Source organism: Meriones unguiculatus, chromosome 11 (genome assembly GCF_030254825.1).
Source record: "Meriones unguiculatus strain TT.TT164.6M chromosome 11, Bangor_MerUng_6.1, whole genome shotgun sequence".
NCBI classification, from domain to species: Eukaryota; Metazoa; Chordata; class Mammalia; order Rodentia; family Muridae; genus Meriones; species Meriones unguiculatus.
In genome coordinates, this window is record NC_083359.1 from 71681749 (window position 1) to 71753837 (window position 72089).

General features: G+C 41.1%; 1 protein-coding gene across 1 annotated transcript; it reads left to right on the forward strand.

Annotated features, from left to right (window-relative positions):
- The first annotated feature begins 12507 nt into the window (after positions 1–12507).
- Positions 12508–20539, forward strand: Ptgs2 (prostaglandin-endoperoxide synthase 2). The gene is made up of 10 exons (XM_021645434.2): positions 12508–12769; positions 13530–13646; positions 13775–13918; positions 14559–14702; positions 15243–15424; positions 16173–16256; positions 16363–16609; positions 16744–17030; positions 17440–17587; positions 17833–20539. The coding sequence occupies exons 1-10, from the start codon at positions 12718–12720 to the stop codon at positions 18240–18242; spliced, it is 1815 nt and encodes a 604-aa protein (XP_021501109.1). The 5' UTR covers positions 12508–12717; the 3' UTR covers positions 18243–20539.
- Positions 20540–72089: the final 51550 nt, after the last annotated feature.

Consider the following 72089-nt stretch of genomic DNA (forward strand, 5'->3'; position numbering starts at 1 on the left):
TCCCCCAGTGATTGTGAAGAGTCAGTGAACAAACACGCGATGCCTTTAGCAAAGGTTGTTTCCTTACAGCCATACAGACGCAGATGGGATACATAAAAAAGAACAGCCAAACTCAGAAGCCATTAGTTATAGGTTGAAGTAAATCTTAAAAAGCTTATTTGGGGTCCAGAAAAAAAGAGTGCCTATGTAGTCTCAACACCTACACGCCCACAGCCTCCTAGCAACAGCCTCCATCTGACTACTAGTAGTGTTGCAGTCAATGAACACACATATTAGGGCTCAAATCCTTAGTGCACAGTAGGGTTTATTCTTCTACAGTTGAAGATACCATTTGTCAAATGTGTGATGACAGCTCCCTACCTGCTTGTTGAAACCCTAGAGTACACAGTCTCTTCAGAAGTTTGAAGAAGAGGAAGAGGAAGAAGAAGAAAAAGAAGAAGAAAAGAAGAAGAAGAAAAGAAGAAGAAGAAGAAGAAGAAGAAGAAGAAGAAGAAGAAGAAGAAGAAGAAGAAGAAGAAGAAGTCCACCAAGACTGAATGCAGATTAGAACATCCCAGTTGTACAATTAGAGTCTTTCAGGCTATCTGAACTACCTTAAATAGCCACTCATTGTCCATGCCTGTGGGCAACAGCTTAACATTCTTTTGGCTATCATGTAAAGCCTGTTCAAATGTGTTCTTAACAGACCCCCAGCTTCCACCAATACAAAAGCTAGAAATATCATTACGTAACATCTAAAACCTATTATTAGTTTTTCCTGCCTTGCCTTAAGCCTTTGGTCCTTTGGACCTTTGCACCTTAAGCCTTTGGGCCCTCAGAATTAGGTAAGAGCTTTGGATTATGACATTCTTTGTTCTGGAAGTAACTGTTTTATGTATCTGCCTCCATAGAACAGGCTATTCAAAGGTAACCTGATTCACTGTTCACCTAGGGATGGATGACTCATATTGGGCTCAGAAAAAAACTATCCCCTTTTCCATTTAAGGTAAGGGATACTTAACATCCACATTCACATCATAATTAATATGCATTCAGAGTCTTCATTATCTTTTCATGGATGCGATCTCACTTTCTGTTAGGTCTGAATAATAGCCTCAGTATCACACTCTATCAGTTCTACTTCAAAGGATGTCTTAGTTGATTCCATGTCTGGGAAATGAAGACTAAAGCTGTAAACATCTGGACACAAGTTTGGGGTTGATGTTCTCTTCTTTTGGTAAATACCTAGTAAATGGCTGTCAGGTCATTGTAAAGGTCTATTTACTTGTGTGAAAAGAAAAAGCATCAGCTTCACATCTCTTCCGCATGCTGAACCATATTTCATTTACACCAGCAATGAATGAGTGCTCGCTTTGCTCTGCAGTCGTACCAGCATTTGCTGTTGTATCTACACTGGGTGTGGGGCACTGTTATAAATGTCATGTTTCATTTAATTGCTTATATTTTGTGTTCGGGAGACTTACTTTTATCTTTTATGTTTTGTTTATTTGTTTCTTTCAAAACAGGTCTCTCTAGAGTTCAGGCTGGCCCTGAGATCACTATGATGCCAAAGCTGGTCTGAAATTCACAGTACTTTTCTAGCCTCAGCCTCCCGAGTCCTACGATTACAGATGTGACTCACTACACAAGTTGTGTGTGTGCAAGATAATTATATATATATATTGTACAGGTGTCTGTTCAGGTCTTTGTTCACTCAGTAATTGGGCCATTTGACTTTTAAGAGGTTTTGACATTTTTTTGGATAATATCTGAAGATTTCTGCAAATATTTTATTCCTGTCTGTCTTCACATTTTCCTAACATCTTTTGCAAAGCTATAGTTTTTAATTGCACTGAAGTCCAGATTATTGTATTTCTTTAATGGATCAAACTCTCGATATGGCATTAAAAAATTCTCATCATACTTGTGACCATTATTTTTGGCTGTCAACTTGACTATATTGGAATTAACTAAAACCAAGCACCTGTGAAATGTTTTTTTTTTTCATAATTCATGGGAATTAATTAAAAATAGAAACACATACTTTTAATCTGGATCCTTTAAGGTGGGAAGATCTACCTTCAGCCTGGGCCATACCTTCTGGTGGCAGCCTATATAAAAAGCATAGAAAAAAAGATCTCTCCCTCTTTCCTAGTTGCCCATGCTCTTGTTATAACTGGCAAGTTCATTCCTTCACTGGTATTTGTTGTATTAGTTTATTAATATTTACTATTGATATATCTTTTAGTAAAGCTGCGGTTATTCCTAAACAGCTGTACAACCAAATCACCACACAGAGACTAGAATTTATTTAGTTACCCTAGAATACAATGCTGGGCAATAGTTACTTCATCCTAAACCTCCAAGCCCACATAGTTTCCTACCATTCAGATTCACCCATTATGCTTGCTTTTAGTGATATCTTAGGTCTGGTTCATTTCTCCACGTCGTTTCCAGACCTCTCCTCCAGCCTCTGCTCCCCAAGCTTCTGCTCCTCTTTTCCCTCCTACTCCTTCCTCTCCTCCTGCTTCCTTCCTCTCCTCCCACTCTGAACCAGGATGCCCCATCCTGTCCTCTCCATTGCTCAACATTGTGGTTGGTTGTTTTAATGGACAATTTATAGAACAAATGGTGGCTGGTTAAACAAACTTGAGACAGGTGATACTTATTGCAATATCTGGATTGGAACCAGATAATGAGGGAGAGAAATCAGCATTTGAATGAACAAGGATAAGCTGTATACATTCCATAAGAACATTATACCAACAGGCATTAGAGCTTATTTCTTTAGGATTCCTGTGTATGCTAAAGCACAGCTGAGATGTCTGGTCTTGTAGATTGAAAAACTGCTGGATTATTTTTTGTTTGTTTGTTTTCAAGACGGGGTTTCCTTGTGTAGCCTTCACAGTCCTGGACTCACTTTTTAGACCAAGCTGGCCTCGAACTCTGCCTCCCCAAGTCCTGAGATTACAGGTGTGTGTCACTGCTGTATTCTTGCACCTTCCATTGGCCAGCAGAGATTCATGGCCTAGCAGGATCACAGCCTGTAAGACATTCTAATAAATCCCCTTTCTCAGTAGATACATGGATGGATGGATGGATGTGCATAGGCTAAAGGTTTCTAAGTGCGCCCTGAAAGAAAATCTCTCTAGCAGCCACAGAGCTTGTCAAGTTTTAGGAAACCAAACTGAAGCCCTCATTATAAAGTTGACTGATTTACAAAGAAAATTTAAGTGCTAGCTTCAGAGGGTGTCGACAAGACAGCTAAAGTAAGGGCCTTAATTGGTAAAGAATGGGATCCTGTAACTGGGATGGTGCTGTGTGGGAGGACCATATTGATGCTGAGAACTCTGAACCCTTAGATTCTCAAGGCTTTGTCTCATGTGAAGTAGTCTCTCCACCCTCAGCAGACAATGTACTCTCAACCCCAACCCCAGAAATATTGCCTTTTACACCATTGACTGAGGAAATTAAATCTTCATTGTCTGTTAAAACAATGTGACTTTCCCTAAAGGAGATACCAGCCAAAACAATACTGTCATCCATGAGGGCCCAACAATAGTTGCCTCTAGACTTATAACCAGACTCAAGGCTAAGCAGGCTTCTAGAGAGAAGGTAGAAAGTACAGTCCATGAGAAGGTATGCTATAATCACTAAAGAGCATAATGAGTTTGCTAATTCATCCAAACAGAAGTCTGGAGAATATGTATGGGAATGGATTTTAAGGTGTGGGATACAGTGGACGGAACATAAAACTGGATCAGGATGAGTTTATTGATAAAGGCCTGCAGAGTGGAGATTCTAGGTTTAATATGGACACTCACATGTTTTGTTTTGTTTTGTTTTGTTTTAAAAGCTGTCAAATGTTTGTTTCAATAGTTCAATAAAGCATTTGTTAAGGGCCTAATGAAAAGGAGTTGGCTTAGTGCTGATGAAGGAATTTTAAGGCTCAGGAAAATTGCAATGCTAGAGTTGGGTACATTGTGCAGTGAGAAGGAAGGCCCAGAAGATGTGCTCTCCACTAATCCTATAAGACACAAAAGGAGGGGAGGGGCACCGCACATGTGAAGAGCTTTGCTGTAGCCCTTTATTTGGTGCCCAGCTTGGGGCTAGAGATGTCGCAGCTTAGTTGTATGCATTAACTGCTGTGGGCTTAATTGGGTCCTGAGGTGGCAGGGGCCAGGTGGAGGCACTGAATCACCAAAGACAAAGTGATCAGAATTATCATAATGGGCGGCATAGACAAAGCAATGTCCATAATGGCATGACCTAAGATGATCAGCATAGGCAAAGTGTTTCTATGGTGTCATCACTTGTAGCGACCACTGGTACTATATAGTTTGGCATACTATATTTAAGAGTTTAATCAAAATTTTGGCTGTATATGTTCATTTACTACACCACCATTTGTTTAAGATTATATTTATGGTCTAGCAAGATTGCCACGTGGGTGAAAGTTCTGGGTTCATAAGCCTGGAAATCTGAGTTGAATTCCCAGAACCCACATAGAAGGAGAAGGAAAGAACAGACTTCACAGTGCCTTCCTCAGACCTTCACACTCGCTATCGATGGTACACTCACTCATACATACACACATCATGAATCACACACACACACACACACACACACACACACACTCATACCACCGTCATCAATTAAATATTAAGTGATTATTCTCATTTCACTGTATTTGCATTGCCCTTTTGTTAAAAATAAGTTTAATCTACCAACCCCTTCTGAGCTTTTGTATTGATCTTCTTATCTACTCTTTTTACCAATACAAACGATCTTGATTATAGCTTTAATGCACATCTTGAGCAGGATACTATGAGCCCTCCAACTTTGTTCTAGACCTTCAGCTTTGAACTATCTTCTGCCTAATTGATATAAAATTTACAATGTAATTTGCTTAGAGTTTGACTGGGATTATCTTATATCAAATAGCCAACTGGTAACTCCCTGGGAAAGGGAGAACTAGTCTTTCCCAGGGATGAGCCCTTTGTTGTTTATTTAGTACAAAGTGCTCAGCCCTGAAATATACACATAAACAATGAAAACAAACTCAGCAATATGTATTTATATATCTGTGCACACATATATATGTATCGATAATAATCATAAAAAAGAGGTTATCAATTTGAGAGTTGGGGGGCCATAGGAGGGATTGGAGGGAGGGTACCTGGGAGGGGCTAGAGAAGGGAAAGAAAAGGAAGGAAGTAATGCAATTCTGTGTAATTTAAAGTATGTTAAAGATTAAAATGTGAATTTTTTTTTAAAGCTCAAGTTAGGAAGAATAGACATCTTGACAAGAATGGGTTTTCCAATCTACTTTCAGGAAGATTCGGCTGGTGGTTATTACGGACTTCCCATAGAAAAGAGCAAATAATCTGTAAAGATGACATTATTTCTTTTTCTTTTATCCCATTACCAAGAGAGAAAAAAAAAAAAACCTCATAACCTCATATACACTTTTTATTTCATTTTTGAGACAAGATATCATGTTGAGCAGGCAGGCCTTGAACTTGTGACCTGAGGATCTCTGAACCCCTGATTGTCCTGTCTCTACTAAGTGCTTTGTTATGCAGCCTCACGTCAGGCAGATATACAGTTTAAAAGCAGCAGCAAGGGAGTGAGTCGGAGAGGTGGCTCAGTGGTTACTAAAGCTTTCTGTTCAATTTTGAAGAAAGAAGTTCAGGTTACAGTACTCAGGAAACAAGCTGGGCATCATGGCACCTCCTTCCAGGCTCTGGGAATACACAGGCACAAAAACCTACATTCACACACCTGCACCTACGCATACGTACGCGCGCGCGCACACACACACACACACACACACACACACACACACACAATCTTTAAAAAGCATCAGCAAGCAGAACAAATTTGTCTTGTTTTTCATGTTCCCAAGAAATTTTCTAGCTCCTCACCAGTTGTGATGTTAACTGCAAATCTGGAGTATGTCTTGACAGGTTTAAGTTTATCTGCTATTTCCAGTTCCTGGAAGTATGACCATCATTTTTCCTTAAGGCTGTCTGTATGAATTTGGGATGGTGAAGCAGCTTTGCATACTAGAGATAAATTCCACTTGCTTACGACATGCAATTAATTATATTTGCTCACTGCTTGACTTTTTTTTTTAATGTTTGTGTTTAAAACTTCGTTTAATTTATATAGAGGTTTTGCCTGAATTTTGGTTTTGCCTGTGTTTTGTCTGTGCACCATGTGTGTGTCTAGTATTCTGAGAAGTCAGAAGAGGATGTTGAATACCCTGGAGCTGGAGTTACAGGAAATTGTAAGAAGTCTTACTGGTACTGGGAATCAAACCTGGGTCATCTGGAAGAACAGTCAGTGATCTGAACCATCTTTTAAGTCATCTTCCTAGCCCGGGTGTTTAATAACCTCACTTGGAGATTCATAGCAAACATTATGCTTTTGTTTTCTTTGCAAGGTCTTTGTTGATTTTAGTGTGAGCATCATCCTGGCTTCATGGATCTAGCTAGCAGGTAACACCTCTGTTGTTTTAAAAACAAAATCCCAAATGTTCTATTTTACCAATAAAGACTCATGAGCCAGATGTAGGAGTGAAAGGCCACTAGCTCAGAGAGGCAGAAAAAGATCCCACCTGACCTTCTTACTCAGTTGATGATCCAAAAGAAAAAAACAAAAAAAACCCCTTCCTACTGAGCCTGTGTCCCAGAAGGGAAAAGTCCTTTCATTCAGCTCAAGTTCCAGAAGGAAAAAGCCCCTTCTCCTTTTCCATGCTGTCTTAAATACCTTTCGACTCAGTGTCCTTCCTTTCTACTTTCTTTGTGTCTCTCTATCCAACTTCTGGACTTCTTTTCACTCTCTATGGTTCCCTGACACACATAGGTTCACTTCCTGTCCATCTGGTTGCTTGCTCTGCCTCTTGACCTAGGGCTAACTTTAATCCTCTCTACAGAAAGCTCTTGAATTAAAAGTGTGTTTTAGGGCTGAGCCACACCACAAGAACTTGTTTACAATAAACAGAAAGCTCTGGAATGAAAGACTGAGCCATACCATAATTAGAAACAAGTTTTTACAGTTTACAACCTCAAGGTTCACAATGGGATCAAATATCTTGCAACATTTCCCCCCTTTGTCTAAATAAAATACTTTTTTAGCATCAGTAAATTATATGCTCTCTGGTAAGAAATACATTCACAATGTTCAGTCCATATATATTTAGCAATATTGGAGAAAGTACTCTACTATCTATCTCTATCTATCTACCTATCTATCTATCTATCTACTATCTATCTATCTACTATCTATCACCTATCTTGATGAGTCCAAAGTTCTGTACCTAAATCTCTTTCTATCATAAGTTGCCTTTATTAACCTAGAAACATCCTTAGAACACTTTCTTCGATTCTAAACAACTTAAGCTTAACTGCAAGAGTATATCTATCTCATCTTCAAACCCATCAGAGACCTGAGAAGGATAAATACTATCTTCATATATAGGAAGTGCAGAGCAAGCAGCTTCCAAAACTATAGAAATGACAGAGACAGCTGGCCACCCAGAGAGTCACCCAAGGTTCCTTTATAATGTCCGAGCATCCATCTCTTCAGCCTACTGGCCCAGAATATCTGACAGATTTTTCTGTGAAGCAGGAATTATGAAAAACTTGCCTACATTGTCCTTGCAAAGCTTGGCAGTTGACTTTTCTGTGTCCAGTTTGTCCATTTTGGACAAACTGTCTGCAGTTGAAGCAAGCTAGGCAGGCATTTTCTAGCCCAGTGGCTAGCTCGTCACATATGAAGCAAACTCCATATGGAGGTGTTTTGATGCTCTTTGAAGCAAAATACCGGTACTACCAGGAGCAAACCTGCCCCATTGTCACAAAAGCCTTAAATTAATACAATATCTTTAAATACCATATTCTGTAGATCTCTGAGGTTTTGAAGACCATCTTTATATCTATATTATATCTGAATTGTTTGTTTATAACTATTTATTATTTGTTTAATATAAGAGACATATTTTTGTAATTAACTAAAATAGTATTGAACATGACCAAGAGTTTGGTTGACTGACTATTAACTTGTAGTTCTTAATTATCCCAAACAGTTTGTGATAATCTCTTTTAAAAAGACTAAAACACATTGCATTTTTAAAGCTAGGGTCAGATAGAAGAGGAGGAGGACCTCCCCTACAGAGAACTAGGGAAAGGGCAGAGGGGAAGAAGAGGAAGGGTGGGTGAGACTGGAGGAGATGAGGGAGGGGGCTACTGCAGGGATACAAAATGAATACATTGTAATAAATAAATATATAAATAAAATTAAATTTAAAAATAAAAAAGAATTACATGGATACAATACCTTAAAAAGAGTTAATACATGGTATGTTGTAACCAAAATATAACCTTAATTTGGTATCAGTATATAAATATCTATATCAATGTAATCAAATATAACCTTAATTTTATATCAATATACAAATATCTATATCAATATAACCAAATATAACCTTAATTTTGTATTAATATCAAAGATCTATAACAATAACCAAATATAATCTTAACTTTGTATCAATATACAAAGATCTATAAAAAGAGATTCTACCCTTTTTCCTATTATTCCTGTATTATTTCTATATCTCTCTTTTTTTCTTTTCAACCCTCCTCTCCCTACATAAGAAGCATAGAGAAAGAAAAAGAAAGAGAGAAATTCCTCAGTCTAACCTCCTATATCTTGTTTCCTCCCTAATCAATACTATTAACAACTTGTAACTAATCCCCCTAAGTGACAACAGACATCCATCTCCCGTAAACAACCAAGAAACCAGTCACCCTGCTTCTTGCTGAAATACAGATAAATTATCTTAAATCTATAATTATGCAGTTATTAGAGGCACATAAAGAAGAAACAAACAAAAAATAGAGGCACATAAAGAGGAAATGAACAACAACAACAAATAGAGGCCATCGCGGACAGACAAGAATCCACATTCACACAGATGAAGGAAAGGGTGAAAGACAGGAAGCAATTTTAAAAGAATGATACCACATTCCCAAGAAGTAGAAGACAAGGAACAGACAGGAGCCTTCCTTCCACAGGAGTCCTCTGAAAGACTCTACCTATCAGGGTATCAAAGGAGATACTGAGACTCATAGTCAAACTTTGGACAGAGTGCAGGAAAACTTATGGAAGAAGAGAGACATAGAAAGACCTAGAGGGGATAAGGAGACCAACAGAGTAAAAAAAAAAAAAACTGGGCCCAGGGGGTCCTTCAGAGACCAATGCTCCAACCAAGGACTATGCATGGAGAAGACCTAGACCCCCTACTCAGAAGAAGCCCATAGGCTGCTCAGTCTCCAAGTGGGTTCCCTAGTAAGGAGAGCAAAGGCTGTCTCTGACATGACTCAGTGGCAGGCTCTTTGATCACCTCCCCCTGAGGGGTACAGCCTTGCCAGGCCACAGACGAAGATGATGCAGTCAGCCCTGATGAGACCCGATAGGCTAAGGTCAGACAGAATGGGAAGAGGTCCTACCTTATCAGTGGGGCAGGGAAAGGGCATAGGGGGAGAAGAGGGAGGGGGCTACGCCAGGATACAAAGTGAATAAATTGTAATAAACAAATTTTAAAAAAGAAAAAAATTGCTTCCTGCTGACTTGAAACATAATTTCTTTTTAGGGGACCCAAGAATTTGGGTAAATGGTCAAGTCTTAAGAAAGCTAGCTGTTTGTTGGCTGTTTGGTCTCTATTTGCTGTGGAAAAGGCAGGCTTAAATGAAGTCCTGACAGGAACAGTCTGTGAGACTAGATCATCTTAGCTAGACATTTTGAAGTTGTCCTGGATGCAAACTTTTAAGGAAGCAGCTGTTGAGGCAATCTGTGGGGCTGTATCATCTGGGATACTTGTCTTGTCTTCTTTGGGATCTGGTCCTTTTTCTTCAGATGTTTCATTTATCCACTGGCATCCAGATTCCTTAGTTGGATACTTAAGTTCTCCTGGAAAGATAAAAGCAAAACCCTGCCCCAACCCTAACTCTGGGGGTAGGGGGGTTTCCATTGTGGGGCAGGTTATATCTTTCATAGGGCAAAATGGTTTTTGGAAATAGAAAATATATTATCTCTCAACTGAAATTTAAAAAAAATTGAAAATTTGAAACTAAATATAACTTTAGTTATATTTATTTTTAGATCACAAAAGACATTCACTTTTAATTTCAGCCTGCCTTTTAAATTTAAATCACTGTAAATTTAAATCCTGTGTGCCTGCCTCTGCCTTCCAAATGTTGGTTTTCAAGGTGTGAACCGCCACCATGCTGTTCATTTTAAGTCTAGAATTTAGAGAAAACCTGACTTATAGAGCTCTGCCAGTCTCTGCTAGGATTAAAAGCATGGGTATCACCGCCCTGCTCAAATATTTTATCTTAGCTCCAAATTACTCCAGCTCTTAGAGATTTAGAAAACAAGCCTGAACTGTAGTAACCGAACATGCAAGAGGCAGAGATGGGCAAATCTCTGAGGCCAGCCTGGTCTATAGATTGAGTTCTATGATAGCCAGAGCTACACAGAGAAACCCTGTCTTGAAAAACAAACAAACAAACACACACACAAAAAAAAATTCATTTATTTCCAGTACATACATAAAATTTATATCTAATATAAATACTACGTGTGTGCTTATATAAGAACATTTAAAACTAGAAGTAAAATCTACTGAAAAATCTACCTAGCATCTTGGGGGGGGAAGTTTCTGAAAATTCAAGTAGGAGAAGACAGCAGTAAAATACAACAGAGCGATCTCAAAGATATTACTGTGTTACCTTTTTTCCTTTTGGGGGGTTTCTCCAAAACATTTGGACACTAACAAAGTATATTTTGAACAATGGACACATCCATTGTTCTTTTTTCCGCCTTTGTCATAATCTCTTCTCAACCATCAGAGTACGCTTCTCAATGTAGTAGGTATACAACTAATATCAGAAGAGGATGGGGGCACTCAAGGCCAATTCAAGACTACGCTGTCAGATTTGAGTATACAGCCAAGAGTTAAGAGTATGGATTTTTACATGCTTCCTAGCTGATGTTAGTATGTTAGTTTATTAGAGAATAAGCTCACAGTTTGAGCACATTCAATCCACTCATTTAAAACAAAACAGAAAGCAAGAACTATTTACAGAAGTTACACAAAAGGAAACAGTCTGCACATTTAGCTGAAATTTCACACAGGAATCACTGAAAAAAAAATTGGGAGTGCCATAGATGGAATGATTAAACATGACTAGAACAAAGGCCTTGGGTGACATGGAATTTTAGTCACTATGTCTCATGTAGAATCAAATTAGCATGCTCATGAAGCAAACAGTTAAAAAAATTCCATGATTTTTTTTTTATTCTTATTTTTTTTGCAAGACTTCCACGGATTACGGTGTTGGGTATAGTTTCCTAAGTGTTGCTTCTCATGTTTCTGTTTCCCCATCGTTTTATTTTTCTCTGGCTTAACTTTCCCGAGAATATAGCTTAATTTCAGATTTTGTGTCATCTTTTTCTCCATTCATGCGAAGGCTGTCTAGTTTAATTGACCGTTTAGTTACCTCACTTTCTTATTTTGCTCGTTTTTCACTATTCCAGCCTCACATGTCCCTGCCAAACACAGCAGAATGACATTCAAAACTGTCAAAAATTACCTTTTGATGCAATTACTTTCTTATCAAACAATGTTCCAGAACGAAGTAAGCTTTTTAAAGTTAGCCAGAATAAGGCCAGTTACGGAAAAAAAAGAAGTATTATCATTTTATCCATCGCCATAACACACATTCTTGAAAAAAGGGACACAAAAGGTTAAAAAAAAAAGTACATTTGAAAAACAGAATTCTTTTTAGAGCTATTCACTATGTACTGTGAAAAGATCTGCTGACCGACATGATACTATGTAAGAACAGGGAGGGGGAAAAAATACTTTAAAGCAATGCCTTGGGCACTTAGCATTCCGATGAAGCAGAGCTCAGCATCTGTCTCTGGGAAGCGAGGGTGCCTGGGGCTGACGGGACTGCAGACCTTAGGACTGGGGTCTTTACTGTGAGAGAGTTCACCCTAACTCCACCGGTACAGATGTGGTCCCTGACAGCAGCCCTCTCATTTCATTAAACACGAAACAAATTTAAATAAAACGGTAGCTATGCGCGCGCTCCGAACAGCACGCTCGTCCGATTGCGCCCCAGTTGGGGCGGGCGCGGGGATTCCCTGCGTTGGGACCTCGGATCCCCGAGGGGAAGCTGTGACATCGCGCTCCTCGGACCTCATCTGGAGCGCAGGACCGAAAGGAAGCCAGGAACCCCAAAAAGAACCCGCGTGGACGCGGGCACAGTGGACCGGCAGGGCTGCGGGAGAGTGGCGCAGTTCCGTGGCACCACCTGGGGCCGCCGAGCTTTCCCGGCTTTCCTGGTCTCCCGATGCGTGGGTCGGGCCTTGCACAACTCGTTGACTGAGATGGATGGAGCTGTTGGGGGTTGGGGGAAAGACCGGGCGGAAAGAGAGCGTCATCCCACCAACGTCACGTTGTGTGGGTGAGGGGAACCTCACAGACTTTTTAAACGCAAGGTTCTCCCCCGTTAGCAGTCAGTTGTCAAACTGCGAGCGAAGAGCTTCAGGAATATCAGGAGTCTGCCCAGGAAGACCTCAGCGCTGCGTCCCGCCAGCTCCGCCGCCACCGCCAACGCCACCGCCGCCGCTACCGCCGCCGCTACCGCCGCCGCCACCTCCGCGATGCTAGTCCGAGCTGCGCTGCTCTGCGTCGCCCTGGCGCTCTGCCGTGCAGGTGAGTGACCCCACGCCCCAAGGCGCCCGCCGCGCTCCGCGGGATCACACTCTCCGCCGTGCTGCTTACTGCGCAGGGGCGAAGACTCCGGACCACCTGAGTCCGCGGAGACTGCAAGGATGGCCAGGGTTTTGCCACCGCCTCTCAGGTTGTGGGCCAATTACGCAACGGAGCAGAGAGCCACTCTCACTTGCTAAAAACCAAGAGCCATAATAGTTTGCAGGTTGCCATTAAGGCAAGACAGGAGCTGATCAATACTTGTGAAGTGCATGTCTGTGGATGACTTAATAGGAGTGATTGCTTTAAATACCTGCCGGGGTTTTTCTGCCCACAGGAAAGTCCGGAATACAGTTTTTTAAAAGCTACTCAAAATGTTAAAAGTGACTGTTTTACTGTGGTTTTTTTCTTTACACTGAATTTTGACAAATATACAAGAGCGATCCATTTTAATTTCTAAAGTGCAACTTAAAAATTCTCATCTGAACATCTGAGAAGTTCTGTGATAATGTTAGGTAATGGGAGCTATGAAGTTAAGCAGCTTCTGCCTTTCTTGCTTAAGAATAGAAATTTGCTATTTCTACATTGCAACCATCTGATGAGACAAACTTAATTAAAATAAAGCTTCTGTTTTTCTAAGACTACCTACTTATCACTGTAAAGTTGACGCATAGTTGGTAACAGAGTTAAATTTGTGAGATGAGGACAGCCAAGAGTGACTGACAAGCAATCTTCTTCTTATTATTATTATTTTTAAATGTAGCAAATCCTTGCTGTTCCAACCCATGTCAAAACCGCGGCGAATGTATGAGCGTAGGATTTGACCAGTATAAGTGTGATTGTACCCGGACAGGATTCTACGGTGAAAACTGTACCATACGTAAGTTTTTCTTGGGGTTTCTTCCTTTGAAATGGGGCCACATACAGTTAACCATCAGTTTGTAGATTTGTGTTCTGTGGGGAAAGGGGCACTTATTCAGTTCCCCCTCCTGCTTCCTCTCCCTCCAGCTGAGTTTCTGACAAGGATCAAATTGCTGCTGAAACCCACCCCAAACACAGTACACTACATCCTGACCCACTTCAAGGGAGTCTGGAACATTGTGAATAACATTCCCTTCCTGCGAAATTCAATCATGAGATATGTGTTGACATGTAAGTAAAAACCTCCCTTGTTTCCAGTAGCCTCCAACAAAAATGTGCTCTAGAAACCCAACCCCAATGAATAGTCCCAACCTTCTCAAAATGGCTTGAAATAGACCTTATCTATTCCCCCCGCAAAAAAAAAAAAAAAAAAAAAAAAAAAAAAAAAAAAATGTTTAAAATACTATCATGTGAGCCAGTAGTCTGAATCCTATTGATGATCCCCGACCTTTATTCCTGTGGAGGATGTGTGGTTCCCTTGCTTATTGAATACACATGGCTCACAGAATTGTTATGAACACGCAGCACCCTTTAAAACAAATGGTTGATTGGGGCTTGGGTCAGAAGGGGAAATAACGCTCTATAGTTCTAAGTGAGGGCCATGCCTGACTGTATCGGTCATCGGATACGGAATGGGGAGGGGGTGGTATCTGAAAAATCAAGCCTACTGGAGCATAATGTCCTCTGTGGGGCTGAAGCTTTCTTGAAGATGCATTTTCAGTGGCCCTTGAAAGGGTCGTCATCGTAAAGCGGGGTATCTTAGTCTGAATTAAATCAAACCTCTGTGTTTTCCACATTGCACAAGGGTAATTGACATTCACTTGTGTTTTCATACGAGGGCCAATAATTTTTTTTTTCCTTAAAATTTCAGCCAGGTCACATTTGATTGACAGTCCACCAACTTACAATGTGCAGTACGGTTACAAGAACTGGGAAGCCTTCTCCAACCTCTCCTACTATACCAGGGTCCTTCCTCCAGTAGCCAGTGACTGCCCAACTCCCATGGGCGTGAAAGGTGAGTGCACGGAGAGGCAGCAGTTGGACCAAGGGCTGGATGTGCACCTAGAAAACTTGACCTCAGGCTGTCCTTTATTTAAAACTGTAGTGGTTTTGGCTTTACCGTGGTTGTCCAGAGAGGCTTTTTAACTGTGTACATCTATTCCATAAAAACAACTCTTCATTTTGATATAATGTCTTCATTTTAGTATACTGTGCTAAACAGAATTGATGTTAGCTAAAGTTGATTAAAACTATTCAATAAATTGTTCCCCCAATATCTTAGAACTTGAATTTATAGTCTGGGTGAGATAACTCATTGCTTGTAAATCTGTAAGGCAAAGGTTCACCCACACACTCAAGGCCAACCTGGGTTAGAGAGGAGTGTCAGCCCGGCTTGGGGGTACAAGCATGACACTGTGCCTCAAAGCAAAACAATGTTATTGATGTTATGATCCTCTTTGGGACTCTGTTATAAGTAACGAATGAATTAGACAGTACTCTGTTTGCTTGAACAAGCATGTGAATGGATTTTTACCTTAAGGTTCTGATGTTTTAGGAAATAAGGAGCTTCCTGACTCAAAAGAAGTTGTAGAAAAAGTTCTTCTAAGGAAAAAGTTCATCCCTGATCCCCAAGGCACAAACATGATGTTTGCATTCTTTGCCCAGCACTTCACCCATCAGTTTTTCAAGACAGATCAGAAGCGAGGACCTGGGTTCACCAGAGGACTGGGCCATGGAGTAAGTGGGCTTAACTCAGAATTAAAGCAAATCCTTAGGAAATGCTGACATCTTGCCAGGCCAAACAAATCACACCCATTTTTTTTTTCTTTGTGCAAATGTCATGTCTACTAAAACCATAATAGAGTGTTCCATTTCCATTTACTAGTTTAGTAAAAATAAACAGACATACACAAAAGTATTTTAATGTAATTTTTCTTACATTTTAAGTTTAAAGTTTTGGTATATGGAAATGCTATATCTTCCACCATAAATTATTAATTATTGGTAGCATTGGGAAGTGAACCTTAGGGCTTTGTGCTTTCAGGCAATGGACTCTGCCATTGAGGCAGAGACCCTGCCCTCCATTAAAAAAAAAAAAGTACCCTGATCATGCTGCTTTAAATACTATAAAAATGTCTATCACGGTTCTAATGAGTCACGTGGCATACTTAATATAAGATACTAATATCATCGACATAAAAAGAGATGCAGGTTTGCAGCTCCGGTACTTACTGTAGAATAAGTTTGTGGCAGGAAAGAGTCCTTTGTCGGACTTGGGATAACTCCGTGTCACGAACACTTGCCTTTGCTGAGGACCCAGCCTAAGCTGCCAGCACCTGCATCTTCGTGCACAGCCATAACTCCAATCAGTTCTAGGAGATTTGATGCCTTCATACATCTAAAAATAAAATTAAAATTTTTTTAAAAATTAATAACAAATGATGGTAAGATATCAGTAAATTGAAATTTCTCCATAATTTTCTAGGTGGACTTAAATCACATTTACGGTGAAACTCTAGACAGACAACATAAACTGCGTCTTTTCAAGGACGGAAAACTGAAATATCAGGTACTTTCCCTACATTTTAGCACTTCTCACCTGCTGTTTAGACTTAGGTTTTAACACCGTTACTTGTGCGCGTGTTTAACTCTGTTATTATTACCCTGTGGTTCAGCTCATCGATGGAGAGGTGTACCCTCCCACCGTGAGAGACACGCAGGCCGAGATGATCTACCCGCCCCACATCCCTGAGCACCTGCGGTTCGCTGTGGGCCAGGAAGTCTTCGGCCTGGTGCCGGGTCTGATGATGTACGCTACAATCTGGCTGCGGGAGCACAACCGAGTGTGTGACGTGCTCAAGCAGGAGCACCCCGAGTGGGAGGACGAGCGGTTGTTCCAGACCAGCAGGCTCATTCTGATAGGTGAGCAGTGGAAACGTGTGGGGCCATGTCCCCGAGGAAAGGAAAAACTCATTTGCTCCCTTCGCTGTCTTTGACTCTCTCCGAGAGGGAACGCGTTAGTTAGGAAGGGGAACAAACTCTGTGTCTCACCACAGGAGAGACCATCAAGATTGTGATTGAAGACTACGTGCAGCACCTGAGCGGGTACCATTTCAAACTCAAGTTCGACCCGGAGCTGCTTTTCAGCCAGCAGTTCCAGTATCAGAACCGCATCGCCGCCGAATTCAACACGCTCTATCACTGGCATCCTCTGCTGCCCGACACCTTTCACATCCAGGAGGAGGAGTACAGCTTCAAGCAGTTCCTCTACAACAACTCCATCCTCCTGGAGCACGGGCTCGCACAGTTCGTGGAGTCCTTCACCAGACAGATTGCTGGTCGGGTAAGCACCGTTCCTGAAAAGCAACAGCAGCGGGCTGGTCAGTAGCTTCAGGACTTCTGTCAGAAAGATAGTTGTTGTTGTTTTTTTTTTTTTTTTTCCTTTTACTAAAAGAAGGCCCAGATGACCTACTGGTTCTTGAAACACGAAGACTGGAAGGTTTTTGAAAGGCTCTGGTTTTAGTGCACAATTTACCAAGCAAATAATGACACATGTCTATCTTAAAACTAGTGTTTTAACAAAGCGGTCGCCTGATAGATTACAGAAGTATACATTCAGACTTTTGTCTCTCGGCTTATTTTTTTTATGATCGTAAAGAGACAAGTTGGTTACAGACTAGAGGCGATGAGGTCAAGACAGAGGGCCACAGCCACATGCCTAAGAATCTCATGGTGTTCCTCGCTTCCCTCAGGTCGCCGGCGGTAGGAACGTTCCAGTGGCAGTGCAGGCGGTGGCAAAGGCCTCCATTGACCAGAGCAGAGAGATGAAATACCAGTCTCTCAACGAATACCGCAAACGTTTCTCCCTGAAGCCTTACACATCATTTGAAGAACTTACAGGTAAGAGATGGTTTCTGAAATTTCAAAAGGGATCGAGGATTAAATGGGAGAGGGGAGAGCAAATTTAGTGAAGGGATGATCTATCTTCCTCTTCTGATAACAGAAAAGGACTAAGTTGACTGAGAGAGAGAGGAGTGGGAATAGCAGCGGGCTAGTGAGCAGGGGAAACCTGCACTCAACTCCCAGAACTGTTTTCACCTTTCTCTGTTTGACATGTCTGTATCTCTATCTTCTTCATCTTCCAGGAGAGAAGGAAATGGCCGCCGAGCTGAAAGCCCTCTACAGTGACATCGATGCCATGGAGCTGTATCCTGCCCTGCTGGTGGAAAAGCCTCGTCCAGACGCCATCTTCGGGGAGACCATGGTAGAACTTGGAGCACCATTCTCCTTGAAAGGACTTATGGGTAATCCCATCTGCTCTCCTCAGTACTGGAAGCCAAGCACGTTTGGAGGAGAAGCAGGCTTTAAGATCATCAACACTGCCTCAATTCAATCTCTCATCTGCAATAATGTGAAGGGCTGTCCCTTCACTTCATTCAGCGTGCAGGCTCCACAGCCTACCGAAACGGCCACCATCAACGCGAGTGCCTCCCACTCCAGACTAGATGACATCAACCCTACAGTGCTGATCAAAAGACGTTCAACTGAGCTGTAGAAGTCTATTATGGATCATATTTATTTATTTATGTGAACAATTTAATTTAATTATTTAATATTTATACTGAATGCCTTTCTCACTTAACATCTTCTATAACAGAAGGCAATGTTCCGGAACAATGTTACATTTGTGAAGATTCATGTGTTTGTCCTTTAAATATATGATGCCCTCAAGTGAAAGGGGGGAAATAGCTTTCATTCTTCTGCATAAGCCAGTGGGAAAAGAAATGAATTTTGATTACTTGAATTTCAGCTCATGGCATATTTTAATAAGAACAAAGAAAAGATGTTTGAATACTTAAATGCTGTTACAAGATGAAAAATGCTGCAAGTATCTAAACTGTTGATTATTACTGTCTTCCTTACTACATTAGGAGCAGCTTAATGTGGAATTTTAAAGTAATTTTACATGTCTTTATCTCATCAAACAAGATGGTATAAGTTCAGTTTTAAACGAACATTTAGGATTTTGTTTTCTAAAACAATCTTGAAAGGACTGATTTGAATTTTCTAAATTCAGAGTTTGAATCACTTTTGAAAGTTCTTACTTTCTTAAGCTGGCAGTCTTGTGCCCAGACCAATAGAACAGCTTATCACAAACATAACTCCCTAAGACTAGTAGAAATCATATTGTGATTGATGGTTAAAACACTAGGCCAGAGATTTTCTTTTCTCAGTAACAGTGAAATGTTCATTACCATGACAATTAGACCTTCCTTGTAAGTCAGAATGCCGATGTAGGAAGGTGGTGGAACCCTCATGTTCTCTCTGAAAGGATAAGTATGGTCTTTAAGGAGTTTGTTTGTGAGTAGCAGCCAACAAAATCTATTGCAACAAAAGATTCTACAAGTAGAATGACCAAGAACAAAGAAGGGTTCCAAGTGGAAGACCACATTTGGGGTTAAACTTCTGAAGGGCACTTTCTGATCCTGGTGTGATGCTGGCCTGGTACTCAACAGGTTTTTTTCCGTGAGGTTAATGACTTTCCAAGCTGGACTTAAAACAGTGCAATGTGTGGGTCCAGCCTGGATGCCAGCATGCTGCATCTCTTATTTAGTTTTCTTGTAGTCATTTACTATGAGAAACTGCAGTTTTTTGTTTTCTGGGTTTTTTTTTTTCTGATTTTTTTAAAATTGTTTTCCAGGTTTTTAATACCAAATATTCTCTCTTTAAACCTCTGTTAATATTTTCTCTACTTGAAGTTTTACATTCAGGAAAACCTCAGCTCAGGACTACTATGTAGCTCCCCTTTGGAGGAATAAATTTATTGTAGGCAAAAGGCAGAAATTTCTACCTATAATTAATTATAGAAAGCCCCTACCAAGATGCTAGAAATATAGGGGGGGTGTTGACAAGAGAGTTAAGTTCTTGTTCTGAAGAATGGCTTTCTTATTAAAAACAAAGTCAGTTAATGGGTAGTTCTGGGTAATAGGAATAAATACAAAACAATAATGATCATTTTCTGCATTTTATTATCAGCTGAGGTACTGTATATTACTTAATTTATTGAGTATAATTGTGCCTTTTATGACTTTTATTGTTGTTGTCAACTATGTTTAAGCCTATAGTGTTTGTTTTTGCAGTTATGTCAGAATCAATGTGCCTTTTATGATTACCTCTTTGAATTACTGTGTAAATAATCAAACAAAATGATAAGATGCCTTTAAAAAATTTTGTATGGTATATTGAGAAGTTTAGACTTAGAATTGAGACCTTTGAAATTTACCCATAAAGTAGACTACAGAGAACATTGTCTCACCTAAACATGTTATAAAGACTGTCACTTAGACATTTTGAAGTCCCTGTAGGTGCTTTATTAATTAGTTAAAACTTAATTTACTAAGAAAATGTATTCAAAGCGCTATAGGCATTAGAATTTATGAATCAAGAATGGATTACAGATAATAGTATACTTATGATATTCATGTAAATAACTGACAATGTGTCTTATGATGAGAAAGCAGAAATTTATTTTATTACAAAGAAATTATAAAACATTTTAAAGATTATATGCTTTAAAAGTTTAAGATGGAAAAATAATCAACTTCAGAAAAAATTGTATGAAATTTTTAATGTCATTGGTTTTTTTTTTCTTCAAACAAGCCAGCTTGAATATCAACCTGTTGACAGAACCTAGAAATACAGGTTAAGTGTGTGACTGTTACAGCGCCTTAAAGAAATGTGTATTTAAGTTAATTTATACAAAGAAGAAGTCTTAAAACAAATGCTTGTTTATTTTTATACTATTTAATAATTGAGAACTTCTGAAAATAAATTTTAAGTGTTCCTTTAAAATTTTGCATGGCACTGATATCTCTGAATCGTTATCCTTAAACCATTGTCTTGTGTGCTTTCATAACCATGATATGGGTGAAATGTGCCTTTACTGGCAGACTAATTGCCCAGTGTTTAGGAGGCCTGCAATTCCTCTTCATGCAAATGAAGCATTCCCAGCACCTCAGCCCCAGGCAATGATGTACACTCACCCACAAAACCTCTACCCACTCCCCAAGGTCTATATAGCCCTTGTTCACCTGCAATAAGGAGAGCTGTTTCACTGAAAACAGCCTGCAGAGAAGGCTGTTTCTCCCACACTCACATCAATGGAGATCCTGCCAAACCCACTCACCCTTGCTAAACATCACTTATTCCAAGTCCCCCATCCAGTACACAATGGAGCCTGGATACCCCAAGGGAAAAGCAGGCCTGGGGCAGCACCATCCTCTCAGCTCCTTCCTCCCCTTGTATCTAACTTAGATTCCACAGTCACTCTCCATCTGTTCGCTCTCCTACTGTACTTTTCTGTTCCACATAATTGCACCAAGTTGCTTATTTTCAGCCATTCTTCTAACGACTATTTTCTTTCTTCCTGCTTTCTTTTTTTAATGTAGGGTCTCTCTGTACAGCCTTGGTTGGCATGCAGCTCTCTAAGTAGATCACACTAGTCTCTCACAGAGATCTATCTGCCTCTACATCTGAATATTGGCACCAAAGGCTTGCACCACCATGACCAGCGACATGTTTCTTTTTATGTTGTTTGCGCTGTTATTTGTCAAGATGGGGTCTCACATTGTGGTTTCATATTGTAACCCAGGCTGACCACCATCTCATGGCAATCCCATGTCAGCTTTTGGCATTATAGGTATGAGCTCCAGTGCCTGGCTAACATTTCCTTATCTGGCTGTTTAGTAGGATTCAACCCAAGGGCCTGTCTTTATTGACCACACACACACACACACACACACACACACACACACACACACACACATGGCCATGGCACCGAATTTGCTTTACTCCCAGTCTTTCTCCATTGCACAGAGTAGCCCTGCTCCTCCGCTTCGTCTATAAGTTGGCATACCATAATATCATTCACCTTAATTTTGTCAGACTCTTAAATTCAGACAGTAATCACTCCCAGGTTTATATTTCCAATACTGAGCAACTAACAACCACTCACTCAAATTTACAAATACAATCATTTCTTTTCCACCTCTACCTAAACAATACGTGCACTATACAGGCCAAAGAATAATTCTAAAGGATATTGGAGAATTATCATCTTCTAGCTTTAAGCAAAAGCTTTTTCTTGTCTCCCATACCGGCTCAAACAGCAAACCTGTTGATGTCTTTCTGCAGACAAATCAGAATTCTGTCCACTTGCTCCCCAACCCCATCAGTATCAACCTAGCCAGTGCAACAGACTCTTAGTGGATAAAATCCCTCTTCTATCCTTCCTTTGGTCCCAAACATTCTTCTGATGGTCGTGAGAGTATGTCTTTTAAATATTAATCTAATCTTGGTTCTCTTGTGTCTGCAATTTTCCAGTGACTACTTATGATACAATGAGTAGAAGCCTCTTATCCTAACCTATCAGGACCTCAACCATTTATCCCCTGCGTATACATATATTTTAGCTTTTCTGCTTTGATTCCCTTACTTGCCGTAGTTCATTTTATATTGTTGTGACAGAATGCTTGAGCCTGAGTAATTTGCTCATGGCTCTGGAAGCTAGGAAGTCCAAACTTTCAGAGTTTCTGGTAGAGTGCTCTGTCCCACGCGAGTCAACTGATGCAGGAAAAATGGGCACACAGGCTCATGCAAAGGCAAACAGGCTGTGCAAAAAGGAGAGCCGTGGCTATGTCTTGCCAATCCATGGTGCAGCGAGGGGATATCTTAATCCCTTCTTAATGGTAGAGCCTCTATGATCCAGAAACTTCTGAAGCGCCCGCCACTTTGCGAAAATGCTTTTAGCCAATTACATTTCAACATGAGTTTAGGTAGCAAGCCACAGGCACACCCATGTTTCCTTCTTGTGATATATTATCAATAATTTCCAAGATAATTAAAAAAAAAATCTTTAGATCTTTTTTCTAAAGATTTTCACATGGCTCTGCCTTCTCATCATTCAACCTCAGCTCGAATTTCCCCTCCTCAGAAAAGCTTCCTCTAACCACCCAAATTAAAAAAAAAAAAAAAAAACTTCTTGGACTATACTTCTCAAGCTACTTGATGTTTTTCATAGCATTCATTGCAATCTTATCTGATACAATTATGTTTAGTGTGTTTCCTGTCTTCCTATTCTATTTCATGGACATTAATGCCCATGAAAAAATAAAAATTTTGAGTTATTCATAGTTTATGGAATACTAAATATATTTAAAAGTCATTAAAAACTTGTGCAGTGGTTCTTGACATAGTAACATCTCTGCAAACTGAGATACCCTCTCTGGAAAGGTCTACCATTTTCTTCTATAACAAAAAGCGCATTAACATGATATATTTATTTCTGACTAACATGTTAAAGTGGTAAAATCTGAGTCAGCTCTGTGGGCTATGCCAACATCAGTTTCTTGGGTTTGATACTGTACTATAATGATGTCGGTATTCAGGGAGGTGTGGAATTCAGTTACTCTTTCCTCACTTCTTTGCAACTTTCTGTGAAGGCATAGTTTTTGGTTTTGTTTGCTTTGCTTTTCAAAATTTTAAGTGGGTTGTTGGTTGGTTGTTTGAGACAGAGTGTTTTGGTATAGCCTTGGTTTGAATGGTATTCATTGTCTGGTATTCATAGCTCAGGCTGGCCTCCGATTCACAGAAATCGCACTGCCTCGAGCTCTCCCTCCTGAGTACAGGGATTATCACCATGTCCATTCCTATTTTGGGGAGGGGTGTTTACTTATTTATTCTTAAATTTTTATTTTAGTTGTTTTTGTTTATGTGTTTGTGTGTGTATCTGTGTAATGAATGCCTAGGCCATAAGCTTTGGCTTGTTCCCCCACTAGCTCATAACTTATTTGACCCATTTATTTTATTCTATGTGTGATACATGGCTGGTTACTTCTCAGTTTCATGAGTCTATCTCCCTCAGAGTCTGGAGCAAATCTTCCGGCCTCTCACTCTATCCCAGAGTTCATCTCTTGGTGACAGAACTCCCACCTCCTTTCCTGCCTCACCTAATGGGCCATCAGCTTTTTACTGACTGGTGATGCTTCCATACAGTACACAAGAGATTCTCTCTACAATGCAAAGAAGTAACTGAGGCCTTCTGGGAGAGCAGCAAGCACCCTTAAACCACTGAATTGAGCACTCTTGACCATCTTCCCATTTACTAATTTTTTAAGTTTTATATGTTTGAGTGCTTTGCTCACACATGTGCCTTTGTACCACATGCATGCCTGATGCCTAGAGAGGATAAAAGAGTACATTGGATCCCCTACAACTATAGGTACTGGCAGCTGTGAGCCACCATATGGATGCTGAGGATGAATCCAGGGCCCCTGCTAGAACAAGCACTCTTAAACACCGAGTCATTTCTCTTGCCTCTCTTTTTGGTTGGCTTTGTTTTGTTGTGAGGCAGGGTGCTGGCCTGTAACCCTCTGTGTAGATCAGGTTGGGCTCTAATTTGTTCTATTTTTCCTGCTTCTGCTTAAAAGCACTGGCATTAGATGCATGTACCACCAATATAAAGAATTTTTTTCCTAATACTTATTTTTAATATTTTTTAAATTATATGTATATGTGTTTTTGTCCACATGAGTGCATGTGCCCAGGGAATCCAGAGGTGTCAGATTCTCTGAAGCTTGAGTTACAGGCAGTTGTGGGCTGCCGATTGTGGGTGCTGAGAACTGAGTTCTGGTCCTTTTAGGAGAAGTACATGCTTTTAATCACTGAGCCATCTCTCTAGCCATGAAGAGTTTTCTGCTTTGTTTTTGTTTGACTGAGTAAGATTTAGCATGTGTGTGTGCGCTTGTGTGTGCAGTTACCCTCAGAAGCTAGCCATATGGTATTGGAATCGGGCTCTGACCTCCAATCTTCATGAGCAGCAGGCACTCTTAACTACTGAGTCACTTTTTCAGCCCAGTGAAGCTTTTAATTAAAGAAAAAAAAAATGTTTTAAATAATGATTTTTTTTTACCCTGCAAATCGATTAAAATACTGAGAATTACTGTTTCTTCTTGCTCCTCTCTCTCCTCTTCCTCTTTCTTTTTGGAGCAGGATCTCGGGGGTCACAGGCTGGCCTCAATCTCCTCTGTAGCCAGGATCTTCTGGACACCCTGATCTACGTGTCTTCATCTCCTGTGTGCTGGGATTATAGACACGTGCCACCCTGACTGGCGTACCGAGTGCTGAGAACCCAGTGCTTGGTGTTTGCTTGGCAAGCATCCCACCATCTGAGCTGTATTGCCCAATGCCATCTTCTCCCTTTTAAGTTCACACACACTGCAAGGGGCCTCCTTACAGCGCTTTCACACGTACGTGTCGTCACGCTTTAACTCATGCTCTCCTGTGCTTCCTTTTTCCATCTCTCTCCATCCTTTCCTCTTCCTAGTCCTTTCCTCTCCCTGTAGCTGTGCTTTCTCTTGCTTTCCTGTCCCACAGATCCACTGACCAACCCCCTCCCCGTTGCTCCCATCTGGCCCTCCTTAAAGATCTTTTCCTCCCTCTTCTGGATACACGGACTTCTGCAGAATTTAGCAGTCAAAGGCTAAAGATAAAGGAAAAGAGTTTAAGATGAATAGTAAAAGTCCTGTAAATCACTCTGCTAGTTAAGCTAAGGAGTAAGAATCACTTTAGAAAGACCTACCCTTCATTAAAATCAATCAGAATTCAAAAGAAAATCAGATTGGTTTTTGCTATACTTAACGTGACTGTCTTAATTTTTATATTAAATTTTGCAATTTGCATTAATTTTTTGTATTTGCATTTCAATTTTTTTAAATTTTCATTTGGTCTCTCTCTCTCTCTCTCTCTCTTTCTGTGTGTGTGTGTGTGTGTGTGTGTGTGTGTGTGTGTAAAACTTGCTAGAGTTGATTCTCTTTCCCGTTCTACCTTGTGGGTTCTAGAAATTGGATTCAGGTTGTCAGACTTGCGCTCTTATCACTGTCATAGGGTAAGGCTTTATTGCTGTGAAGGGACACCATGACCACGGCAATTCGTATAAAGGAAAACATTTTGTTGGAATTGGCTTCCGTTCAGAAGTTTAGTCCATTATCATCACGGCAGGAAGCGTGGCAGAGGCACCGTCAGACACCAGGAGAAGGAGCAGACCGTAGACAGGAAGCGGAGGTAGCATTAAGACAGAGACACTAGGCCTAGATTGAACATTTGAAATTCCGAAGCCTGACCACAGTGACATACTTCCTCCAACGAGACCTCACTTGCTCCAACAAGGCCACATGTCCTAATAGCGCCACTCCCTATGTGCCTATGGGGGCCGTTTTCGTGCAAACCACCACACCAGCTGAGCCATCTTACCAGCTCTTGCGGTTTGTCAGAGGCTTTTGTGAGTAGACAGAGCGGGCTGTCCTGGAACTCACTGTGTAGCCCAGCGCTATGCGGCCTTCAACTCAAGGCAATTCTTCTGCCTCATCCTCCCAAGCGCTCAGCTTGCAGTTGCCAGCAATCTTTTAAGCAAAGCAAAACTCACGGCAGAGTCCCTGTACATTTGCTGTCAAAAACAAATGCCCGACTTACAGAGAAGAAGCCTAATCCTCAGGAAGAACCCCAGAAACAGATCATTATTTCACAAAATTCAGAACACAGAACAAGCCACCTTCCGTTCACACAGCGGTTGATTTCTTTCGTAGAAGACCAGGAAGAGCACCCCGTGTTAGGCTGTCCTCAGCCTCCACCACTACCTGGCTACCTCCGGGCCTCCCATCACGTGGCCGCTGCGGGGAGGGAGTTCCCTTGCTTTTCATGTTCCCTATTGTTCCCGGGCAGCGATGCGGTGGCACTATTGCGTGACTCTCCCCTGGCAATCAACCGAACCTGTGTTCATGATGACATTCACAATCACAGGGCGGGGGACACTGTGCACGCTCCTCAGGGAGTGTCTTGCACTGACTTAGTATTCTGAAAGAAGCTAAGAAAAGGGGCCAAAGCTCCTGAAGCAGAAAAAAAAAAAAAAAAAAAAAAAGGTGGTGATGATGCACGGGGCAAGAATGTTCCTTTCGCCCACACCCTGAAACCTTCCCTTTAAAATGCAAAATTTCTCTAACATTATCATGCTATATTTTATGCAGACTTGATTTATCTGTATGAAGTAATACTCTCACTATTACAGGGATTTTGAAACGCTCCTTAATTTGGAGGAATCCCTGCTTGAAAGAGAGAGCATGAACAATCCGGTCCAGGGCACGTGCTGCCAGCGGAGGCAGGAGGCTGCTGTTTTGTTTTGTATTTTTTTAAGCCAGCCTGGGCTCTGACTTAAAAAACAAAGTGTACTTTGTACAAAATCTCCAACTTGGGAGAGCTTCAAACAGGATAAACTGACACGGAGGGGTTTTTTAATTCTCTTCATTCACCTGCAAAATGACATATGCCCTATATATTCCTAAAATGAATTTACATAAGTGGGCTAATTTACAGCAGAACTTGTATTTATGTTTAGCAATTTGGGGTGCTGCTTGAAATCACTAGAAAGGCACAGCAATTATGAAGCAATCATGGGCCTAGGCCAATTCCAACCCTATAAATCAAGTGGATTCCCTATTGCTGACACTCAAATTATCAAGGCATGGCAGTGCACTGGGCACCCAGAGCTCGAGAGCTTTACTTGGGCAGCGTTTGCCCTGGTTTGCCCCGGCTCTACCCATTTCCAGCATAGTGGTAAATAAAAACCCCTCATTCCCCACATTTAAAAGCTAAACTAGGGATTGGGGATATAGCTCGGCTGGTGGTGTGCTCCATCCTCAGTGTAGCCTGAAACCTGCTGAGGCAGCACGGACCTGTAATCCAAGACTCCTTCCTGGAGTGGGAGGATCTGAGGTCAAAGGTCATCCTCAGCTACAAAGCTCATTCAGGGCGAGTATGGGGTATGAAATGAGTAAGTTTGTTTTTGTTTGTTTTTTTTTTCTGTGACTTGGAAAATGATTCTTGTTTCACAAGTACAGACAACTTTTAAAAAATCTTTACTTCAATTTCCTAAGTGATTTAAATGCTTGTCTATTAATTGATCACACTAAAAAATAAATAAATAAATAAATCAAAATGAAAGTAGAGTACAAATAGTGACTGCAATCCCAAGGGCTTTTTGTTCAGTTAAAAGCAGCTGTTAACACCTCTTTTTTTTTTTTTTTTTTTTTTTTTTTTTTTTTGCTTCAAACTATAACTATGCTTCAAACTATAACAAATTGACAATTTTTTAAAAATACGATTTTGTGCCTGTTCCTTTATCACCTATAGAGCCATCTCATACCTTTAAGGGCTACTAGACTCTGCTAAAAGGTGCTTATCTAGACAACCAATTCACATATCCTTGTGGAACCTCATCCAGTGACCTTTGAACTACTCTCAGCATTATGACGCTAAGGCTAAGGCAGGGGATTCTCCAGCATTGGCAGGCAATCGGCAGTCAAAGGGAAAAGAGAACTGTGCACACACAGAAATTAGGAATGCTGAAGAAAGAGTTTTCAACTGAGAAGCCACTAAAATATGATTTACTGCAAATCTTCATGTCACCTAAAAGGTTTCAGTAAAAATATGAGAAAGGAAGGGAAAATCCGAATTATCTCTAGCTTTGCTCTGCTGATGATGGTGGTAGCTTTGGGGAGATTTTGTTTTGTCTTCTCTTCTATTGCTGTCTTTGTTTCTTTGTTTTGTTTGTATGATTTGAGACAAGACACTGATGTTAGTGTATAGACAATTCAGCTGTCCTGCCGTCAGGGTCCTGGTAATTGCTTACATCCTCACCTGGTGTACCTGGCAGCCTCAGGTGCACCAGGTGAGCGGTGGGGGGGGGGCTAGAAGGACTGCCCTCCCCACCCCACCCCTCTCTTCCCTCTGTCCCAGCTTCTCTCTCTTCCTGCTATTTCTTTCCCCCTTTCCCTCTCTGCCCTCATGGCTCACTCACTGTCTCTATCCCTTCCCCAGCACCCTCCACCCTGTTCCCACAATAGACTTTCTTTATACCAGATCTGTTTCATGGAGTGTAATTCCTGGGGGGGGGGGTTTAATACCTTGGCATTTGAGCCATGATGCCTGCCCGCCGCCTCGTTATACAACAATGGAATCTTGGCCTCCCCGTCTCTACCATCCAAGCACTGACATCACAGGCCTGTCCTACCAAATGGAGCTATCGTCTGTCTTCCTTTGTTTTTATTTTATAAGGTTTGGAGTGTTGTCATTATATAGTCGGGATGCTTACGTCCTACTAAAATCCATGTGTACATTGTGATCTGTGTCGTGATTATTTGGAGATGGGGCATCCAAGGGGTAACTGACTGGAGAAAGAACTGCTTGGTTCAGTCCCTGTCCCTACACTTTGCTCTCCTCCAAGCCCTCCGCCTTTCACCAAACACCCAGAGAGAAGAAGTGATGAGAACACACAGGGAGATCAGGTATTTGATCATTCTGGGGAGAGAGACTGAAAGTAGACGGACTCTGCTTTCCTCACCGGAAATCCTTGGTACACAACACACAGCGCACCTGGGCTGTCTAGCTCCAGAGCCCTTTACTCTTTCTTACTGTTCTGCAGACCCTACTGTCCTGTTACTCAGAAACAGTGTCCTCCTGGCGCTGCCATCGTGGATCCCCCCTCTTACTGTTCTTTTACCACAAGAAAGACCTGCACTTGGCTGGGCCAAAGAAGATAGCTTAGGGAAGAAGGTAGCATCATTTCAAATGCCTTTCATGGCATTGCTGTCACACGGTGTTCTAAATACAGTCATGTGAGTCACTGTGATTCCTTGGCATTTGTGAGGGGAAGCTCAAGCGTGGGAGTATTCTAACGTCAGGGCTAGAATCAGACACCCCGTGTCTTGAATTGTCTGAAAAAATTTTGTTTTTTCCAGAAAATGTATGAACAAGATAAAATGAATATGTTTTTAAAATATCTTTTTTTTTGGAATGATTTTTTTTCTAGGTAAACCGATAGGCATCTTAAAATTCCTTTTTTTCAGCAGATGCTGATGCATGCCTTAAATCTTAGCGCTTAGACGGGAGTATTTGTATATTGGACTAGCAAAAATCAAGCACGTGAGCCTTCTGGAGGCAGCCCACTGGTGTTTGCACAACTGATGAATGGGTCTATCTCTGGTTTGGGCAAAGCCCCAAGGGATTTTGCCCCGAGGCTGCTTATTAATGCTATACTGCCTTCCTCTACCTGTCTCATATGCCTGGCTTAATGCCGTTGAGCATGAATAGACTCTCACTTCCTATAGCATAATATTATCCCTCCATAGGTGACACTGTCTCTGTTGGGAAGATTTCCTACAGATGATTTTATAATTCCTGATAATGATTCTTGAATTGATTCAAGTAATATAGAAACAAAAATAAAATAAAATAAAAATAAAAGGTTAGCTATATAAGACAGACACCTTAGAAAAACCTCGACATAAAAACCTATTCTTTGACATAATGCACATGTGACATAAGGAAAAGATAAAACTTCTATTTTGAACTCATAATGAGCATATAGATAAAACCACTTCTTTAAACATACAATAAACAAAGCATCTAGTTAGATATGGTTCTAATGAAAGAACTTACAATCAATAGTTCTGCTATAACTCACTTTTATTGTAACAATTGTATCTATTCTTGAATGAGGTAATGTTTCTTACATACAAAACCTTTGTCTCAGAAGGTATAACACCCAGGATGGAAATAAAGTTGTTGTTAGTTGATTGGTTCGTTTGATGTGTGTATGCTTATATGTATGACTGGCTGATTGTACATCTGTGTAAATATGTACATATGTACTAATGTGTAAATATCTGTGTATATCAATGATGTGCATGTATGACAGGTGCCCCCTTGAGTGTGTGTATAAACGTGTACATATCTGCATGTCTGGTTGCATGTATGTATAACTAACACTATAAAATGTGTGGGAATGCACGATTCTCCTTCTCTCACTCTCTCGCTGGCTCATGAAGAGTTAATAAGCCTCTGAGCTCATGCAGTTGCTCTGCTGCTTATCCTTGAGTAAAAGGCCCAAAAGTATTTTGCTAGCGTACGTAATTAAGTCATAAACCCCCAGAAAAGTCTACAGAGTAACTTATCCAGCAGACGCTGCCTGCATCGCCTCTGTCTTCCCCTGTCCACGTCAAAGCTGGACTTTGACAGAAAGCAGAAGCAGGCAGATCTCTGTAAGTTCTGGGATATCCAGGGCTACAAAAATCCCCTTTTCTCTGCATTGTGAGATAGTACACATACTTTGTCTACACATAATATAGATATATATATACGTAATTTGTCTGCTTTCCTGAGACCAGTAGTAAGCTCAAGTGTATGTGTGTGCTCTAGCTATGTTCTATAGTCACTGAATTACTTGAGCTAAAACCTCTCTCTCTCACATACAGAGAGATAGAGAAAGAAAGAAGAGAGAGAGTCATACAGTAGCCCATGATGGCCTGGAACTGGAAATCCTCCTCTTCAGCCTCCCAAGTGTTGAAATTATAAATGGGAACTACTGCTGTCAATACTTGTTTTGTTTTTTGTTTTGTTTTGTTTAGAGACAGAGTATATGATAGCCCTGACTGTCCTGGAACTCATTATATAGATCAGAATACCCTCAAACTTGGAGAGATTGCCCCTTTCTGACTCCTGAGTGCTAGGATTAAAGGCATGTGCCACCGTGCCTGATAACTCTTTTGTTTTCTTATACATAAGACATTTATGAATTCATGATATCTATTTGCATAAAAGAATATAACTTTCATAATACTAATTGTAAATATTCATAAATATGTAGATTATATGTAGTGTTCTCTAGTTAAACTTTGAAGATCATAAAAGGAGCTTGGCATGGCAGTATATTTGTTTGGTTGGTTGCTTGTTTTTTTGGTTTTTTTTTCCTTGAGATAGAGCTTCTCTGTGTAGCCATAGTTGTCTCATTTTGTAGACCAGGCTGGCCTCCAAATCACAGAGAACCGCCTGCCTCTGCCTCCTAAACTCTGGGATTAAAGGCGTGCACCAGCACTGCCTGGCTCACGCAGGTTTGTTTTTGTAAGCCCAGCATTCAGGACGATGAAGAGGGACCTCCCCAGGTTCTGCCTGGCCAGGGCTGTACACCTGCTATCAGCTCCCTGTTCAGTGGAAGAATGAACAAAATGTTAACTATGGACGAATACAAAAGTTTACTTGAAAATTTGGGGCGGAATGTTTTTACTCTAACACAGTACCATGAAACAAGATCAGCTTCCCAGGATTCTGACTAATTTGGTATGTGAAAAGTTCCAAGCCAACAACAACTGTGTATTTTAGCTATGAAAGTATACTTATTTCATGGCGCTTTTAGATGACAGTCTTTCCTAGATGTATATAAGTGTGTGTGTGTGCGCGCGTGTGTGTGTGTGTGTGTGTGTGTGTGTTATTTTGTTGTTACAAACCAAAAGCAGAGTGGATTCTCCAGCACTGAAGGGGAACAGCACCAACAGGAATGGAGGCTTGCCTCAGACTCCCTATGTAGATAAGGATGACCCTGAATTCCCAGTAATTCCTGCCTATACCTGCCGTGTGCTGGGTTTCAGGAATGCACATGCAGCTATTTTGTGCCTTCACAACCAGGAAACACAGAAGCAGTTTTCTTGCTGTTGACCTGGAGACATAATTAGAAGCACTGAGAACTCTACAGTACCGTAGCTCAGCTTTGCACACGTAAGGTAAATGAGTCTGCAGAAGGACACTGGGCAATTCTGTTCTTTCAGTTGTTGGGTCTTCCCTTTTCTTTCACCCCTTTTGTGCTCAGCGTTTGTGCCCACTGAGGTATGGCTGGCTGCCTCAGACAGTGTGCTCAAGTTGAGCTAATGATGCTTATTGGTTAGCTGAGTATTGTTTGCTTGTTGTCTTTCTTTGATTTGGCCCTCTATCGAGGAGAGTAAGGCAGGTACCTCTCTCTGGTTGGCCGCTATCTCGATGCCTTGCACAGCCAAATAAGACAAGCACAGGAGAAATTTGAGAGGATTCTAACTCTGTGAAGTAGGGGTTTCCGGCAATCTAAAGGTTTACAAGCCCTACTCTTTTAGGGATTTAAGGAGGTTTCACTATACTGATTAATGATATTTTTGGCTATCGCTGATCAACCCAAGCGTCGACCCTTCTTTGCTTCTCAGTGGCTGAGAGATGAGACTGAGAGTCCCAAACCTCTATCTAGACCAGTGGTTCTCAACCTTCCTATCGCTACCACGCCGTGTGTGGCGACCCCCAACCAGAAAATTATTTTCGTTGCCACTTTATAACTGTAATTTTGCTACTGTACTGATCCATAATATAAATATCTGTGTTTTGCCACTGTCTCCGATGACGGTAAAGGGGTTGTGACCCACCGGTTGAGAACCAGTGACCAATGCACTGGTCTTTTTTCTGATCAGGCCCAAGTCATGGTAGTCCCTGGGAGCCCCCAGCTGCTGCTCACCATACAGCATTCTCAGCTGTTCCAAATGGGAGGGTACCCCAGGAACTGAAACACAAGTCTCATATCATAGTATTTCTTATTATATCACACAACAGTACCCACTCTGGAGCTGCTCCTCTAGGCCCTTGCGTCTTTCCCGATTCTGTTCCTCAATCCTTTCCTGAGGATGAGATCCCCCTGGCTTTTACGAAGTTCTGGTACCAGGCACCACGTCTCTCCTGGCTTAGCCAGGCTGTGCTCTGACCCCTGTTCTATCGCACTACATAACACTGGGTGACAACCTACTGAACAGCCTGTGTCACTTCCAACTTTCCGGCTCTCTGGCCTTCAGGACCTCCACCTTCGGCTCTCTGCTTTCAGGCTCCACCAAAAGTCCTGCTACCAAGCCTCTCCTGGCTTAGCTAGGCTATACCCTGCTCCCTCATTCCCTCCCAATCCCACCCTCCTTCCTTCATCTTCTCCCTACCCCTTTCCAAGTCCACAGAGAGGGGAGGACCTCCTCCCCTTTCATCTTACCCTAGCTTTTCAGGTATTTTCAGACCTGGCTGCAAAGTCCTCCTCTGTGGCCTAGCAGGGCTGCTTCTCCCTTGAGGGGTGGGGAGTTCAAAGAGCCAGCCATTGAGTTCATGCCAGAAATAGTCCTGTTCCCCTTACTAGGGCCTGGACACTGAGCTGCCCTTGGCTACATCTAAGCAGGGGTTCTAGGTTATCTCCATGAATGGTTCTTGGTTGGAGTATCAGTCTCAGAAAAGACCCCTGTGACCAGATTTTTTTGGTTCTGTTGCTCTTCTTGTGGAACTCCTAACCTCTCCAGGTCTTACTATTTCCTCCTTCTTTCATAAGATTCCCTGCACTCTGCTCAAAGTTGGGTTATGAGTCTCAGCATCTGCTTTGATACACTGCTGGGTAGAGTCTTTCAGAGGCCCTTATGGTAGGTTCCTGTCCTATTTCCTGTTTTCTCCCTCTTCCAATGTCCATCCCATTTGTCATTCTGAGTGAGGATTGATCATCTTACCCAGGGTCCTCTTTCTTGCTTAGCTTCTTTAGATGCACAGATTTTAGTATGTTTATCGTATATTATATGTCTAATATCCACCTAAAAGTGAGTATATACCCCAAAGTAACTTTTAAACTATTCCTTTAATTAAATGACAGTGACTGCTCCCAGCAGTGTTACCTGTGTTTCAGGGTAAATAATTGGAGAGAAAGAAATCTGTAAAGCTTACATAAGGCCTAAGGACACAGACGCTTAAGTTGTAAGGACCTAAGAAAGCATTTTAGGGACCAGGGAGATGTTTTAAGGTTAATAAATACAAGCGAAAGCCTAGATGGTTATAAGATGGTGATTTAAGGTATACAAATAAATTAGAAATGCTTTAGATTTCTTCCTGTTGCTATGCTACTTTTGTATTAACTATTCAGGGCTTTGAGAGACAGAGAGACAGAGACTAAGAGAAACCTAGAGACAGAGAGAGAGAAAAAGAGAGCTGGGGTGGTGGGTGGACCCTAGGATGTTTTCAGGACCCTGAGGCAGGAATGAGGACATTGTGCTCTTTTAAGTGCCTCTCTCTCTCTCTCTCTCTCTCTCTCTCTCTCTCTCTCACTCTCTCACTCTCTCTCTCACTCAGTTTGTCTCTTGTTCTTTATTTCTGTCTCTTTCTCTCTCTGCCCTCATGTTTCACTCAGACTCTAACTCCTTTTCCCTTTCCCTCCACCAGATATGTTGTGTGGCCTATCATTACTCAGACCAAGAGACAGGAAGTGGGAGCCAGCATGGAGATACATTTGAAACTGTAGAAAGAAGGATTCCTAGTTCTAGACCAGCCTGGGCTACAGAGAAAGACCTTATCTCAACAACAATAACAACAAAAGAAATGTAAAAAGATAGAGGACTGGCCAGAGAGGTGTTGCTTTTTTTTTTTTTTAACCAAAAGTTCTGACTGAAAAGCATTCGCATAATTTCTGCTAAAGCAATCCTACCTGGAGCAAGAATAGTATGGTTCAGTGTGGTGATCTAAATGAAAATGCTCCTCATAGGCTCAGGTAATTGAACATTTTGTATCTTTGGAGGGAGTGTGTAGTGGGGTGCCCTGGAGATGGTACGGAAAACATCTAGACACCAAGTTCTCAGAACAGGAGATTTATCACTCAGGAAGGACAATGAGCAGGGAAGCAGGGGTGAGGAAAGGTGGAGGGGTGTGGGATGGACAAACGCAGTATGCAGCAGGTGTCTCTGCAGGAGTGGGTTTCAAGAAGAGGGGAAGTCTGTGCTAGGATGAGTTGCTAAGTCCTGACTGAACAGGTTAGCCACTGTAGCCAAATAATGAATTTTAATAGCTGGGCCTTGGTGTTCAATCTCAGGAAGTGGTAAGTGGATGAAGAAGGGAACAGATCTTAGTGGGTAGCTTTAGGAATGTAATTTAACTCTTTAGCAAGGGAGAAGGAAGGGGAAAGGGCAACACCCCCCCTCCTGTAACATGTTTGCCAGGCGTGGTGTTGTTACAGAGCCCCTCGGGCTCCAGTGGACGGAGCTGTTTGGGAGGCCCAGGAAAGATGGCCTGGCTGGAGGAAGTATGTCACTGGGGTTTCAAAGCCTCAAACCATTTCAAGTTTGCAAACTCTGCTTTGCTTGTAGTTTGAGATGTGCGCTCCCAACGTGCAGTTCCAGCCAGTAAACCTGCTCCCTCCATACTGCCTCATGGACACTAACCCTCTGAAACCACAAGCTTATATATACAGATTCTTTCTTCTTTAAATTGCCTTGGTTGTGGTGTTTTATCACAATGGTAGAAAAGTTCAGGCATAAAGATAAGAGCACTAAGAGTAAGCATGTCTGAGATTGGGGGTGTAGCTCAGCTGGTACAGGGCTTGCCTGCCATGCACAAAACACTGACATTGATCCCTAATGTTTCATAAGCCAGCTGTGAAGGTGCACATCTATAACCCTAGATTTTAGGAAGGAAAAGTAAGAGGATCAGAAGTTCAAGGTCATCTTTGGCCATATACTGAGTCTGAGACCAATTTGCCATACATGAATCTTGTCTCAGAACAAACAAGCAAACAAACAAACAAACAAATGAAGGGCTATTACCCTAACTTAGATTTAATGGAGGGAGGGGAAACTGTGGTTGGGATGTATTGTATGAGAGAAGAATCTATTTTCAATAATATATGTATGTATATATATATATATATATACACACACACACATAAAATTATATGTGAATGTTTGTAATTATAAATATATGTAAACAGAAACAGATAGAATTAGACATATAAAAAATAAAGTGTCTGAATAACAAAAAGAGAAAAACAAAAGAATACACTGACCTAAATTAGGCTGATATAAATTAATCTTCTTTCTCAATCAAATGGGAAAGGATTGCAACTGGCAAGGGGTTCTGAGTATTTGTAGTCATCTCTGGAGTTTTTGAGACTCCAGATACCTGTAGGTATGTGGAGCAAAGGATACCTGTAGCTGTACTTTCACATAGCAGCAACCACATAACTATATAGTAGAAAGCTTTGTCAGGCAGACTTGTTAGCTAACACCCTTACAGTATGAGAAATCACAAGTAATGGAAAAAGATCTAAACATTAGAGCTGGGATATGGCTCAATGGTAGAGCACTTTCCTAACATTTAGATCCCTGTGTTTTATCGCAGCAGAGAGAGAGAGAGAGAGAGAGAGAGAGAGAGAGAGAGAGAGAGAATATCCAAGTGCTGGTACTAACGGCTGTTTCTTAATACCTGCTCTGTTTTGTAGAACTTGAAATGATATTTACTTGAAAATTCACGAGCATCTAAGGAAATGAAATGAGCTGGTTGAATATAAAGTATTATCACCATAAAATGCATACAGTGATAATTTATACTAAGCTGCAAAAATGAAAGGTTCACCTGCATATCTATAAATTACTGCTATAAAATCCATACTCACTTGAAGAAGTCAATTAAGAGACAAGAAATGAAGAGTTTAGAAATCTCACAAAATATGAGTAAATGTGAAAGTATGCTAAAGCTTCATGGATGCTTCTAAATTACCAATGAGATGTTAGCTAAAAGCATATATACTGTTTTGCTCAGAAAGAGGTTATGGATACCTGGCCAGTTAGTCCAGTTGTCTATAGTGTGGTGCTAATAAAAAGAAGGGGTGCAACCAGTAGAACTGTATCTATCTGTCTACGGTATTCAGACTAGAACTCTCAGACTAGCTCTGAGACAGACTAGAACTATTCCGGTTGGCCCAATGAATAATGTATTCTTAGGCACCAATTTAATACAAGTCAATGGCCCTGATCCTCAGAATCTATTAAAAAATCCAGCCGTTGGGCCTTTTACCCAAGCACCCAAGAGGTAGAAACAAGCAGACTCCCTATAAATTCAAGGCCAGCCTGGTGTATATAGTGAATTATAGATCTATGTGAGACTCTGTCTCAAAAGAAAGAGAAGGAAAGAAAGAAGGAAGGAAGGAAGGAAGGAAGGAAGGAAGGAAGGAAGGAAGGAAGGAAGGAAGGAAGCAAGGAAGCAAGGAAGCAAGGAAGGAAGGAAGCAAGGAAGGAAGGAAGGAAAGAAGTCCAAGGCCATGTTTTCTAAAGGAGAAAAAATGGTGTTGCAATGTTGATGGGACAGCAGATTATAAAGTATATTTTGAAGAAGCTAAAATTTGCTCTTGAAATAAAAGTATGTTTGGATATGGTGGCACTTGCCTGTAATTCCACACTAAGTAGTAGAAGCAGGAGGATCATGAGTTCAAGGTCAGCCTGAGCTTCCTATTGAGACCCTGTCTCATAAAAGAAAATGTGTGTGTGTGTTACTGATGTGACAGTCTCCATGTTTCCATCTATATTCACTTGAGTCACAAGAAGTCAGCAGAACTGAAAGACTTCTGTTAGCAAATGGTGTCCCCTTGATGTTTCATTGGCTTCACACAGTTAATGTAAGTCACTCAAACCACATGGATTTCTGGATCCCATCAGAGCAGGTAGTGTCTGTAAAAAGCTTGAGTGAGGGCTGGAGAGATGACTCAGTGGTCAAGAGTATTCAATGCTCTTCCAGAGGATCTGGATCCAACTCCCACCATTCATATAGTGGCCGACAATGGTCTAACTCCAGCCCTAGGAGATCTAATACCCTCGTCTTGCCTTCTCGGTTACCAGCCACAAATGTGGTATACAGACGTATAAAAGTAAAAAATAAAAGTAAAAAGCTTGAATTAATATAAGAGGACTGTTGGATCAGGAAAATAATTGGATTTCAGAACTGGAGGGAGCTATTTTTGTTACTTTTCCTGCAGTTATGAAAGGAAGTGAAAACCCTGTCGGAATCCCCAGTAATTGTTGGCACTGATCGCAACCCAAGCCACCCAAGGAGAGACAAGACTAAGTTTGTTTATATAGTAACTGTCTTTTCAGGAGGTGGAGAGGGTGGGAACGATTAAGGTAAAGGGTAGGAGTAAAAATGTTTATAAAGGATCATAAATAAAATGAGTTCTTAAGTAACTCCCTCTGGATGAATCTGACTAATCCTGCCGGTGCTTTCTTCCAAGCAAACTTTGTCAAACCAGGAAATGTGTCAGCAAGACCTTAAGGTAGACAGGACAATGGGTGGTGTGTAAATAATTATCAACCTTCTCCTGTAAGTCAGTAGGCGATTGCTCAAACTTTCTTAGAATTAAAAGTTTGCTTGCCATATCTCAGAGGCTCTCCCCACTCTGTCATCTTCTTTCACCTTGAATTCTTCCATCCAAATAGTAGTGTATACAACTTAAGACATGGAAGTGTTAAAGAAGTAAGCTTAATAAGAAAGTGGAGTGGTTCAGGGAGAGACTTGGCCTCAAAGGAATAGACAGAAAGTTATAGAAAAGGACACTTGAAACTTGGGAAAGGGGGAAGGAACAAAAACATTGAAAAAAAATGGAGAAATCCAAGAAGTACAATCTTTAATAGAGACAATATAGAAAAACAAAACAGCAAAAACATAAGAAAAATTTGTTGATATTAAATTTTGTTTAATTACTCAGTGTCATATAGTGGAAAAAGTTAACATTTCAACCTAAATAAAAAAATCAAAATAGACACAAACCATAATGCTACAGAATTTTGGGATAAAGAAGGTGAACCCAAGCTACGCATGGTGGTGTACACCTTTGATCCCAGCACCCAGGGAGGCAGAGGGAGGAGGATCACTGTGAGTTCAAGGCCAGCCTGGTCTACAAACTGTGTCCAGGACAGACAAGGCTACATAGGAAAACACAGTCTCGATAAAAAAATCACAAAAAGGAAGAAGGAGGAGGAGGGTGTTGGAGAGAAGAAGAAAAAGAAGAGAATTCAACAGTTTCCAGAGCAAATGTGGAATAACTTATTAAAAGTTATTAAAAGAATAAAAGTCTGCTCTCAAGATCACTGAATTCAGGGAACCACATGTATGTACAACTACAGCTCATCCAGTTTCTCAAGTATAAACCTGGAGCAACTTTTTCAGATTGCTCAAGTACTAAAAACTGAAAGAAAACTAAAGAAACTTTTGATAGGATTGCTGTAATGACACGACATAAAACTGAAGCAAACAGTGGTCTTGTTAAACCATTTATTTTACAGAGCACAGTGAAGCAAATTCACACTGATGATGAGAATGAAGGCCCCAAAAAGAGTTAACTCAGAAGACTCCCAGGATGCTGGCTGTGTGTGTGCATGTGCGTGCATATGTGTGTGTGCATGTGTGTGGGTAATTGAGGGATTAGCATATGATACTTTTGAGATTTTGAAATATAATGTTAATGTTAACTAATTTATTAATAATCATGTTTTAATATTAGTAATTTATTACGCACACTAGAATGTTTATAGGGAATGGTAGTTCTAAAATACAAAACAAATGAAAGAAGTAATTTTATCCAAAGGTCAAAGTTGAATCTAACAAAAAAGTTATGTAATCTTTATAAAATGAAAGTGTAAGTAGTTAATTTAAACCAAAATCTTGAATGAGTTAAGGCAGGATGGTGGGAGGTACAGCATAAGCATGGGATCTAAGAATACAAAACTAACATTGAAGACTGAAGGAGTTTTCTGCAGTGGTTTAAATAGGCGACAGCTTTTCTTACTACAGAATCTATTTGATGGTGTAGGGAAGGCAGAGCATGTGCTTAGCCTACAAAGTCCTGTATTTTATCTTCTCTGTGTGTGTGTGTGTGTGTGTGTGTGTCCACCCCCACACACACTTTGGACAGTCCACCTTTGTGCACTCTTTCAGAAATACCTTATTAGGCTCTGAAATGTTGACTTCATACATGTTTCTCCTCAAAAGGTGGAAAAACCTGATGGTACCACCAGAAATGCAATACCAAAGGAGGAGGTGGACACAGGAGCTGCCTTTTCAGGGTCACTGCAGGTTTCATGTGCAGACACGTTTACAAATTTGCATCATTAGTGGACAAGAAAGACTCTGGCCCTGAGGATCATGTCTTTAGAAAGACATTCAGCTAGCTAAATGGCGATTCCCAGCTACAAAGCCGTTCCCAGCTAAATGGCGATTATCTCATTTTTCTGTTATTATCTGCCAATTGATAGTATCATTGTCAATTACTCACCCAAACTAAAAAAATATGGAGTAACCTTTGAATGTTTTGTTTTTTGTTGTTTTTTTTTTTAACTAATTCCCAACCTTTTCTGGGTTTTATTGATATTTGCCATTATTCATTTTCACTTGCCTAGTCAGTCTTTTAAAATTAATATTCTGAATCATTCTGAATTACAGACAGGAATGACATGTCTTTGGCCCTAGAGATGAAGCAAGAAGACTGTAGTTCAAGATCACATAACAAGTTTGAGGCCAACATCAACTTAAGAGACTTTGTATCACAAACAAAAAGTACAATAAAAACCCCATTAATACTCTTTCTATACTTTGTTTCTCTCAGTTTTATCCTTCACTTGATCACTGAAGAGATCTTATTACATTTATCTCTCCATGAATCAGTATTTCAAGTACTTTGTACATAACTGACTTTAGAAAATGGAAATGTTAGTGATGCTAATATAAATGTGAAAGGATTAAAAGGGGATTGGAGAGATGGTTCAGTGGTTAAGAGCATTTGGTGCTCTTCCAGAGGACTTGGGTTTGATTCCTGGTTCACCTACTTAGCAGCTCACAATGTTCTGAAACTCTAGTTCAAGGAAATCTGATGCTCTTCTCTGAACTTTGCAGTCACCAGGGATATACATGGTTCATATACATGCATATAAGAAGGAAAAACATTTATACACATAAAATGAAAAGATTAAAATACTAAAAAGAACTGTAAGTAATTTGGGACTAATTAAATTGGGAATAAATGATTGCATTTATCCACCCAATTCAAGTAGTAATTTATTAGTACTCATTACTTTTCATCAGGGTTGCTAGGTGCTCTGTTAGGTGTCTAAAGTAAGAGTGTATGGTTTCATATAGCTTAAATACCAGAGACAGACAGTTTCTAAACGGAAAATGAATGCTTCTAACTACTTTACAGAGTACACCAAAGATATATGTGTAGGTAGTTTTCTTTAGAGAGAACATGTAGTCTTGAGAGGTGGATCACAGACAAATTAAGCAGCAGAGAACTGAAAGTTATGAGAATCATGTGGATACCTAAAAGAAATGTGTATCAATACAAAGCAAAATGCAGCTAAGAATGTAGATCAGTCGCTAGAGGGCCTGCCTAACATTCATGTGGTCCTAGGTTGGATCCACAGAATCACATAAACCCAATATGTCTGCATATGTCTCTAATCCCACAAGTTGGAGATCAAGATGGGAACACTGAGCCTTGACCACATTAATCATTCAAGGCCAACTTCAGATTGATGAGATCCTTGTTGGGTATGGATGAAGAGAGGGAGAAAGGAACAAAAGGAGGAAGAAGGAACGAAGGAAGCAAGAAAGGAAGGAAAAAGGAGGAAGAGAGAAAATGAGACAGCAAGGAAAAGAGAAATAAGAGAAAGGGAGAAGGAGAAAGAAAAGAAGAAAAAAGGAAAATAAAGGAAAAAGAGAGAAGAAAGCAATCAAGGAAGAGATTGAGAAATAGAGAGGGAAGAGTGGGAGAAAAGAAAGAAGGGAGAAAGCAAACATCCTGAAATAGAAGTCATATTAAAGGACATCAGGACTGAGTTGGTGTCCTGGAGCAGTTCCAGAGTTTTGCAGCCCAGAACATGGAAATGAACACAGACACATGGGCAGTAGCAGAAGCAGGGACAATTTGTTAAAAGAATGTACATCACTTCTGGGCTGGGTGACAGCGCAGCCAGTAAAGTGTTGTGGTACAGCAGTGAAGACCTGAGTGAGATCTCTAGATACCATGTGAGAAGGCAGATCAGGGTGGTGCACGCTGACAATCCCAGTGCTGGGGAAGTGGGTACATGCAGATCACAGGTGTGTGCTTGCCAGTCGCTTCAGCCTAACTGGTGAGTTTTAGGTCAGATGAGAGACCATGTCTTGAAAAACAAGGTGGACAATTCCCATGGAATGATACTCGAGATTGACCTCCAGCCTCCACACACGTGCACATGTAACCGTGTCCAATGTGCAGACATGTACCACCACACATGAGCACACACACACATTCGCACAGACTTGCACAAACCAAAAGAAAGGAAAAGGAGTACACTTCTGGACATAGGTGGGGCAGAGCAGGCTGGAGTAGAGAATTTAACAGCTCAGCTGGCCCCACCGTACAAAGGACTGGGACTTTTGTGTCACATTGTATAAGCTTTGGGGGCCCTTTGTAGATACGAATATATCATTTACTTTGCTAATAGCTCTGAGAAAATGTCTGGCAACATACAACTTAAGGGAGGAAGGGGCTATTTTGGCTTACAGTTCACAGGGATACAGAGTGAGCAGTGGAGAAAGCTTAGGGATGGGAGACTGAGGTACTTGGTTACATTTGCATCTGATGTCAAGAAGCAGACCCTGAACAAGAAGTGGAGCTGGGCTATAAACCTCAAGGCTCGCCCTCCAGTGGAACTCTCCCTCCTAAAGGTTCCACAATCCACCCAACAGTGTCACCAGCTGAGGACCATGTGTCCAAACGAGCCTCCAAGGGCCACTTCACATCCAGACTACAACAAGGGACTTTCTCGGGAATGCTCTGCCTGTTGTTCTTTGCATACAATTTCATGCATGGTGTATCATTAGCATCTTAAATCTCCAACCAAGGTGTGTGCTCTAGTATTGTAATAGATTGGGGGTCAGCTGCACATGCTCCTTAGTCTTCAGCTTCTGTTCTGTAGCCTTTGTGTGAGTGTAGTGGGCCTCATTCTCCACCCTACTTCCCCGCCTCAGAAATGCTTGCAGGGTTTTGAGTGTCTGCAAGGAGCCCAGTTAGAATGAGTGAGCAAGACAAAACTAGCTGCCACCGTGAGCAAGTAGAGGAAGCTATATATGCTGAGTCATCCAGAGCATCACAGGACTTGTGGATGAATGGATTCTTCCTAAAAGTCATGGAAATTCTCCAGACTTTGGATAGAGGTATGACAAAGGCTAATCATGCATGTTGGATCCGTTTACCATTTTGATTCTTGTAAATTATAACCTGTTGTGGCCTTCATCCTGTCGTTCTAAGGCCGTTTTGTTCTGTTTTGTTTTGTGTTTGTCTCAGGCTGCCCTGAGATTCTGGATCCTATTTCCTCCATCTCCTGAGGGCTGGGATTACAGGTACGCACAGCATGCTCTCAACATTGTGTTGTGTTTCCGAAAAGATAACTAATATCTGTGGATGTTACCAGGGGTGTTTAGGAAAAAGGATAGAAGAAGCCTTCAGGCTGGGATGTGGTTCATCCTTTGTCAATGCACAAATATGCCTTGGGTTAAAGGACAATTTTATTTAGTAAACTTTTTGCTGACAGAAAGATTCTATTCCCTTAGCTACCTTAGGACTAACCGTAATACCCAGATGGGCTTATGCAAAACGACCATGCATTTCCTCTTTCCACCCCTGCTGTGGGTTATATTACAAAGCATTCCTGAGATGACTAAGAAGGAAGACTGCTATGCCCAAATTATTAATTTTTCCCCATTGTGGACTGACTTTCTCTTGTGGAGGGAAAGAAAATTGATGGTATTTCCTGATTACATGCTTGCATCTGAGGACACAAAAAGAATGCACTGCTCTGCTTTTAATAACAAGTCCAAAAGGAAAAGTCTGGTGGGCCTTTCTGGGATCATATGCTCATGTTGGCTGCATTACTGAAACTATAGGAATGGAAGGAATGGGTGAGTCACCCCAACAGGCCAGGTTCCAACGCCCATCCCAGCCCTGTGGAAAATGTGCTGTGCCCACCTTGACATCCTTTAAGAAAAGGATGTTATTCTTTTTAAAAATTATCTCTTTCATTTTTGGGGGATATAATTACGTCATCTTTCTCTACCCTTTTCTCTATCCAAACCCTCCCATATTTCTCTCCTTACTTTCTTTCATATTCATGGCCTCTTTTTAGTAATTATTATTAACTACTCTTCCCCTGTCTCTCTTTCTTTGTGTGTGTGTCTTTGTCTCTCTTTCTCTCTCTCTCTCTCTCTCTCTCTCTCTCTCTCTCTCTCTCTCTCTCTCTAACCCAAGCTGTCCTGGAACTTGTGATCCTCTTGCTTTGGTTCCCAATTATGGGGATTACATACCCATATCACAAATAGTGTCTGTTCTACTCTAATTCAGAGTTTATCTCCAGAAGTCGAGTAAAGGCAGTACAGAAAACAGGTGTTTGGGGTTCACAGATGTAGGTCTGTATAAACATGGCTCATTTGTTTTAAAGCTCACTGGGCTTTCCTCTTAGATTCTCAAATGAAACCAAAGGAAAAATACAAGTAAAACATGTGACAGAGGGAAGCTAGGATGAGATCTTAGGGAGTTGATGGATAACACCCTTTCTTTCTTTCTTCAATATGTTTGCATAGAGAGACTCAAGAAAACGGAAATACCTTTTAAGCCAGTCAGATCATGTTTGTATGCTCAAAATGCTGCAGAGTTTTTCAATCCCACACCCAAGAAGAGCAAAGTCATCCTCGAGCTGCTCTGCCCTGAAGTGACCTATCCCAGGTGCTCTGCATAGCCCTTCCCCACCCTTACTTTGCCTGGTTCCCTCTGCTTGCACATCTTGCAGTCACATGGCTTTAAGACTCCTCAAAGTTTGATTCTTCTCCTTTGTTTTCCTCACTGTTTTTCTCACACATGCATACGGTTTGCTCCCCACTCAGGGAAGGAAATAGCATAGCCTCTGCCTCAACTGAGCTGATAGACAAGAGAGAAGCTGAGCATTTAATGAATAAACAAGTGACATAATTAAGAAGGGTGATGAGAACCACGGCAGAAAATGCCTGTGATCTCAGGGGAAACAAAGGAAGAAGTAATTTCTGAGTAGTAGGTGAGTGCAGTACAAGGAAGTATCACTTAGAAGGGGAGCAGCAGGCAAATAGCACAGTCAGAAGGGCAGGTCATGCCAAGACCCTTGATCTAGCCTGCTAGAGATGGAGCAATGAGGAAGTCATCAGAGATCCAGGCAGGCTGATGGTCAGTGCAAGGTTAGTCATAGCATATCACTGACAGATGGAAATTCCAGAACAGAAGCTCTGCTGGGGTAAAAACTAGTTAAAATAAAATCAGTCTAGTAGGGTCAGAGCAGGAGCAAGAGCGAGGCAGACTCAGCGCTCGACTGAGAGCCAGTCACTGGTGTCTGATAAGGCCTGCTCTGGGATAGCTGTCCCCACCATCCTCTGCCCTGCAGCAAGACGCAAATTTGCAAAGCCTACAGCCAAATCACCTTGAATGGCCTGCTCAGGTCTGCTCTCAGATGCTAAGTGGGTTAGTATTTGGATGGGAGACTGAAAATAAATAAGAATGATATTATATTAGGCATAATCCTGATTATTTTCAAATTAGTCTTTAAAACATTTTTATGTTAAATAATCAGAGATTCATAAAAGATCACAAAATCACATATAGGTCCCTCTGAACCCTCTGTCTTCCTCCTGTAATATGGCCTCTTCTGTAAATACATTACATTATCAAAACCTAGCGGCAATGGTACAATATTGCTATTTCAACTACAGAACTTGTAAGTTTTCCCCAGTTACCTTTAAAAGCAGACCACACTAAAACTTTTGATTTAAAAAACTTGAGGAGAGACGCGTATTATACAGTATCTCTGTACTTTCTTCTCAATTTTTCCAAAAGCCGAAATTGCTCAAAAAAAATTTATTAAAACAAAGACAACAATAATAGAACAAGTCAACTAAAAGCAAAACCATCACTTTCTGTTAAAGTAAGTACTCACCAAGGTACTTGAAATCAAGGCATCAGGGAACACCTAAGATGGTCACAGTACCCCAAAGCATAAAACCAGGGTCTGTATGCTGTATCCAGCTAAAACCTAACTGTTCTTTCTTCCTCCTCTCCCTTTTATAATATATTTGCTCTTTCTCAAAAACCTATTAACACATCCAGTGTCAGAGAAAACAACATCCCAAGCATCAATACCCCATGCAACAGGCCCAAAGCATCCGGATTTTGTTAGTTTCTTTTTTGGTGGTGGGGGAAGGGTGCTAGGGACCGAATGCAGGGCTTCACACAAGTTTGGTGCACACTCCCCCACTGAGCTGCACACCCAGCTCCTCAACTGACTGTCTTAATCAGCTGCTATGTCCTAGAGGGCTTGGGCTGTATGTCTGAGTCACTTACTGGCCAAAAAGGGTGGTTACAACCAAGATATCTATAGTCAGGTCAAGCTGCAGCCCTGCCTAAATCCTGAATGTAGTTAAGTTTTGGATGTCTGTAAGGAGAGAGAGCCAGAGATGTTGGGCGTGAGGCAAGGATGGTCCCGTAGAGATGTTTCTGACATAACAGAAAGAAAGAAGGGGCAATGGGGAAATGGTTTGTAAATAAGCAGAACATCACCTTTCTTGAGGTTCTGAAACAGGAAAGATGATGTCATAGCTATCACATCACCTTCCCATTTCCCACAAGTTACCAGGTCCAGTCAGTCACTGCTGTGTCAGGACCACGCCCTCTGAGCATGTGCTCTGTGGTTGGAAATGACCATTTCATGACTGATTTTTACAAATCTAAATGTGGAAAAAAATGACAATGTCTATGCTAAAAGAAATCTGTTCAACACAACAGATTGTTTTGTATGGTATTGTTTTGTTTGGTATGGTTTGTTTCGAGAAAAGATCTCATATATCCCAGGATGCCTTCAAACTCACTATGTAATGAAGAATGGCCTGGACCTTCCGATCCTCCTTCCTCTACCTCCTAAGTGGTGGGATTGCAAGCGTGTATCATCACCCCAGGCTGGGGTCTGTAACTAAAGTTAGCCTAGTTATTTGTAGACCAGGTTGGCCTTGAACTCACTCTCATAAATGCTGGGATTACAGGTATAAGCCACCATGTCAAGCTTTGATTACCTCTTAACGGCCTCACTTCCCAGCACTTCCATTGGGAATATTTCAGCATGTTTTGATGAGACAGACTTCTTTCAAACCATTAGCACCCATTATACATCAGTTTCCCAGGCCTGTGGCTATTGTCTTTGATGGTGATCAAATTCATAAATCAAATGTCACACTATGTCCACATCCTCTTATCTTTCCAGACTGCTTGTTCAGTGGCTTCAGTAGATTACTCTTCAAGCTCCCTGGACTCTTTAGTCATTTAGAGGTTCCACTCTCTCTATACTTTAGCATTCTTTGGTCTTTTGTTTTCTTTTCAAAATAAATATGATGTTCTTTTCCTCAATTATTTTCTTTCTAAAACCTTAGGTCTCCCAACTCCCATTTTCATCTTATTTATTGAAAAAAAAATCCAAAAGAAACCATCAAGTGTCTCAACTCTTTCTTAGAATTTTCACCATATTTTTCATACAATTTTTTGATATTCATCACTTGAAGATTTACTTTATTTAGCTTTTATTGTGTGTCTCTGTGTGCATATGCTGGGGGGAGGGGCATTTGGGGATAGACCAAAAGAAGCATCAAATCCCCAAGAGCTCAAGTAATGAACCTCCTGGTACAAGTGCTGAGAAACAAATTCAGATCTTTTGGAAAAGTCAGCAAGTTCCCCTAGTCACTGAGCCATCACTCCAGCTACTCATACATCCTGTGAGGGACAGCCTCACAGGAGAGGAAGTTGGCACTCCTACAATCCATGGCTACTAAATCAAGAGGTGCGTTCAGCATTTCATGCAATCCCACTGACTTTCATCGAGTGTCTTAAATAGGGTTTCTAATGCTGTGAAGGGACACCATGGCCATTGCAACTTTTATAAAAGAAAACATTTTATTGGAGCTGGCTTACAGTTCAGAGGCTTGGTCCATTATCATCATGGCAGCAAGCATGGCAACATGCAGGCAGACATGATGCTGTAGAGGTAGCTGGGAGTTGTACATCTGGGTCAACAGGGAGCAGGAAGAGCCACTTGCCCTGACTTGAGCATCTGAGACCTAAAAGCATGCCCTAAATGACATACTTCCTCCAACAAAGCCACACTACCTAGTAGTTCCACTACCTATGGACATACGTCAAAAATAGGTGACCATTTTTTTATAATTAAATTTATTTATCTTTATTAATTACAGTTTATTCACTTTGTATCCCCCCCCGTAAGGTCCTCCCTCCTCCCCTCCTGGTCCCATCCTCCCTCCCCCTTCTTCATGCATGCCCCTCCCCAAGTCCACTGATAGGGGAGGTCCTCCTCTCCTTTCTTCTGATCTTAGTCCACCAGATCACATCAGGAATGGCTGCATTGTCATCTTCAGTGGCCTGGTAAGGCTGCTCTCCCCTCAGGAGGAGGTGATCAAAGAGCAGGCCAATCAAGCAGTCCCTCTTCCCACTACTATGTAACCCACTTGGACACTAAGCTGCCATGGACTACATCTGTGCAGGGGTTCTGGGTTATCTCCATGCATGGTACTTGGTTGGAGTATGAGTCTCTGGGAAGACCCCTGTGTTCAAATTTTCTGGTTCTGTTGCTCCTTGTGGGGTTCCTGTCCTTTCCAGATCTTACTATTTCCCACTTCTTACATAAGATTCCCTGCACATTGCCCATCAGTTGACCATAAGTCTCTGCATCTGCTTTGATAGTCTTCAGGGTAGAGCCTTTCAGAGGTCCTCTGTGGAAGGTTCCTAGGTTGTTTCCTGTTTCCTTCTTCTTCTGATGTCCATCCTCTTTGCCTTTCAGGATGAGGATTAAGCATTTCAGTCAAGGTCCTCTCTCTTGATTAGTTTCTTTAGATGTACAGATTTTAGTAGGTTTATCCTATGTTATATGTCTATATGAGTGAGTACATACCATGTGTGTCTTTCTGCTTCTGGGACAGCTCACTCAGGATGATCCTTTCCAGGTCCCACCATTTACCTGCAAATTTCATGATTTCCTTATTTTTTATTGCAGAGTAATACTCCATTGTGTAGATGTACCACAATTTCTGCATCCATTCTTCAGTTGAGGGGCATCTGGGCTGTTTCCAGCTTCTGACTATTACAAATAAAGCTGCTACAAACATGGTTGAGCAAATGTCTTTATTGTGCACTTGAGCTCCTTTTGGATATATGCCTAGGAGTGGTATGGCTGGATCTTGAGGAAGCGTTATTCCTAGTTGTCTGAGAAAGCGCCAGATTGATTTCCAGAGTGGTTGTACGAGTTTGCATTCCCACCAGCAGTGGAGGAGGGTTCCCCTTTCTCCACAACCTCTCCAGAATGTGTTGTCACTTGAGTTTTTCATCTTGGCCATTTTGATGGGTGTAAGGTGAAATCTCAGGGTCATTTTGATTTGCATTTCCCTAATGGCTAATGACGTTGAGCATTTCTTTAAGTGTTTCTCTGCCATTCGATATTCCTCTTCAGAGAGTTCTCTGTTTAGCTCTGTACCCCATTTTTAATTGGATTACTTGGTTTGCTGCTTTTCAGCTTCTTTAGTTCTTTATATATACTGGATATTAGCCCTCTGTCAGATAAAGGGTTGGGGAAGGTTCTTTCCCAATCTGTAGGTAGTTGTTTTGTTTTGATGATGGTGTCCTTTGCTTTACAGAAGCTTTTCAGTTTCATGAGGTCCCATTTATTGATTGTTGATCTTAGAACCTGTGCTGGTGGTGTTCTGTTCAGGAAGTTGTCTCCTGTGCCAATTAGTTCAAGGCTCTTCCCCACTTTTTTTTCTTACTGATTTAATGTGTCTGGTTTTATGTTAAGGTCTTTGATCCACTTGGACTTCAGTTTTGTGCAGGGTGATAAGTATGGATCTATTTGCATTTTTCTACATGTAGACATCCAGTTAGACCAGCACCATTTGTTGAAGATGCTATCTTTTCTCCATTGTATGGTTTTGGCATCTTTGTCAAATATTAGGTGTCCATAAGTGTGTGGGTTTATTTCTGGGTCCTCTGTTCGGTTTCATTGATCCACCATTCTGTTTCTATGCCAGTACCATGCAGTTTTTATAACTGTTGCTCTATAGTACAGCTTAAGATCAGGGATGGAAATACCTCTAGAAGATCTTTTATTGTAAAAGATTGTTTTAGCAATTCTGGGTTTCTTGTTATTCCATATGAAGTTGAGAATTTTTCTTTCCAGTTCTGTAAAGAATTGTGTTGGTAATTTGATGGGAATTGCACTGAATCTGAAGATTGATTTCGGTAAAATGGCCATTTTTACTATGTTAATCCTGCCACGTCATGAGCATGGGAGATCTTTCCATCTTCTGACCATTTTTATTCAAATCACCACACTGAGGAATTTACTCTCTCCCTCTTTTTCAAACTTTTGTCTTCTCAAGCTTCTGTCGTTGCTAGTTTTTTTTCCTCTTATTCCCTTCAGATGTCTTTCCTCTAACTTAACAGTGAAAGTAGAAGCCAGCAGAGAAGAGTGGCAATAAGTTCTTCCTATCATCCTAGAACACCCCTCTGATGTTGGGTGTGTTATAGACTCCACTCCCTTTCCAGCAAATCCACAGCACAATATGTCTGAATAACCATTCTGTTTCTCTGTTTCTTAGTTTTCTGTTAACTGTGGAGGAGTACTATTGATTCAATCCAGGGCTTCATACTTGCTTATGTACACTCTCTACTGAGCTAGCCACCTATCTCCTCCTTCTGTGCCTCTACTCAATGGGATTCCCACACTTTTGACTCAATATTATCAATTGTTTTGGTTTTTTTTTTCTTTTCCTGGTGTCCACCTCTTCCTCTCTAATTAGTTCTCATTATCACTTAAATCTGTATGTCCAGTTCATAATAAAGTGCCTTTACTCTTATTTTTCACCTTCATTTATCATTTTCCCTTCTCTATTCTCCAGTTCATCATGAGCTATTATTTAAATGTGCTCCCCACAGACCATGTGTAGGGAATTTCTAAATGCATGTGTTGGGAAGTGGGGTCCAGGAGAGGTGACTAAGTAATGAGTCCTTTTGTAGCCATTTCTACCTTACTGAAACAAATGAAGCTAATTAAACTTGGGAAGCTCAATAAAGTAACAAGATTCATGAAGCCTCTCAACAAGTTTATAAAATTCAGTAAGAAAGAGGAGAATGTCCACCTTGCTGAGCAGACTAGGAAACCTCAATAAATTCATCATTTCACTAAACTAGACTTGAGAAGAATTATTACTTGGTCTGCTATCAATGCCCTATCTGGGGTGAGTAGGCTTTGGTTCATGTCTTCCCAATTAGCGTAGCATAACACAAATGAATTATAGTCATGAGTGGATTGGTGCCTATGACTAAAGGGGTCAGGCTGTGAGTTCAATTTTATGTTCTGTTACTTCCTTCATTTTTCTGTCTTCTACAGAAAGAATGTAAGGAGAAAATCTTTGCTACATAATGACCCCAAGATCCTGGATTTCAGAGGTTCCAGAATCATGCCTGCATTCATCTGTGTTCGTTATCAAATATCTTCTCCCAGGTATTCAGTTGTAGTAGTAAAAATAGGCTAGGACAACATGAAAATTCACAGCTGTTTATTATAATGACTATAGCTTTTATCCCTTCCCTTCATGGCTGTCCACTAACATAATCCTCCCTACCTATGTCTCTCTTAGTAAACGACTACATTTAACTGTTGGAAAACCTTGCTGCAAAGATCAAAGCTTGACATTACTTGAAAGCCCTGAGCTCAATGAAATGTTGGTGGACTCCCTTTGTCAGCAAGGCTTCCTCTTTGCTACTGGGGGATCCTAGACCCCAAACCCTCTACGTGAGGAATGTCATGTAGGGAAATTAGAGGTCCAACTCCCTTTCTCCACATAAGAACCCATTCAGAAAGCACCTGGAATTTCTCTAATGCTTCTGATTCTAATGAGGCATCTCAGTACCTCAGCCCTTTAGCCAATGACTTCGCCCACCCTGTACCTTCCTATCCCCTCCTCAAAGTTATATTACCCTATTCGCTCCAAATAAAATCAATCTGCCTCCCGGAAGCTGATCCTAAAATGTCATCATTTCTGTCCATACTCAAAGGGCTTCCAAACTCCCCCTCTGTTGCCCCTGCTGCATTTGCCCTCATAGGTCAATACTGACCGATGAAGCCCTGGGGCAGGGAAGGTCACATTTAACTACAGAGGCTGACCTATATCCTTCATTTGACCAACTGTAGTCATTAATGGTTAGTCCTATCGCTTAGGTAACTAGGAGTCTAATCTTGTTCCTACACTGGGCATTTTAATAAAAAAAAATTGATTGATTCAGGAAACTTCACGGGAATATTGAAATGCTAAAAGAGATGAAAGAGCATTAATTTCCCTCTGATGCTGAGGCAAAAGAAAAGGGCTGAGAGCTAGACTTGAGAGCTCAGTGGATGCAGTGGATATAGTCCTTATCTCACAATAAGCTGTAAAGCTCCCTGGGATCAAGAAGTGAATTACAGGTAAGATTTGGATATGAAACATCCTGGGCAGCCCAAGGAATGTGACTTTGTCAGTTCACACATCAGAATAACTATAATTCCAACCACACAGTAGGATGAAGGCTGACACCTGATGGGTACTTGTGAGGCTCTGCTGGATAAGGTTGAAGTTGGTCATCTCTGATGAGCCAATTATTTGAGCTCGGTCTATGATGATAAACTTCCTTTTCTCAGCAGGGAGCAAGTCTCCCCTGATCTGGGTGACCCAGGTCTTGTAAGAAGGTCATATAGCCCTCAGGCCAATTACAGGCCAATTCCTTCCCCTAAGAAGGAAACTGCTCTAGCAAGCATCTAGGAATTCCTAGAAATGCCCCACCCTGCTAAGGATCACAGTCTGAGAGTTTAAGTTAGCCTGGGCATAGCTAGCCTGAGTAAAGAGCCATCTTGACTGGGAGCTGAATTCAGGTACCAGGAAATATCACAGAATGTACACTTGGCAGAGAACAAAGTTAACTCTCCTAGCAACAGCCTCCAGGAAATAATACAGAATAAATGCTTCATAGAAAACAGAGACAATCTCCCTGGCAATAATCAATGAGAATTGGTTGGGAATTGGGTGGGAAAATTCTCCCCAATGTTTGAGATATGGTTTAGAAAAATAGCCATTGTGATTGTGTGCCTCAGAAAAGGTCACCCCACCCTGCTAAACTTCACCCAATTCTATAACACCAAAGCTTGTGCCCCCCTGATTGCTGCCATGGAAACCCCCTGCTCACAGACTTTCCCTTTAAAAATCTTGTTCACTCAGAGCTCAGGGTCCCACTTCTCTACTGCTGTGTCAGTGAGACTTGGATCCTGAGTTTGATTGCTCTTGTAATAAAGCTCTCTTGCAATTGCATCGAGTTGTCTCCTGGAGGTCTCTGAAGGTCCTATGAACCTGGCATTACATTTGGGGGCTTGTCCGGGTTGCCTCAGGACCTCTAGGACTCCCAACCTGGAGAGCTTATTCCCGTGGGTAAATGTCTTCTATGTTGTCCGTCTGCTTTAAGTGTTTGTTTGCCTTTATTCTTTGTTTCTTGTCCTGAAAAGCCTCGAGGTGCTTATGGGAGGGGCCAGATGTGGATATGACAGACATGTCAGAGTCTACGGCTGCGGGAGAGGCTTCAAAAAGATGTTTTTGGCCCCATTAGTTTCTGCCTCCTTGGAACTCCTGGGATAGGGGAACCGGAGTGAGGATTGGTTTTCATAGACTTTTTGGAACTTCTGTAGCAGAGAAGTTTGGGAAAAGCCAGGTTTTCAGTTTTACTTAGTCTCTGTGTGTGATTAATTGTCTTTTTTTGGTGTTGTGCCCGGAGTTACTGCTTCAGTTCTGTGATTAATTGTTTGGGGTTTCGCGTCTACTTGAGAGTGCTTGGTTCTATTTCTGTTCCAAACTGTGGCTGTTTTCTCTTCTGTGATTTCAGTTTTGTCCCAAAATAGCCCAGGTACAGGCTATAAGTTGTTGCCTTTAGTTTCGTTTTTGTCTGAGACGGCTGGTTCTTTTTGTATATGTGTGATTTACTATTTGTTCAAATTGCTCTCCTTAGCTTTTTTGCGTTCTCTTGAATTCTGTTAATGAATAGACTGACTGATGATATGGGACAGAATACTTCCAAACCTCTTGACTTGGTTCTGACTCATTTTGGAGAGGTTTAAGCTGGAGCTCACAGTCTTTCAGTTGATGTGAGGAAAGGTAAAATGATGACTTTATGCAGCTTGGAATGGCCCACCTTCCATGTGGGCTGGCCACCAGAAGGAACTTTCCACCTTCCCACCATCCTAGCCGTGGAAGATAGAGTCTTTCAGAAAGCATGCAGGCACCCAGACCAGGTGTCATATATTGTAGTTTGGAAGGACCTGGTGATTCACCCATCTCCATGGATAAAGCCCTTTCTGATCCCCACTAACAATTCTCCTTCCACAGGTTCTCTGGAACCAGAGGTCACTTCTCTGGTGACTGAAACCAAGAAAAAGGATCCCAAAGATGCCCCTTCAACTCCCTCTGCTCCCCTTTACCCTATTTTGCAGGATGGAACTCCAGAGGAGGCCATTATTCCACCCCCTCCATACAGGCCTCCTCCCACCTCCCAGCCGGCTCCATCGGCATTGGCTCCTTCACCTCTTCCCGCTCCTCAGCCAGCTCCCTCAGTGCCAGACACTTTAACCAGGTCAGGACCACCATCTGGCCCGGTGCAGAGGACCCAGAGCCACTGGGCAGCCTCTCCCTCTGGGAACTAGAGGCAGATTCTACAGTCCTTCCCTTACGGGCCACAGGGCCCTCCAGATGCTAATGACAATCAATGGACAATTGCCAGCTGCTTTTACAGGTTTTGTTTACCACAGAAGAGTGGGGACATATTATTTCAGAGGTGTGCAAAAATGTCCCAGACACTACAGGAGTTCCAACTACAGATCAAGCCCCTACTGATGATTACTTTCCCTAGAAGAGGCCCGATTAGGATGACAACACGGCCGCAGGTAGGAAACCTAGTCTACCACCAGACTCTGTTGGCAGGTCTCAAGGCAGCCGCAACACAACCCACTAATTTGGTCAAGGTGTATGATGTTAGACAGGGAATGGATGAAAGTCCAGCCGCCCTCCTGGAAAGACTTAATGAAGCTTTTTGCAGATATACACATGTAGATCCAGAAAAGCCTGAACATACAGGTATGGGTGCTTTGGCTTTCATTAACCAGTCCGCTCCATAAGAAAGAAATTACAGAAACAGGAAAGAATAGGACAGATGACATTGCAAGATTAGTCCAGGTAGCTGAGAGAGTGTACAGTAACAGGGACAGTTCTGAGAAAAAGCAGTTGAAGACAGGAAAGACTTTGAATCGGGATCTGGCAAGGGTCCTATTGGCCAACAATGTTTTGGACCCCAGAGAAAGGAAGTGCCAACTTCAGCAGATAGCCCAGGACAAAGCAGAGGAACGAAGCAGACTATTACTGGGTAAAAACCATTGCACATACTGCAAGGACGAAGGTCATTGGGTCAGAAATTGCCCCCCCCCAATAAAAGGGGACCTAGGTCCCAGACTAAGGTCCTGCCTCTGGAGGACCAGCATTTGTGTTGATGGTAAGTCAGAATGTAGCTAAGTTTAGCGGGGCAAATTGGAGATTGCATTGTGCGTATAGGCCCCAAAGTTTAGGACAGGTAGAGAAGATGAACAGAACATTAAAAAAGACCTTAATGAAATTGACCTTAGAGACTGGCACTGACTGGGTGATACTCCTCTCCTTTTCCCTTTATAGGGTTAGGAATTCCCCTTACCAGCTAGGTTTAACTCCCTTTGAGATTATGTATGGGATGCCGGCCTCTATAGTACCCAACCTTAAGACTGATGCTACTGCTGAAGTGGATAAAACAGGTTTTGAGAAACGTTTAAGGCTTCTGTGAAAGCAGGCAGCTCTTAAAGGGGCAACAGCAGCTTCTCAGGGAAAAGAAAAAAAGCTACATGCCTCTATGGTCATAAAAATTGGATTCAACAGGTAGCAAGATGTTCCTCCCTTGAAATTACAACTAAAGGGAATAAAAATGAGTTTTATAGTTTTGTTTGTTTGTTTGTTTGTTTGTTTGTTTTGAATATAGAAGTTTACTATGTTCTATATATTTTGATGTATGATTATTAATTATTAAATATATTAAGACCTTACATAGTTTCTGTCCTGTTTTAAAAACCAGATTTATAAAAATAATAAGGTTTAAAACTCTGTTTATATAAAATATTAAAACTGCACCTCCATATGTTTGTATACAAGAACTTTTCTTGCTGGCAGCCAACATCAAAATAATACACTTGGTATTGATTTTAAAGTACTGAATTGTTTGTATTGATAAAATTTGGTTTTGACTCTTAAAATTATGGTTATAATTTATGACTTCATTCCTAAAAAGGGTACCTTAACAGGTTTTAAAAAACAGGTTTTAAAAAAATTATGTTTAAGGCAATGAAATATTTTAAAGTTTATCAGGCATTTTAGACAAGGATCTTGGACATTCTAATGGGGAACTTAGAACAGTTTCTCAATCCTTTCGGAAAGGACAAAAGATTTTGATATTTGTTAATTTTTACCAAATGAAACCAAGCTATACTATTTGAGCCAATTATGAAAATTGCAGTTTTTTAATATATTATGCCAGAATTAGAGATTATAACATTCTATTTCATAGGATGCAATTAAAAATAGATAATTGAAAGAGAGATAAAGAATAATTCAGATATGCTGGACCGTAAGCTTGTCAGAGACCTGATGAATATGGCATTTTAACATGTGTAAGCACATTATGACAGAGAGTCCCAAAATCCTGACAATAGCTCCCCAAGGTCTCCAAGAAGATTTGGGCACAATGTGACTCTGGATTATGGTATGCTAACCATTGGGCAAGACTGTCCCAACTGGCCCACTGCTAGGGCCCAGCCTAAACTGTGGACACCTGGAGAGTCAATGTTTCATGTTGGTAAGGGCAAGGTGAGTCCATTCTCTCTTTTCTTTCTCCACAGAAACAGTCTCTTATCTTCTGTGCCTGGTCGCTGGACTGCCCTGCTCATGAGACCACAGGAGCCAGGGACAGCTGCCTAGAATGATGGACTGACTAGTCAGCACTGTCATTTTGATTGGTACATGGATTGGTACATATTTATCCTTCTCAGGTCTCAGATTACATTGATGGCTAAGCTAAGCTAATGGTAGCCTTGCAGATAAAGCACAGATAATTAGATTCATTGTTAGTTCATTGGTTAATTTATTAGTTACTTAAAATTACCAGGTACTAGATCTTCTATTTAAAAAAAAGGCAAGCAGGTTTTCCTTGCCTGGAGGCTTCATGTTAATTATCTATGTCTTATGGTGAATAGCTGGATAAAAAGGTAATGGAGTTTATGTAAGGTCTGAGGATATAGGAATTTAGGTTTTGAGTAGCTAGAAAATGTTGTTCGGTCTGGGAAAATGTTTCAAGGTTGATAAATGCAAGAAAGATTGGAGGGTATAAGTAGGTATTTTAAGGTATATGAATGTGAATTGTAATGATACAGAAAAGTAATTTGATGCATATTAAAAATGGGAGATATTTCAGATTTCTCTCCTCTCTCTGCTATTGTTGTGCTTATGTTGTTATAAGATTTCAGAAGTCCAGAGTTTGACATTGACCAATAGAGTTCTGATAAGTTGATGAAACACTGATTGTTTATTATCCAGTCACAAGCTTGAGATTTTAATTGCCTTTTGGTTGTCTTCTGAAGATAGATTATGGTATTTTTAATGATTGCCTTTTTTGAGGTAGACTTTAATACAGGAGTTAGAAATATTTTAAATCTATTTTTTTTCTAGTTGCATTGTTAAGGGAAATCCAAGCATTCAGAGTTCAGCACTAAAGCCATTAATGTATTTCTGCCTAACTTTCCAGTGTAACATGGAGATTGGGACTAAAAATTAATGCTAAGAAGAACTGACAAAAAGTGGCCTGGCTCTATTGGTGCCTGATTACCAATAGCTGTGCCCACAGAAAAGGTGTTAGAGTTCAGACCATGGACACATTTAAATTATTTATAAAAGTTACAAAACAAACAGCTAAGAAAAAGTGATACTCATTCTGTTGGATGTAATTTTACCGGTTACTGTCAGAATGCTTTTCTGTAAATTAAAAATTCATGAGTTTCAGGAAGCCAAAAAGTCGTGAGACCTGAATCTGACGTAGCTCAAACAGACCCCAGATGAGTTTTTCCCTGGTCTTGGGATTCCTCATTTTTCCCATTAATTAGATAAATTTTAACTTCTGTTTCCAGTTTGAATTTGTCTCAGCAGATTTTCACCTGGTTGAGACTGCAAGCTGAGATCTGAACTTGCTGGAAGCTGACATGATTGCTCACTGCCTCCCCAGATGGACCACCTAACCAGATGTTTCTGAGGACTGCCCCATGCCCAGCCTTTAGCTGGCATTTCAGCCTTCCTAGCCTCTGATGTCAATGGTCCTATTATTATACTGAAGCAATTTCAGAAGATGAGACTACCAGCCCCAAATCCCACCTACAGGGTGAAATGCTAGGTCAAAGGGGACTCCCTGACATTAGCTATTATTTTGGGGGGCTTCTTAGCTGGAGATATATTAGGCAAAGACTAGGGACTATACAGTAAATGATAATGAGAACCCAGTAATGCCAGCTTGGAGATGACCCTGAACTGTAAGAGCCCAAGATTGGCCTCTTTAGGTACATGGAAAGGGGGAAATGAAGAGTTTAAGTTAGCCTGGGCATAGTTAGCCTGAGTAAAGAGTCATCTTGACTGGAGCTAAATTCAGGTACCAGGAAATATCACAGAATGTACACTTGGCAGAGAACAAAGTTAACTCTCCTAGCAACAGCCTCCAGGAAATAATTCAGAATAAATGCTTCATAGAAAATAGAGACAATCTCCCTGGCAATAATCAATGAGAATTGGTTGGGAATTGGGTGGGAAAATTCTCCCCAATGTTTCAGATATGGTTTAGAAAAATAACCATTGTGATTATATGCCTTAGCCATTGTGATTGTGTGCCTCAGAAAAGGTCACCCTGCCCTGCTAAACTTCACCCAATTCTGTCACACCAAGGCTTGTGCCCCCCTGATTGCTGCCATGGAAACCCCCTGCTCACAGACTTTCCCTTTAAAAATCTTGTTCACTCAGAGCTTGGAGTCCCACTTCTCTACTGCTGTGTCAGTGAGACTTGGATCCTGAGTTCGATTGCTCTTGTAATAAAGCTCTCTTGCTATTGCATCGAGTTGTCTCCTGGAGGTCTCTGATGGTCCCATGAACCTGGCATTACAAGTCCAGCAGTGACTTCAATTGTATTTGGAGATCCCCTGCCTCAGAGGATAATTAAGTACTGTGGTTCCTTCTTGTGATAGGACTATTAAGTATCCCTGAGCCCCTAAACCTACCAAATCAAACACATTCACCCTTCAAATCCCTCTCTCTGCCCAGGGTTTATATTGCCCTTGATTTCACATGTACTTTCTCACTTCAGGACCTACAAGTCCACTTCTCACTGAGCCTGCCCTCTGACCTACTGGACCTGGGCCTCGCTGGCCCTGTGTGTCACTGCATCTGTGCCTGACCAGGCCTATGTCTTTGCTGCAAGCCAACCAGGCATGGGCTTTGGCCCACACCTTTACTGTACTCAGAACAGTAGCTTGACCAAGAGCTGTAACACTTTGATATTGCCATAGGCTTAATGCCGAGCTTCCATTGTTACCAGTAATCTCATGCTAAAAGAGCCAAACTGTAATGCTCTGTGGAAAACCTTTATCATACCCTGGCTTAGCACACTCAGGCCTCACCCTAAAGCACTCTAACTGTGCCTGAGAGAGATGGAACCCCCATTCTCCATCTAGAAGCTGAGCTCCAGGACCCCAGTAGAGATCCAAGACCTTACCGAATGGAGAATGAAAGGTCCTCTTAACCAACACAGTATAAGCAAATGCAAAGGGATGTAAAAAAAAAAAAAAAAGAAAAAAACAAACAAAAAAAAAAAGCTGGGAGATGAAGCCACAGGTTTCTTCATTCCTGCTTCTGAAGTGATAAGAGAAATGGGAGCTAAACAAACAAGAGGCAAATTTTTTTGTCCTCACTTGTCCTTCTAATCCTCTGGTGCTTCTCATTGACAGAACTTAGTAAGAAATTAGATGGCAAAGGGATCTAAGAATGGTAGTTGGCTGAGTCCCAGACCCTGAACTCCAGAGAAGAGTAAAGGAACTGAGGCACAACTGTAGCAACAAGTAAAATTGGTATGGTACCCAAGATGGCTTTAGCTTGGAAACATAAACCCGTAGGAACCTCTTTTTATTTCTTTTTTTTTAATTTCTTTTTAATTTATTTATTTATTTATTTACTTATTTACTTATTTATTTATTTCAGAAACCCATTTCCTTATAGCCTTGACTGTCCTGGACTTCCTTTGTCGACCAAGCTGGCCTCAAACTCACAGAGGTCCTCCTGCCTCTGCCTCCCAGAGTGCTGGGATCGCAGGCATGCAGCACTGTACCCAGCTGGAACCTCTATTTCATATCAACTCATAATGCCATAGAATTGCTTTTGGATGCTGACAACTATATCCCAGACATATGAAAAAGCCCCAAACAATTTAAAAACATCTAAAGGAACCATGAAAGTTCTAGAGCTATCATTGCCCAACTTTCAAGTCTCTGGAAATCTATGAGAAAACAAATAAGGTCTCCAATCATATCCACTAAGGACTAGATTGTCCTAAGACTAAATTTTAAACTTAAAAAAGTCTTTTTTAGAATGTAGGGTCTCATATAGCCAAGACTGGCCTTGAACTTCCTGTTTAGCCAAGGAAGATGTCTGGCCCTCCTGCCTCTACTTTCTTAGTGCTTGACTTACAGGTGTGCCCCATCATGTTTGGTCTATGCAATGCAGAGGATCAAACCCAGGGCCTCAGACATGATAGGAAAGTGCTCTGCCAACTGGGTTACATAGCATGTGTTTTTAACAATAAAAGTTATGGTTTGATTATGTTAGTTAGTGTGTTTATTTAATATAAATTACTCAGGCATCATTAAAGATTGGAGAAGAAAAAGGCAAAGAGGCAAGTAGATTTGCTCTTGACAAGAAAAAAGATCAAAATGGTGTCTCAGAAGTGCAAAGCATAGCAGGCTTCAAAAGTGGGCAATGGCTGGGTGGTGGTGACATATTCCTTTAATTCTAGCATTTGGGAGACAGAGGCAGGTGGAGCTCTGAGTTTGAAGACAGCCTGGTCTACAGAGCAAATTCCAGGACAGCCAGAACTATACAGAGAAACCCTATCTTAAACAAACAAACAAATAAAACAAGCAAAAAAGTGAGAACTAATATTCAACATCATAGGAATTATCCAGTGTAAATGACTATTAACAATCAGGACAATAATTTGTAGTAAGCAGTCACATGCTAAGCTTTCATAATTAATAAACTAGATGATAAAAGGGTCCAGTGAAAAAGAAAAAATGTCCCTACCAATAAATGTCTTCTAGATTCTTGATTCAAATTAATCAGAAGAGCTTTGATAAGCAATTTTTAGACTCTATATTCTTTCTCTCTATCTATAGCCCATGTTGGCCAAGAACTCACTATGTAATACAATATATCCCCAGATTCATAGTCATTCTCCTGCCTCAGCATGCTGGGATTACAACATGAGCCACCATGCTTTGCTGAATGTATGTTCTTCTCCTTGATGAAAAATCAGGTTAAAGACTGAGGGTCCTCAACAGAGACACAACCAGGCTTTTATCCATAAAACGCACGAAGGACAAGACCCTTCAGACCCTCCTCTGAAGGGAGCTGTGATCAACCAGGAAGATGTTCTAATATGAACTGGTGAGCTAAGAAACTTAGGCTAACTTAAGAGAAAGTTACAGATGAGACTCTAAAGTAGATATATTGGACATTGTCTTTGAAAATTCAGCAACTTCCTAGAGGGTAATTTCTAAAATCTCATGCCCTGTGTTTAGAGATATCATAACAGAATACTACTATAAGCTTCAATATCTTTTCAACAAAAGAGATATTTGTCTTTTTATAGTTCTTTAAGAATCCAAAGTCTAATGTGTTGGCAGGTATTTGTGGTTTGCAGATGCCACCCTCTTGCTAGGTGCCTCATTTTCTCTTCTTTCCTCTGGGTTTTTATATGACCTTTCAGCTGATCTCACATAACATCTATTTCCTAATCTCTTCCTATAAGGAGGCCACACATATTGGACTAGGATCCGTTGCTTCTTTTAAGAAATTATCTCTCAAAGTGGTGGATTCTGAGGTAATGGGTGGAAGACTCTTTAGGAGAAATTAGGGAGAGATATAACCCCCTCAAACCCTCTGAAAATCAGTTTCATGCATTTTTTTCAGTCATGGTTGGGTGATTTATAAAAGCAAAAAATAAGGACAGGAATAAGGACAGTTTTCAAATTCACCAACACCTCACATTTTAAGAAACTGGGGGGGGGGAGGGAATCAAGTTATTTCAGCCCAAACTGGTTCAGATTCTTTGCCCTGAAGAAAGTATCATTTGCCTAATAAATATCAACGTTTACAGCTGGGTTACATAAACTTCCAGCCAAGTTATCTGCTCACATGAGTGTTCTGGACTTGGGCCAGATCCTCTGCTTCTCATGGCTGCAGGCAGATGGAATAGCTGCTGGGCAGGTTCCAGGCCCAGATCCTTTAATGAACAGCCCTCGGGGTACAGATGATGTTTACTGTTGTAGAGCCTGGCATGGCAACAGGATTTGGTGTCTCCCTTCTTTTAAAAGCTCCTTCCCAGACTAATACCTAAACATAGTAAAGACAATATAAAAGCAAGCCTATAGCCAACATCAAACTAAATGGAAACTTAAATCAATCCCAATGAAATCACGGACAAGGCAAGGCTGCCCACTCTCTCCATATCTCTTCAACACAGTCCTTGAAGTCCTAGCTAGAGCAATAAGACAACTAATGGAGATCAAGGGGATACAAACCAGAAAGGAAGAAGTCAAAGCATCACTATTCACAGATGATATAATAGCATACATGAACGATCCCAAAAATTCAACCAGAGAACTCCTTCAGCTGATAAACACCTTCAGCTAAGTGGCTGGATGCAAAATTAACTCAAAACAAATCAGTAGACCTCCTGTATACCAAAGACAAAAGGGCTGAGAAAGAAATTAGGAAAACGTCATACTTTACAATAGCCACTAATAACATAAAATGCCTTGGGGTGACTCTAACCAAGCAAGTGAAAGACCTGTTTAAAAAAAAAATTAAGTCTCTGAAGAAAGAAATTGAAGAAGATATCAGAAGATAGAAAGATCTCCCAGGCTCATAGATCAGTAGGATTAACAAATGAAATGGCCATCCTACCAAAAGCAATCGTCAGATTCAATGCAATTCCCATCAAAATACCAACACAATTCTTTACAGACCTTGAAAGAAAAATTTTCAGCTTTATATGGAAAAACAAAAACCCCAGGACTTCCAAAACGATCCTGTACAACAACAGATCATCTGGAGGTATCTCCATCCCTGATCTCAAGCTGTCCTACAGAGCAATAGTAATAAAACCTGCATGGTACTGGCATAGAAACAGAATGGTGGATCAATGAAACCGAACAGAGGACCCAGAAATAAACCCACACACCCACAGATACTTGATTTTTTTTTTTTTTTTACAAAGAAGCTAAAAGCATTCACTGGAAAAAAAGACAGCATCTTCAACAAATGGTGCTGGTCTAACTGGATGTCTACATGTAGAAAAATGCAAATAGATCCATATTTATCACCCTGCACAAAACCAAAGTCCAAGTGTATGAAAGACCTCAACACAAAACCAGACATACTAAATCTGTTAGAAGAAAAAGTGGGGAAGAGCCTTGAACTCATTGGCACAGAAGACAACTTCTTGAACAGAACACCAACAACACAGGCTCTAAGATCATCAATCAATAAATAGGACCTCATGAAACTGAAAAGCTTCTGTAAAGCAAAGGACACTGTTGTCAGAACAAAATACCTGCCTACAGGTTGGGAAAGGATCTTCACCAACCCTCTGTAGTTGACAGAGGGCTACTATCCAGAATGTATAAACAACTCAAGAAGTTAAAAAGCAACAGTTCAAGTAGTTTAATTTAAAAAATGGTGTATGTACAGCGCTAAACAGAGAATTCTCAATAGAGGAACATCAAATGGCAGAGAAACACTTAAAGAAATGTTCAACATCCTTAGCCATCAGAGAGATGCAAATCAAAACAACCCTGAGATTTCACCTTACACCCATCAGAATGTCTAAGATCAAAACCTCAAGTGACAACACATGCTGGAGAGGATGTGGAGAAAGGGGAACCCTCCTCCATTGCTGCTGGGAATGTAACCTTATATAACCACTTTGGATATCAATCTACCTCTTTTTCAGACAATTAGGAATAATGCTTCCTCAAGATCCAGCTATACTACTCCTAGGCATATATCTAAAATATGATCAAATATTCAATAAGGACATTTGCTCAACCACGTTTGTAGCAGCTTTATTCGTAATAGCCAGAACCTGGAAACAACCTAGATGTCTCTCAGTTGAGGAATAGATACAGAAATTGTGGTACTTTTACACAATGGAATACTACTCAGTAATTAAAAACAAGGAAATCATGAAATTTGCAGGCAAATGGTGGGAACTAGAAAAGATCATCCTGAGTGAGGTATCCCAGAAGCAGAAAGACACACATGATATATACTCCCTTATAAGTGGGTACTAGACCTATAAGATAGGATAAACATACTAAAATCTGTCCACCTAAAGAAGCTAAGCAAGAAGAGGTAAGATGATCAATCCTCACTCAGAAAGGCAAATGGAATGAACATCAGAACAGGGAGAAAAAAGGGAACAGGACAGGAGTCTACCACAGAGGGCCTCTGACTCTACCTAGCAGTGTATCAAAGCAGATGCTGAGACTCATAGCCAAACTTTGGGCAGAGTGCAGGAAATCTTATGACAGAAGGGGGAAATAGAAAAACATGGAGGGGAAAATAGCTCCACAAGGAGAGCAATAGAACCAAAAAAATCTGGGCACAGGGGTCTTTTCTGAGACTGATACTCCAACCAAGGATCATTTATGGATATAACCTAGAACCCCTGCTTAGGTGTAGCCCATGGCAGCTCAATGTCCAAGAGGGTTCCCTAGTAAGGGGAACAGGGACTGTCTCTGACTTGAACTCAGTGGCTGGCTCCTTGATCACCCCCCCCCCCGAGGGAGGTGCAGCCTTACCAGGCCACAGTGGAAGACAATGCAGCCAGTCCTGATGAGATCTGATAGGCTAGGGTCAGAGGGTAAGGGAGGAGGACCTCCCCTATCAGTAGACTTAGGGAGGGACATGGGAGCAGATGATGGAGGGAGGATGGGATTGGGAGGTTAATGGAGAGGGGACTACAGCTGGGATACAAAGTGAATAAACTGTAACTAATAAAAAATAAATAATTTTTAGAAACAAAAAAAAGCTTCTTCCCATGTCCTTCAACAGGCTGGGTAGGAGAAAGTGCTCTCAGCACATTTGACTTGTGTATCTTAGTAGCTGATGATACCCATGTGCTTGTTTTCAAAATACTACCTGCTACAACTTGTATTACTTGGAAGTGGACATATAAGTGCATATGAAAAAAATCTAATGAAAAACTGTCTCCTTTTCCTTCAGGCAACAAGGTGTAGTGCTCTGCCCTTCCCAGCCATTCAGAGTTTGTACAGACAAGGCCACTAGCAGAACATACACACTCATACATCGTCACTCTAGTCCAAGAAGTGGCTGGTATTGTGCAAGCTGAGGAAATATTATGTCAGGAAGCAGGGAGGGAATCCTATGGGGCTGACTCCAAGAATTCCTCTGGAGAACTGGGTGATGCTGCAACCTGCCACTGAGTACGAGACTGCCTAGAAACACTGAAAGCCAAACAAGCATGCAAACAAAGTACTCATTGGCAAATGGTTATATTAACTGTCATCAAAGTGGGTGACTATGAAAATATTAACTTCAAATCTGAAATGCGCACTTGTTTGCGAACAATGTGGTAAGTGTGGTGATTTCGAAATTACACCCAGGAGAGGGCTGGTAAGATGGCTCAGCAGGTAAAATGCTTGTCACACAATGTGGTCAATCCCCCACACCTATCTGAAGATGGAGAAGAGAACCAACTCCTCAAAATTGTCTTCTGATCTATCTCCACATTCATGCCATAGTAATTCCTCTCATGCATATCACACGTACATATGCAAAGTAATCGGTAAAAAAAAAAATTAAGAAATGAAAGACTTAGAAGACGTCATCCCCCACCTCCCAAACATTCAAGGGACATCTTTGTTGTTGTTGTTTTTCTGGTAATGTGAACTATGTAACACACTTTTCTCCTCATGATGCCATGGCTCCTGACTATGCTGGTGAGTATTTGCCAGTGCACGCAAACCCCTATCCTGCCAGTCCAGAGATAAACTGAAGCTCAGAATTGATCAGCCAGGACAGTGCCCTCTTTTCACCCATGCCCCTTACAATCATGGTGTTGCTCTGTGTGTGCTGTGGCAATAAGGATAAGAAGCCATCATGTTGCATTCCTTGTTCCCTGTATGCTAGGAAGCTCTACAATTAACATCAAATCTAACCAGATAAATACAGAGATAATTTTTATTTTCTCTTCTCCCTTTGTTCTTTCTGTTTTATAACCTTCATCTTGAACATTTTCTGTTCAGAAGAATCACATACTTTGGGGCCATGATGAAACTTAATGTTGTTGGCATTAGAAGACTTGAAATATGAAATATAGACATGCAGACATTGTCTTGATTGATCATAAAATAAAAGGGATCGTGATTGATCACTCTAAGACGAATAATAGACTTTCATGAAAATAGTGGGTAGACATGGTTAATTGTATATTTCCCAGTATTATTCATAATTATTTCTTCACCTGAGCATTTACTGTGTTGTGGAATAATGTAATAAACCAGCAATATCCAGTTGATAGATTCATTGCATCACAAAATGAAGACAGTCAATGTGCAATGGTAGCTAACAGTGGAGCCATGGGAGCCTGTGAGTGTCTAAGATGAGGAGCTGGAAACTCATAACTCACATTTATTTTAAAATATCCTTATTTATATTCTAGCTTATTCCATTTTGTGACGTTCACTAGTTTGTCATAAATAACATCATTATTTTTTTAAAGATAGAGTCTCCTCTAGTTTAGGCTGCTCATGAGATTATTGTGTATCTCTGAGTGACTTTAAACTGATCCTCCTGCCCACATCTTCCTAGTGTTGTAGGTTATTGCTGTAAGCCAAGAAGCCCGATTGTGGTTGGTGTTGGGGACTGAACTCAGTTTTTCTGCATCTTAAGCACCCAACTGAGCTGTATCCATAGCTCTTGATTTTTGGTTTACAAATAAATGATAATTAGAAAGAGTTCTGCTGTGATCTAGAGTATAAAAATCTATTTTATTTTATTTTTAACTTATGTGTATGTGTGGTGGGCAGGTAGTATGGGTACATGGATGCAGGTGCCTGGTGAGGCCAGAGGATACCCTTGGAGCTGAAGTTACAGGTGTTTGTAAACCTCCCACCCCAAATGTGGAACCTGAGAGCACAAATTATGTTCTCTGTAAGAGCAGTAAGTGCTCTTACCTGCAGAGCCTTTTCTCTGGCTTCTACATTGTGAGCAATTTCCAGATTTCTGGAAATGTCAGCTACATTTCAATTTTTTATTTCTCATTTTTTTCTTTTATACAGATTTTTTATTTCAAGTGTGTTTTCATTAGCTGGGGATATAATACAATTGGTACAGTGTTTACCTAGCATGCATGAAGCCATGGGTTGGATCTCCAGCACCATATATAACTGAGCATGGTCACACATGTCCTGAAACCACAGCACTAGGCTGGAGGATCAGAAGTTTAAGGTCACCCTCAACTACATGTTGAGTCCAAGTCATTAAGATTACAATAATACATATCAAAAATCAAAAGTGTTCTCATATTTTTTGCACAATTGAAGGAAGGTTCAAAGATTTTCCATAGAAAATCTAGCCTCAACCATTGTCAACATCACCACAAAAAGTATGTTTATTAAAAATGTACACAGAACTATTTACTATAAAGTTTTCCAAATGTAGAGAACACGCAATACAGAATGTAGGTCCTTCTGTAATAGGTTCTCATGGTATAATGATATGCCAACAGGTCCATTGAGAATTGTGTTAGTTCCTTGTCATATTGCTGGGACAAAATAGCCAACCAGAACAACTTAAGAAAGGCAAACTTTATTTTTGGCTCACAGTTTGAGGATTCATAGTTCACACTTGTGAAGAACTTGAAGCTGCTGGTCACAGTACATTCATAGTCAGGAAGCAGAGGTGTAGGGGATATACTCAGCTCCTCTCTCCTTTTCATTCATTACAGGACCCAGATCTATGGACTGGTGCCATTCACAGTCAATTAACTTCAAGTAGACAATTCTCCATAGACTTGCCCCGAGATCTACCTTAAAAGGAAAATTAAGCTGGCTCAGGCTCCTACCATTTACCCTCAAGAGATACAAGCAACTGGGCAGATAACTGTCATACAATAACGTAATACAATAGCTCAATGCAGATGAAGTATTATGGAAGTAGAGAAGGGGAGAGACTCAGTCATCAGGGGAAGGACTCCCAGGGAAGGTGGAAAAGTTGTCTGTGAGCATGACTAAGAGAACCAGGTGGACCAGCAGGGTAGATGAGGTGAGGCAGGCAGAGGGAGAAGCTGCACACAATGGAGGAACAACAACAAAAGATGGCATGGTTGGGGACTTGACAAATCTTTCCGAAGAGAGATCACGAAAGAAAACATTTAAAGTTAGATAACGGTAGTTGGCAGGAGAATGGGATTAAAACATAACAAAACAAACCCCCACATAGAAAATCCACAGTTGTCAGGTGGTGCAACTAAGCCATTGCAGGGAGTTTGAAACTGACTCTTTGATGATTCTGAATGTGGAATTGGTGGTAGTTAATTTGAAGAGTAAAATTTATTTGTGTGTGTTTGTCTGTGAAAGAGAGAGAGAATGTTATGTGTGGATGGCGTAAGTGTACTTACGCTTATGCATAGAAACCACAGAGGTATCTTGCTCTATCACTTTTCACTTTTTTCTCTTGAGACAGGATCTCTCCTGAGTAGGCTGAGTAGGCCAACAAGACTCAGTGATCTCTCTGTCTCTGTCCCCCACAATGTTGAGGTTATAAGCATTTGTATGGCCATGCCAAAGAGTTTATTTTGAAACAGAGACATGAGATAAGTAAAAGGCTTTTGTGAGCTGTCAAACTTTGGCAGGAGAAAAGGAGAGAAGGGAATGTTTAGGAGCTAAAAGCACAACATGGAGGGGAAAGATAAGATGCTGAGGCTGTCAAAGTGGAGGATCATGAATTCCTTCTACAATATTAATGGATGAATTACAGACACCTAAAAAAGATCAAATGTGTGGGTGAAGCCTACAAGTTCAACATTTTACATATTAAGATGCCTCTTGGACAAGATGAACCAATGCCACTGTCCTTAGGTAAAAGGAAAAGAGTCTGCAATCAAGAAAAACATATGTGTAAAACAAAGATATGTGAGCCATTGTTACTTAGTTGGCAGTCTAGGTATAGGATCGGAAAAAAGGCATCCCAGAGAAATGTAAAGTGAAGAGAAGTGAATCACTCCCGTTGCACAACAGTTGAGTCATTCTTGAGTGTGTCTACTGATAATACTTGGAAAGGTGCAGTGTTGGGAGCTTGGCGCTCTATGACAGAACACTCAGAGGAGAGCTTGCCTGACATATGCTGGATGCAGTAGGCTGGTGCCACAGGTAGTCAAAGAATACAACAAGTACATGAATAGTCAAGGAGAATTTATTGTAGTATGCTTCTAGGGAGCAGCAGAATTCCACAGAGGGAGCCATGCTGCTGAGATGGTGGGGGTTGCAGTAAGGCAGATAAGAGGGACTTGGTCTTGTCATTGTGGAATCCATGTGGGGGCCCCTATCTGAAGAAGCTGGTAGTCTACTTGCTGCTTTGTTGAGTGGTAAATTTTACAGTGTGACTTGTTTATCTCTGTGTGTCTTTCTCTCGGTTATTGACATGTAGTATAAGCTGGCCTTGAATTTGAAGCAATTCCCCTCCACAGCCTCTCCAGTGCTGCAATAATAGGTGTGTGCCACCAGGCCTGCTCAATCCTTCATAACAGAGGAGAGGAGCCCAATTGTGCCAAATGTGCTTGTGAAACTGAAGAGCAGTGGAGCATGGCTTAGCCAAACTAGTTGAAATTTTTTTTCTTTGAGGAGAAGCCAGAGTATAAATAGAAAAAGTATTCCTCTGAAGAACAGAAATGTCAGGAGGAAGATTTTGAGGGGAGGGTCCTTAGCAGGTCTGGATCTCACCTTTCAGCCTATGCTAACCTGGAACTCTAATGAACTAGAAATTAAGGTACCCTCAGCTTCCTTACTGGGGGGTTACAGGCATATGCCACTGTGCCCACTTAAAGGGAAACTTGCCATCTTTACCCTCAGGTTTTTATTTTTCGTGTATGTACGTGTGAGTGAAAGAGAGAGAGAGAAGGAGGGTGGGAGGGAGAGAGACAGGGAAAGAAAAAGAAAGAGACAGTCAGATAGACAGTGAGGAAAGGAGGAATAGGAGAGGGAGAGGGGGAGGGAAAGAGAGAATTCATACCACAAGCTGCATCTGAAGGGAGGACAGCTTTCAGGAGTTGGTTTTCTCTTTCCACAGTGGGTTGAGGGATGTGACTGAGGTCATCACTGGCACCTTTACCCATCTCCCTGGCACCACCACCCTTGTGAGTTTGAGCTAAAATATCCCCACTATATTTGAATGCTTGGGCCCCAGTTGGTAGGACTGTTTGGGAAGGATTAGGAAGTGTGGCCTTTTTGGAGGAGGTGTGTCATCGAGGGTGGTCTTTCAGGTTTCAAAAGCATATTCCATTCAAAACCCTATTCTATGGCTCCTACTTGCAGAGAAGGGTGTAAACTCTCAGCTGCTGCTCCAGCATCATGCCTCCCTGGTTGTTGCCATGTTCCCTTTCATGGTGGTTGTAATGGAATCACTCTCTGCCACTGTAAGCACCTAAGAGAAGTCTCCTTGGTGAGAGATGAGAACAACATTTATCTGTCCGTAAGGACAAATATTTAGAATGTAGTCAGGGGTTATGCAAGTTCAGTAATGTGATGATTGTAGGTTCTCTTCCACAATCCTTGACTTCACTAGCCCATACCAGACATGATTTCTCTCTTGTTAAACAGTTCTTAAGGCCAATCAGAGAGCTTTTGGTTATCACCAAGGTATGTGGAACACTACTGCTATGCCGGTCATTACTGCGGTTCACAGGTGTCATAGCCGGGTAGAACCATTGAATGCCTCCTTCCTCTGGAAGTTTTCAAGGCACCTTTTGGTACTATGAAAGCTAGTCCTTAGGGAGGAGGCATTTAGGACAGATAAGCCCAGGAGCCTCTGGGCTTTGTGTCAAAATGAAGAAGAGGACTTTCCTTCCATAACTAAGGGGAAACCAATGGCGATA

Excerpts from the sequence above, each read along its gene's own strand:
- Ptgs2 (XM_021645434.2), top strand. The coding sequence starts at position 12,718 with ATGCTAGTCCGAGCTGCGCTGCTCTGCGTCGCCCTGGCGCTCTGCCGT. Across the intron at positions 13,647-13,774 it reads CGGTGAAAACTGTACCATAC|CTGAGTTTCTGACAAGGATC; the intron begins GTAAGTTTTTCT and ends CTCTCCCTCCAG. Across the intron at positions 13,919-14,558 it reads CATGAGATATGTGTTGACAT|CCAGGTCACATTTGATTGAC; the intron begins GTAAGTAAAAAC and ends TTAAAATTTCAG.